Here is a 72,089-nt window from a genome sequence, read left to right as displayed (position 1 = left end):
ATTTGAAGAGAGCCCCAGCATTGTGAGGGCTGTGTCCATACTCTCTATTTGTCAAAAATTACAGTGCAAACCTCTCTCATTAAACTGGATTGCTAAATGCAATGGGAAGATTGGGGTCTTGAGGTGGCAAGGGCAAAGAGGCAGCATGTAATTACCAAAAATGAAGTAGATATGGTTAAAGTAATGGATAAGGAGTCAATGCTGTAATATGAATAGTCTGGCTTGCAGAGACCTATGACACTGCAGAGACCTACTTAATTACTGTATCCTTAGAAAATAAATAGCTTAACAGTGTATTGGTTTTCTAGGGTTGCCATAAAAAACAAATAAACAAACAAAAATAAACTACAATGAACTGAAGGATCTCTTGGTTGCTTACAAGTTTTGGCAATTATGAATAATGTTGCTATAAACATCATGTTCAGGTTTCTGTGTGAACATGTTTTCAACTGCACTGAATAAAATATCAAGGAGGAGGAATGCTGAGTATGTTAAAATATGTAATTTTGTAAGAAAACACCAGTTTTCCAAAGTGGACTTGCCATTTTGCATTCCCACCAGCAACAAATAAAAGTTCCTATTGCTCCAATTCTTGTTAGTGTTCTGGATTTTTGGCCATTCTAATAGGTTCATGCTGGTATCTCTTTGTTATTTTAATTTGTGGTTTTCTGATTTTATTAATTCCTAGTCTATACTGGTTAATTTTGATTGCACATTATATTGAGCTAATGCCTGCAGTTAAACTGCTGTGTAATATGGTATAACTGTTCTTGTATTCATTCAGCAATTAATGTAATATTTAATGACTATTTGTTAAAAATGCTTTTTATTGATACTTCCCCCTGTACTAGGATTGTTGTAGTGAGGTATAGAGTCATGTCCACTGCCCCCCTAGAAGTTTTATTTTCAGGCTGGAGTAGACACCAAACAAAAAACAATGAGAAAAACAGTATGGAAATAACATTTTCCTTAATGCATCATTAGGAGCTTACCTAGTTAGAAATGTCAAAATTAAAACTCTAAACTTACTGTATTTAAGTCATTTATACCCAAATGGAACCACTTGCTTATTATTTTTCTTCTTCTAAGATTATGTCCCTTCCCCTCCTTCTCAGATTTATTTCTAATACATAGAAGAATTTATTTCATTCTTGAATTTGTATTTTCTTCTAATTATCATGCCAAAGAATAATATGAATGATTGTTTTGCTTTTTTTCATGATTACTAACATTTTCAACTGATATACCAATTACCTTTGTCATTCCTTTAGGAAAGTAATCTTCTCTCTTCTCCATATGTTTTTCACTTACCAAACTAATCTGTGGATGAAAAAACACAGACCACACACCCACAAGTAAACAGAAATAAACAAAGTTACTCTTAAGTATATTTATAAAGCTTGGTGCAGTAAAATTATTTAGAAAAACACACATAATGTGACAATAATCTATACTAATAAAAGGGCAATATGCTAATTAGACCGGACGTCTTCTGGACATCCATCCGGATGTACTTCTGGACAAAGCCATAGTGTTGGGGGCTGAGGCAGAGGCAGTTAGGGGTGATCATGCCGGCAGGGGATATCAGTTAGGAGCAACCAGGCCGGCAGGGGAGGGCAGTTAGGGGCAGCCACGCCTGCAGGGGAGGACATTTAGGGGTGATCAGGCAGGCAGGCAGAGGCAGTTAGGGAAGATCAGGCAGGCAGGCAGAGGCAGTTAGGGAAGATCAGGCAGGCAGGGGGGCAGTTAGGAGCACCAGGCAAGCAGGCAGAGTGGTTAGAGGTGATCAGGCAAGCAGACAGGTGAGCAGTTAGGAGCCAGCAGTCCCAGATTGGAGAGGGTGCAGGCCGGGCTGAGGGACACCCCCCATGCATGAATTTCATGCACCGGGCCCTCATAATGATGATAAGAAGAAGAACAAACCATTACATAGCATATTTAAAGGGTCTAAATCCTCTAATAGCTTTATATGCATAGACATTATATTTTCAGTTCTTGATGCATATATACAAATATTTGTATCATATTATATCATGTGGACATTGAGTATAGAAATAAACTTCAAATTTTCACAAATATGCATTAAGGTTAAGACAAAATGTAAAAAGAGGGTGAATATTATGTGCATTTTAAAGTCTGAATTCAGATAAAAATTGTATTTATTCATGGAAGGAATTCTAAGGAAAAAATAGGCAGGTTTAGGGAATAAAGAGGGTCCATGGGAGAAGAATGCATATGTAAAGACAGAGGTATCTCTGGCCTGAGCAATTATAAGGCAGATCAAAAGCAGCCCGGACCTGAACAGCTTGGAGATGCCAAAATGCTTATCTTACTCGTACAAAGGATAGAAAAAGGCCGCAAGATAAGGGGGGAGGAAGACTTACATTCATAGAGGATAAAGAAAAATCACAGGATAATGGAAAGAAGGAAACATATTTTCACAGAGAATAGAGGAATGTTTCAAGATTAAGGGAAGAGGAAGAGGGGGGCACCACGTGGGCTTTGGCATTTGAAAGTGATGCTATGTAACAAAATAACCAATGAGGAAAGCATGGGGGTCCTAAATTAATGAAAAGTCCAGTGAAAAAGGGTTTAAGTAAAGAACTGCAGTATATGTAAACTGAAGACAAAGGGATACGAGGTGTGATATTTTTATTTTTACATTAGAGAGAGGGAGAGCAGGATTTTCCCATTTGGGGGCCCCACTCCAAGGAGCCACCTTTGGGGACACCTCTACCCAGATGAAGTTTGTATATGCTTCCAATAAACTTCTACATTTTTATTAAAGAAATCTGTTAGTATATGAATTTATTCTTCATTTTCGTCAGACAAGAACCCATGAGAAGAAGTCTGTACTCCGAACCCCACGTTTCATTCAGGAATCAGAAACATTTAAAAGGAAACATAGCTGTTCTTTTTGGCATTTTCCTAAGTTTTGATAAGAAGAGGATAAATGAGAATTGTTCAATTAAGACCCTCTGAGTTATATTACATCTCAAAACTTTGGTTTATTTTACATAACTCCTTGGTTTTAAAAATGTAATTCTCAAGTTTTCTTAAAATAAGGTTAATTATTTAGCAAACTCTTAGGAAGTGCTATTTTCTAATTCATTATTTTAATTTTTTTATTATAGTACTAAGTGTGCATTTGCTTATCTACAAACAAAAATAAGGTATTTTATCTAAAATGTTATTCAGTTCATTATGGGCAGCAATATAATTGAACCTCTTCCATTTTATCTGAATGTGTATTTTATAGTCTGGTATCAATTCAGGCATATTTTCATGTGTACTTTTTTTTTTATCCAACATATCTTTAACAGACGCCTTATATTTGCTAGGGGAAATAGTATTATAAGCTGTTCCCAGCTTAAATATGCATTTTATTTTGTAAGATTTCTTACAAATGTGGACTGATAGTAAGCATCTTTTTGAAATTCAAAACACCTCCAAAGTTGATATAAATAATGAACTTTGCAAAGCTAACTCATTAAAAAGATCAGTTAACTTATAAGGACACACTCTAAAATAAAATCAAGCTCAGCACAGAACAGTGTTCAAAGTTGTGGTGCCCTGCTCTTTGATGTGCAGACTCTATGTTCTCACCAAATTAGCATCCTTTGTCTTTGAGCCTTTCTTTTCTCTGACCCATGAGGATGATAAGAGAAGGTAAGCATTTGAGAAAAAGAAACACAAAGGAGAGGGCCTGTGCAGTCAGCATGGCCTGAAGAGTTTAGGTTTAGTGCTAATACAAGTTGGAATGATTTTTAAACTAGTCCTAACGTTTTAGTTTTATGGCTTTTCCTCTCATTTTCCCCCTCATGAGTTGCCTTCTTTTACGGAAGACTTCATCATGTCTATTTGTCTGATAAACGTAAGTTTTCTGTTCCTCTTAGAATAGTTTGTTGGCCTGTATCATAAAACAATAGCAATTGTTCCCACTCTCATGATTAAATTCACCAAAAGGTCATTTGCCTAATGGAAGGCTGCATTATTATAGGATCCGGGATAGTACTGACTGGGCATAGTCTGTGGCCAGTTCAGCTCCTCTGTGTATTCTCATCACCAGGGCATGTCTCCTCTGCTCTACATATACCTACCAGTCCCACCTGTAGTGTATAGATTGTAGATTCTCTGTAACCATCCTATTGTTTGGCTCTTTGTTTATCACAATTAAAGTTAATATGATATTAATTAGAGGCCGGGTGCATGAAATTCGTGCATGGGGTGGTCGCTCAGCCCGACCTGCACCCTCTCCAATCCGGGAACCCTTGGGGGATGTCCACTGGCAGTTGGACATCTCTCTCACAATCTGGGACTTCTGGCTCCTAAACACTCACCTGCCTGCCTGCCCTAACCACTCTGCCTGCCTGCCTGATTCCTCTAACTGTCTTCCCCTGCTGGCCTTGTCGCCCCTATTAACTTTTTTTTTTTAATCTTTTCCCCTTCACACACAACTGTATTTGACTTCCTTATTGGCTTCTCCCTCTCACACAATTTTTCTCTCTCCTTTATGTAACACTTTTTCCTACTGACTCATCATTTATAAACTTTTCTTTCCTCCTTATTTCCTACTTTTGTTACATCATCCTTCTTCCCATCTTTCTCCTACCCTCCCTCCCTCCCCACATTCCTATCTTTACCCCTGCCCTCCCTCCCTCCCCTTTTCCTTCCTTCCCATCTTAATTTTTTTCTTCACTTCCTCCCTCAGACCTGCTTTGCTCCCTCCCCCGTTTCTTCCTTCTTCCCATTCTCCTTTTAAGCTCTACCGGCTCCCCTTTAAAACTTTCTTCCCTCCCTCTTTCTCTCTCATCTTACCTTTCCCACACATTCTTCTCTACTTACTTCCACTGTTTTAATATCTATCTATCTACCTGCCTAATTATTCACTATCATTTATCTTTTTTCTTTTCTGTCTCCTACTTTTAAAACCTGTCTCCAGTACACAACTATACTTGATTTTCATTGTAGCTCCTACAGTTCACTCACACATCCTCTTTCCTTCTTTAACTCTGCTCTCTACTGACTCCTTTATAAAGTTCTTCCTTCCCTCCCTCCTTCCCTCTCTCCCTCCCTTCTTAAAGCTTCCGTTTATAGGGTCATTAACCCCCAGCCCAGGACTCAGCCCCAGCGAGGTGTTCACCACCCCCCTTCCCCGGCCTCCCCACTGTCTTTCTGCTCCCATTCCCTTCCCGGGACACCTAGTCCAATGAGGGTGGCCAAGACCCATGTGGTCCAGGCACTGCTGCTGCCTCAAAGCAGGAACGCCTCTGCCCAGAAGGCCTTGGACCGTCCACCACTCCATCCCAGACCTGTGGGTGCCTCCCCACCAATGGCCAGCACTGGGAGCCACCACCTTCCTCCCATGTCTGGGTGGGGCTCCCACTCCACCCCTCGCTGGGCGCACCTGCTCCCCCTCCCATGGTCCCCACCCTCTCCCATGTGCAGCCCCACATTTCCTTCCCTTTTCCATTCCTGTGTCTTTTTCTTGTTCCCTTTCTGTATTTCTATTTCTCCTTTTGCCTGTCTGCATGCAGGCTTGACTTCCTCTCCCTCTCCTTACTTATTCCCTCCTATCCTACCCTGGGCCTTGCAGCTCCCTGAGCAGAGGCCGGGGATGCAATCTGCTTATCCAGTTGTGACATGACACTGTAATGGATAATTTGCATATTTCTCTATTATTAGTATAGATATCAGGCTCAGATTTCTTCAAATATAACTAAAATATTATCTGGGTCCTAGGAGCATGCTTATAATACAGGTACAGTAAAATAAGATTGGGTACTGTTTTAAGGTATACCTTAGTTTTCAAAAAGGTGGCATGGACCAGCCAAGTTATTGAGTCAGGTGTTTTCCTGAGCAGGATGCAAGGGTGATTTCTTTCCCAGGTCCTTGTCCAGGTGGATTCAAAGAATGAAGCCATGGACAAAAGGTGGTAGATGAAAAGGGTGGAAATTTATTGGAAGCAAATACAGACTCCCACATAAGGAGGGGGTCCCAAAGGGGGTAGCCCACTAAGCTCCTTTTTCCTAAGGTTTATAAAGGCTGCAGTTCTTTGTTTCTTGGTGTTGCCTTCTAATTGGTAGAATATCAGCTTCAAAGCTTAAACCCCAGGTGGTGTCCCCCTCATCCTCTCCCCCTTCAGTGGTAGAATTCTCTATCCCCTGTGAAAGTTTGTTTCCTCTTTCTCCGCATACCCGGTGGCTTTTCTCTATCTTCTGTGAATGGACATCTTCCTCTCCCCTTATCCTGTGGCAGCTTTTGTTCTCTGTGAATGTATGCTTTTTGGCAGCTCCAAGACCTCACTTATGCCTTCCTCCCCTATGGGACACCTAATTTCTAAAACCCCCTAAACCTGCCTATTTTACCCCCTAAAACTCCTTTCAATATGCTGAGGAAATGTGATGTCTAGGACCATGCTAGTTGTTGAATTTTACTATCTAGTATTATGACTTTACCTTTTCATTATTAAAAATTTCATTTTTTATAATGGTGTATTTGTTATAGCAAATTTTACATTGAAAATTGTGTAGACATTGTACCATTCTTCAATATAACTAAATATTTTTTTAATTTTGTTAGGTACCTTACTCTTTTAAATTTTACACTAAGAATTCATCGTGTGTGTGTGTGTATGTGTGTGTGTGTGTGTGTGTGTGTGTGTGTGTTAAATCTTATCAGTTACTTCAGAGCTACTACTTATAGATAATTTTACTACTGGGCATAACTTAAAAGTAAACACCTGAATAATTTTATTTTGTGTGAAAAAGTAGTTTATGTGCAATGTGCAGTTTGTCAAATCCATCTGTATTCCTTATAAGATTTCATCACTAAACTGCAGGTTTTATTCCATGTCTTCTAGGACAATCCATAGACACTATGACCCCTTGTTTGTAGATCACCATCAATGTATACAATCATAAGGTGGTTCAGAGAAGACAACTAATGATTTTACAATTGTCAACGTCTAGGAAGAATTTTCATATAGAAACACATAAAAGATGGGGCCTGACACTGAGGAGCAGACAAGCTCAGATTCACCGAAGGTTCATATTTCTTCTTTAGTTTTGACTGTTCTCTGCATTCATCCCAACTTTTCACAATAGACATTGTGAAACGATCTTACAATGGCAGCACTTTCAGATTGCTCTTGAGGTTTTATTTTCCTATTGCAGCTTTCTGAGATATATCTTTTAAAGTAGTCCAAGGATCTGAAAGTTTTTTACATTTTTCTATGAGCACATTCTTTTGAAAGAAGTACTGAATAAGATGCATGTTATGAATATCTCACTTGGTCCCTTGTCTACCTATTGGATTACTAGCGGCCCAATGCATGTGCAAGCATAGGCCTTCCTTCCCCCGGTTGCTGGCACCAGCTTTCCTCTGGCACCCGGGACCTGGGCTTCCCTCCTCTGGCTGCAGGCAGGCACCCGGGACCCAGGCTGGCTTCCCTTGGCCATCTGCAGGAACCCGGGACCTGGGCTGGCTTCCCTCCGGCCCCAGCTTTGTTAGGAAGGATGTCCAGAATGACATCTGGAAGACGTCCGGTCTAATTAACATATTACCCTTTTATTATTATAGATTCCTTACACACACACATGCACTCACACTCACACACACACACACACACACACACACACATGGATGCATGTGCACATGAAGAAAATGTGTGTGAATTTGGTATGCTAATCTGAATGTATGAAAAGATTTTAATAATATAAAATCTAAAAGATACAATATAAAACATGATAACAAAGTTAGGTTTAAGTTTTTGGCATGGAAAGAATGCAATAACAACAGTCAAAACCACATTAAAAACAGTGAATGTACACTTGCAACATTAGTCACAAATAGTTAACATCAATAAGACATAATGTGATTGTATAGATGTGGAGAAAATACTAGTAAACAAACTTCCAAGAAAAAGAAAGGAAAGACATAAACAGATAATTAACAAAGATGTATGAAAATTGCCTGTAAATAAATATAGGAAATATTTTAAACCTCACACATATAAGTGAAGTAAAAATTAAAAGTACTTTAGCAACCATTTCTTATGTATTAGAGCAACCAAAAATATGACAACATATCAAGTTGGGAACCAGGCACTCTCTCATAGATTGCTTTAAAAATGCAAAATGTTTTAAGCTTATAAATATGACCACATCCAACAGAATTATAGATGTTTTAACCATTCAATTCAATCATCTACTACAATAAGAAAATACATTTGCATAAGGTTAGTCATTGCAACATTAATTGTAAAGGGTGCAAAGAAACAGAGCATAGAGAGCATGCTGAATTTTATGTTGAAATAAAAGGGAAATAAGAAAACATTAATTTGCCTCCATATTTTTGCAAAAGGAAATATGATAAGGAAAACTGAGAAACTTATAAAATTAGTTACCTATGGGATAAGTTGTCAGAGAGTTGAAGGGATTGAGGGTGAGATACAACTCTAAAATACTTTTCTACTATATAATTTTTAATTTGGGGATTATGTTAATGTTTTAATAAAAAATTAATAAAAATAAAATTGATATAATTAAAATCCTAACATAGATAGGTGCTATATTTAAAAATGTCTTTGTTGCAACCTTCAAGTAAAATTTAACTCTGAAAGAAACTTGACTTTCATTTCAAGGTTTGGTATTTTTTGTTGTGTGAATTTTGATTTTTTAAATTGATTAAATCCTGATGTACAGGCTAAATTTATAATATGCAAGGTCTATGATGGCTCAATTAAATAGAAATCTGGAAGTATTTGACTCACCAGCATTGTTATTAAGCAGACTAACTCTTCTGATCATGCTGATTAAAAAAAATAAATTTAGTATATTTCATTGAAATACCCCGGTACACAAACACTGCACAGGATAGTGATAGGTTTCAGTGCTCTATTAAAAGTGTTTGGTAAAGTATCATGTCATCTGTGAATAAGGACAGTTTTACTTGTTCTTTTCCAATTTGGATGCCTTTTATTTCTTCTTCTTGTCTCATTGCTATGGCTAGCACTTCTAATACTGTGTCGAACAGGAGTGGTGAAAGTGGGCATCCCTGTCTTGTTTCTGTTATTAGAGGAAATTAGTTTAGTTTTTGCCCATTGAGTATGATGTTGGCTGTAGGTTTATCATATAGGGCTTTTATTATGTTGAGGTATGATTCCTCTATTTCCACTTTGCTGAGAGTTTTTATCAAGAAAGGGTGTTGGATTTTGTCAAATGCTTTTACTGCATCAATTGATGTAACTATGTGATTTTTTGTCTCTCAGTTTGTTTATGTGATGTATCACATTTATTGATTTGCGGATATTGTACCATACTTGCATCCCCGGTATAAATCCCACTTGGTCATGGTGTATGATCTTTCTAATGCATTGCTGAATCCAATTTGCTAGAATTTTGTTTAGGATTTTAGCATCTATGTTCATCAAGGATATTGGCCTGTAGTTCTCTTTTTTTGTGGTATCTTTATCTGGTTTTGGGATTACAGTAATGCTGGCTTCATAGAAAGAGCTTGGAAGTGTGCCTTCCTCTTGAATTTTTTGGAAGAGTCTGAGGAGGATAAGTTTTAGTTATTCTTTGAATGCTTGGTAGAACTCCCCTGTAAAGCTGTCCAGACCAGGGCTTTTGTTTGCTGGAAGATTTTTGATCACTGTTTCAATTTCTTCAGTAGGTATCGGCCTATTCAAGTTTTTTTTATTCTTCCTTGTTGGGTTTTGGGAGCTTGTAATTTTCTAAGAATATGTCCATTTCATCTAGGTTGTCCATTTTGTTGGAATAGAGTTGTTCATACTATTTTTTCACAATCATTTTTATTTCTGTGAGATCAGTTGTTACTTCACCTCTTTCATTTCTGATTTTGTTTATTTGGGTCCTCTCTCTTTCCTTCTTGGTGAGCCTGGCTAGAGGTTCATCAATCTTGTTAATCCTTTCAGAGAACCAGCTCTTGGTTTTATTGATCTTATCTATCATTTTTTTGGGCTCTATGTCATTTATCTCCACTCTGATCTTTATTATTTCCTTCTGCTTACACTGGGCTTTTCTTGTTGCTCTCTTTCTAGCTCTTTGAGTTGTAGGGTTAGGTAATTTATTACCATTGTTGCTTGTTTTTTGCTATAGGCTCATAGAGCTATGAACTTCCCTCTCAAGATTGCTTTCATTGTGTCCCATAGATTTTGTATTGTTTTGTTTTCATTGTCATTTGTTTCCATGAAGCTTTTTATTTCTTCTTTGATCTCTCTGGTAACCCAGTCATTGTTTAATAGCATGCTATTTAGTATCCAGGTGTTTGATTTTTTATTGTAGTTGATTTCTAGTTTTATGCCATTGTGATCTGAAAAGATGCTTGATATGATTTCTATCTTCTTGAATTTGAAGAGACTTTGCCTGTGACCCAATATATGGTCTATCTTTGAAAATGATCCATGTGTACATGAGAAGAATGTATATTCTGTGACTTTGGGGTTAAATGTTCTGAAGATGTCAATTAATTCCATCTGATATAGTGAGTCATTTAGGATTGATGTTTCTTTGCTGAGTTTTTGTTTAGAGGATTTGTCAAATGGTAATAGTGGGGTATTAAAGTCCCCTACAATGACTGTATTGCTGTCAATATCTCCCTTCTTATCCTCCAGAAGTTTTTTTATGTATTTGGGTGCTCCTGTATGGATGTGTATATGTTTACCAGGGTTATTTCTTCTTGTTGGATATCTCCCTTTAGTATTATGAAGTGTCCTTCCTTATCTCCTTTTATGTCCTTCACTTTGAGATATAATTTGTCAGATATAAGTATGTTACCCCAGCTTTTCTTTCATTTCCATTCACCTGAAAAAACCTTTTTATACCCCTTCACCATACAAAACCCCAAAGACTCCATAAAAAAACTACTAGACCTAATAAATGAATTTGGCCATGTAGCAGGATACAAAATTAACACCCAGAAATGTATGGCCTTTTTGTACACTAATAAAATCACAGAAAGAGAAATGAAAAAAACAATCCCATTTACCATTGCACCAAAAAAATTAAGATACCTAAGAATAAACTTAACCAAGGACATAAAAGACCTGTACTCAGAAAACTACAGGACATTGTAAAAAGAGATAGAGGAAGACATAAACAAAGGGAAGAACATACATGTTCATGGAATGGTAGAATCAACATCATTAAAATATCCATACTACCTAACCCAATCTATGAATTCAATGCAATACCTATTAAAATACCAATGGCATATTTCAAAGATCTAGAACAAATTCTACAAAAATTCATCTGGAATAAAAAAGAGCCCAAATAGCCACAGCTATCCTGAGAAAGAAGAACAAAGTTGTAGGAAACACAATACCAGACATCAAACTATATTACCAAGCACGGTTCTCAAAACTGCCTGGTACTGGCACAAGAACAGACATATAGATCAATGGGACAGAAAAGAGGACCCAGAAATGGACCCAAGCCATTATGCTCAATTAATGTTTGACAAAGGAGGCAAGAGCATACAATGGAGTCAAGACAGTCTCTTTAATAAATGTTGCTGGGAAATTTGGTCAGATGCATGCAAAAAAATGAAACTAGATCACCAACTTATACCATACACAAAAACAAACTCAAAATGGCTAAAGGACTTGAACTTAAGATGGGAAACCATAAAAATCCTACAAGACTCTATAGGCAGCAAAATTGCAGACATATGTCCTAGCAATATCTTTACAGACACAGATCCTAGGGCAAGAGAGACTAAGGAAAAAATAAACAAAAGGGACTAGATCAAATTAAAATCTTCTGCACAGCAAGAGAAACCATCAACAAAACAACAAGAAAGCCCACTGCATGGGGGAACATATTTGCTAATGTTATCTCTGATAAAGTTTTAATCTCCAAATTTACAGGGAAATCATATAACTTAACAAAAGGAAGATAAACAACCCAATCAAAAAATGGGCAAAGGACCTAAATAGACAGACACTTTTTGAAGGACATTCAGAATGCCAAGAGACACATGAAAACATGCAGAAAGTCACTAATTATCTAAGAGATGCAAATCAAAACAACAATGAGGTACCATCTCACACCTGTCAGAATGGCTAATCATCAACAAATCAACAAACAACAAGTGCTGGAGAGGATGCAGAGAAAAAGGAACCCTCCTGCACTGCTGGTGCGAATGCAGACTGATGCAGTCACTATGGAAGGCAGTATGGGGTCTCCTCAAAAATTTAAAAATGGAACTGCCATTTGACCTAGTAATACCACTTCTAAATATATATCCCAAGAAGCTATAAACACCAATCTGAAAGGATATATGCACCCCTATGTTCACAGCAGCACAATTTACCATAGCTAAGATTTGGAAACAGCCTAAATGCCCATCAGCAGATGAGTGGATTAGAAAACTATGGCATATCTACACAATGGAATACTACGCTGCTATAAAAAAGAAGGAATTCTTACCATTTGCAACAGCAGGGATGGACCTGGAGAGCATTATGTTAAGTGAAATAAGCCAGGCAGTGAAATAAAATTACCACATGATCTCACTCATTTATGGATAATAAAGAACATTATAACCTGATGAACAAAAAGATAGATGCAGAGGCAGAGAAGCATTGAACAGACTGTCAAATTACAGCGGGAAGGCTGGGGAGTGTTGTGGGGGGGCGGTAAGAGATCAACCAAAGGACTTGTATGAATGCATATAAGCATAACCAATGGACACAAGACACTGCGGGAGGGGGGACGGTGAGGGCACGTGCCGGGGGGTAGGGGAGGCTGGGGGGAAGATCAGTGGGGGGAAAAGGAGACATATGCACTACTATTTGTAATTCTTTAAACAATAAAAAAAAGGTGTTTGGTAAAGTAAGTTGCTTGTCACTGTTTAAAACTTGAGAGTTTGCCTTCTGATTCTAAAAGTATGCTCAAACTTTTATTATATTTCCCACTTGCCTATCTTTGTAAATGTGTAACTGTTCTCATTTTTTTTCCACTGCAAGGATAGCAGCAGAGGCATAAATCCTGTAATACTTGCAAACCTCATGTCAGCATTAAATATGATAAACAATGTTTCTGTATTTGAAAATGGCCTTGCAGAGACCAAGAAAGAACCAGAGGCAATTAAATACTTTTTTTTTTTGTCGCTGCTAATGTAAGGCTTTATTTTTCCATATCTGAGTTTAATATGGGGATAAAAAGAAAGTGAGATGAACTAGATTCATGAAATCCTTAAGTAGTGGAAAGTGAAAAGTTCAACAAGCAACAGAAAACTCAATGTGGAGGAAAAGAGAATATAGGACAATGAATGGTTATCTTCATATTAGCTCAGATGGATTAGAGTACATCATTAATAATACTGAGAGCTCGGGTTCACTTTTCACATGAGTTTTACTTTTTATGATAGCAAAAGCTCTGTCTGTCCTCTTGGATCTTTCAAAACTGTATGTTGTTGTGTTTTTGTTTTGTTTTGTTTTAAGTCAGGTAGGCAAATTTGTGAGGACCAATTAGCATTGCTTGAATACCTATCAAACTGAGCCATTCTGTTCTAAATGGCTGTATTCAGTAGGGGAACAAAGATCTAAATTATCATCTTTTTTTCAATTCACACAACTTAGAAAGTGGTATGAGTAAAATGCCAAGCTGCCAGAGCTAAGGAGAATGTTTTAGGCCCATGAGTTAGGAAATGCTCAGCAGACGTATATTTTCAGCTCAGCTACAACCTGAAAGTGATTCTTCCTAAGAGAAGAATGTGATTGTATACACCTATTCATTACTTAAAGACTTTAATTTGTGCAAATTGTCTCTGAAAAATCTGCCACTCAGAAAAAAAATTAAATATATTAAATAACAATTAATCCTAGTATATTTTCATAATTACAAGGAAGTTACAAAACAGAACAAAAATGCCTGTATACCCTTTACCCATATTAATTTCTTGCTCACTTGCTTATAAAGGGTGTCCCAATAATGTATACACACTTTAACAAGTGATAGCTCAATTTTGAAAATGAAATGAATTTTACACTTTTTTTCTGAATCATATAACAGAAACTTGCAGATATTATATTCCATAATCTATAAATACTTTAGTATATGTTATGCAAAGGTTTAGTACAATCACAGACCTAGTCCTAAATCTGTTTGAGAAGGGACCACACAGCAATGTAAATACCAGAAGGCATGTTTCATGATCAGCAAAGTAAGAGTCAACTACATTAGCATAACACTTGTCACATGGGGCTGATCACTTTGAAAGGAGACTATTACACATTGTAGCATTTTCCTTTCAAGATATTTTTAATGGGTAGTGAAGTTTAATGGTTCTACAAACTAAAATAATCCTGAGCACTTTACAAGACTATAGATAACTGCCAATTCTGGCTCCATTATAACATTACTAGAGGCCCAGTGCATAAAATTTGTGCATGGGGGGGGTGTCCCACAGCCCAGCCTTCACCCTCTCCAATCCAGGACCCCTTGGGGGATGTCCGACTGCCCCTTGCAATTTGGAACGACTGGGTCCCAGCTGCTCGCCTGCCTGATCACCCCTGACCCTCCTGACTGCCTACCTGATTTCCCCTAACCACCTCTGCCTGCCCAATCACCCCTAACCACCTCTGCCTGCCCAATCACCCCTAACCACCTCTGCCTGCCTGCCTAATCACCCTAACTGCTCCCCTGCTGGCCAGATTGCCCCTACTTACCTCTGCCTCACTCCGCACCAAGGACCCAGGATTGCCTCCTCTGGCTAGTCACAGGCACCCGAGACCCGGGCTTCCCTCCCTCTGGCCAGCCACAGGCACCCAGGACCCGAGCTGGCCACAGCTGCAGGGGACCATGGGTGGGTGGCTTCGCCCAAGCCACTGGCACTCAGGACCGCAGGGCATGCTGCTTGTCCCTCTCACGGGCTGCAGGCGCAGGCACAGCTGCTGGTGTCTGGGACTGTGGGGCGGAAAGCTTGGGGCAGCTTGTCCCTCTCCTGGGCCAGAGCCTGGCTGGTCCCTGTTCCTCAGACACTCAGATATATTTTTCAAGCAGAGTTCACTTAGTTATTCATACCACAACAGACTCTTGGATTCCTGTCATATTTAATGATTTATAACCAATTACCATTACTATTTTGATGCTCAAAATGTCCCATATTGGCCCAGGGAAATTCTTTAAGCTAGCTTTTGTGACTATTGCCATGGGCCAATTATCCTGTTAATTTTTATTTTCTATTCAAAACATATTCCAACCCCATCTTGTACTTACCCTCCCCTCACACTGGAACCTATAATTCCTTCAAGGAATTCTGGTCTTTGGGCATTTGTCAAAAATGACTTTTGGAAACAAAAATCTTGATCTTGATTTGTTCATTGATATTTTAATGTTGCTCTCTCCATGCACTATGATGGATAGAATGAGCAACACACACACACACACACACACACACACACACACACACACACACACACACACATCTATTAATCTGTCTATCTGTCATCTATCTATCTATATCTATCTATCTATTTAATATTCCAAAGGCAATGAGAAAACTGATTTCACTAATTCCATATTTGTAACTAACTCCCTTTTCAGACAAAGAGAAACCAGTCTCCCATTTTCCCCAATATGTTTACTATTTGATCTATTTCACAGAATGTAACCAAGCTCTGGCACTGAGTGTGGACACCCTTCTCTATTGGTTTGGGTTCTGACCACTTTTGCTTGGTTTCTGCCACTCCATCACTTTCCCAACACCTCAATCCACTTGGGCTCTGATTACCCTGAAGTCACCTCTTCCATCATGTAAATTTCCATCAACTCCAGTTTGAAAAAATGCAAGGACGCTTCTCTCCTCAAACTAACTGGATACTGACCGACACACCACTCCTTAACCTCCCATATGAAATCACCAGTTTGCATCACACTGCACCCCTGCACTGATTCACTTCTCACATTCTTCAGACTACCCACCCTGTAACTGCCACCCATCCTTGTTCGGGTGCCCGACTTAGCTGCTAACTGGTGTAACACCCATACTGATGGAATCATTATTAAACCATGTGCTTTAGTTTAAGAAATTACTTTTCCCAAAAAACTTAAAATCTACTGATGACTTAGTTAAACACTCTTCACAATTAAAATACTTCAGATTTCCTTACACCCTTTAAATTTTAAATACTTAAAAGAAAAAGGATAAAACTGCTATTAAAAACCTGGTTGCTACTCAGACTGCATTAGTTACAAATGTTCTAATATATGTGGGTATACTTTTGTTTTGTATATGGGTCTCAGTTACATAGAACTAAATTATTGCAATCCTTTGTTCATGTGATAATCACATTTAAATCCTTGCATCATCCTTTCCATAGCTACATTGGTTATCTTGTTTTCATTAGTCAGTAAGTAGCAGCACATTTGCTGTGAAATTTGACCTACTTGCTTCATGTATGAAATAATGCCCCAGAATTTCACCTGAGAAACCATCTTGATCTTGCTATCACTGCCATATTGTTTTAAAGCATCCTATATACTGAAGATGAAATATGCAAATTGACCATAACTCCTCGAGAAAGATGGTGGTGCCCACAGCCAATAAGGAGGGAAGATGCAAAATGACGTGACAAGGTGAGAGGCAGAAGGCGGCTCTGGCCGGAGTGAAGGCGGAAAGGTGGCTCTGGGCCGGAGCGAAGGCAGTGCTGGCAGCCAGGGGAAGGAAGGCCTATTCTTGCTCAAATCTTCGTGCATCCGGCCTCTAGTCTATATATGTTAGTTAAAGGAACATATGCACACACAGATGCAAATGCACACCAACACACAACCTTTTGTTTTAAAATTAAGCAATAGTTATCACCCTCTAGGCACATCCCTGGGACTTAAATTGTTTGGGTTTTTTTTAGTTACTATTACATTTCTATAATCCTATCTAATAAAGAGGAAATATGCTAATTGACCCTCACTCCATTGCAAAGATGGCAGCGCCCACAGCCAATAAGGAGGGAATATGCTAATTGACTACCCCACCCACAAAGTTGGCGGTGCCCACAGCCACAAGATGGCAGCGCCCAGTCCCCTCAACCCTGCCACGCACCTGTCTCCAGAGTCCTCCAGTCCCTTCAGCCCAACAGCCACCCAGGGCCAGCCGAGGCTTGCACTGCCGGCAGTGGCAGCAGCAGAGGTGTGATGGGGGTGTCACCTTCCCCTGATCACCGGGTCACCCCCTGCCCCTAAGGGCTCCTGGACTGTGAGAGGGGGCAGTCCAGGCTGAGGGACACCCCTCCAGTGCATGAATTTTCATGCACTGTGATTCTAGTTCATATATAATTGTGTTTACCCTAATTCAATTATTTTGCAGCCATATCATATTCTGTTTTGCTCATAATGTATCCATTTTCCTATCAATAAAATTGAGTTTGTTTATTGAATTTGTTATTATAAAATTCCTGCTATGAACATTCTTGGAAATTTACCCTGAAGTACATATGGTCAAGTTTCCTCTTGGTATATACTGGCTATTAATAGAATTTATACATTGTAGTGCATGTACTATTTTCAGCTTTTAGAAATGGAGCCCCCTTACAGTCCTACCAGTAATGTATCATCTGGAGTCATATTCAGATTTTGTTATTTATATTAATTAATGGATATGAAATGTTTTCTATTATTTCATTCATAATGAAGTTTATAATTCTTTGTCCCCCAACTCTGGGTATTATTTTATTGTAAGACAGAGAGTTGGAGTTTTCTTATTAAATCAGCTAAAGCTTCAGGTATGTATAATGAACCATTATTTAGAACCAGAGACAAAAATTCCATGTGAGTCTTTTTTTGCAATCTTTATATTCATAATCCAAGTGGGAAAGTCTCTTTTTATGTACTTGAATTTGGGGCTCTTAATTGTTTCCCCAAAAGATGTATATATTGAGTGTCATGTCTTTATATTATATACTGTTGTTATTTAAAATTTCATCCTTATCTCATTTTACAGTAGATACAAGCCTAATATAAAACTGCTTTTTTGACTATAGTCTGATTTACTTAAATATCTCATGGTCAATTTTGATTTCTCAAATTATCTTTATCATTATTCAACATTACTGATATGATCATTAAGTCCACATACTGTCTTTACTCATCTTATAGCTCATAGGATATTATAAAGGAAATTAGTACAAGGGACTTGGCCCTCGCAGCCCCAGCTTCATCTGGAAGGTCGTCCAGAAGGCTGTCCAGTCCAATTAGCATATTACGCTTTTATTATATTATAGATTTGTAGCATAAACAGCTATTTTATGTCTATCCAATTCAACACCATATAGATTAGGTAATAAATAGATATATAAATCAGTGAAAGAAAATATAAGGTACAGAAATAAATTCATTAATATTGTGACATGGCCATGACAGATTTTTGACTCTTTATACTGATAGTATATTGGCTGTTCAATATATTTCTTACTTTGATACTTTTTATCAGAATACCAGAGGTCCAATGCATGAAATTCGTGCACGGGTAGGGTCCCTAGCGGCTGCCAGCTGCCATCCATAGCCTCCCTTCCCGTGGTTGGCCAGCCGGCCCCGCCCCCTGGTCAAACTCCCAGTTGAACTCCCTGTTGAACTCTCTGTCGAGAGGACAATTTGCATATTAGGCTATTATTATATAAGATGTTTACAAATAATTATATAAAATACTAATACTTTAGCATTAAACATATATAATTTATTAAAATATAATCCCATACAATAATAAGTTAATATGCAAATCAACCAAACGATGGAATGACAAGTCACTATGACGCGCAGTGACCATCAGGGGGAAGACTCTCAATGCAGGAGCTGGTGGTCAGTGCACTCCAAGGAGTGCTAAGGATGTCCAACTGACGGCAGCCATCAGTTGGACATCCCCCAAGGGCTCCTGGACTGCAAGAGGGCACAAGCTGGGCTGAGGGATCCCCCCTGAGTGCAAGAATTTTGTCCACCAGGCTTCTAGTTTTAAAATAAAACTTACTGATATTTAACTTTTAGGCTTACTTTAAATTTCTAATATCAAACAATTATTTGACTTTTTAAATCTTTTGATACATGAGTCTTTTTCCTGATAACAATAAAAATATCTAATAATATTAATAAGTAATGAGGAGTTAGGTGTAATGTAGTTTCTTTTAGGAAACTATTCTTCAAAATATTCAATATTTTTAGATAGCATATAATAGTGTTTGTGCTAAGAGCAACAAAATAAAGACTTTTGTTTTGTGAGATTTAAAATTTGGCTCAGTCTGTGGAATTTGTTGTTATGTCATGAGATGCAACATATCAAAATAAACTGTAGTTCTTTCTTTGCCTCTTCTCTTTCCCTTCCTAAACACTCCAATCCACAAACCAGTAGGTGGGGCCAAACAGGCAGGTGCTTGTGTGTTGGGTGAAAATTAAGCCTGCTCCACAATCTGGAATCAGAGACCAAGTAGAGTGAGGATGGTGTTCAAACAAAAAAGACAGCCCAGCACGGGCTAGTGCCAGAACAAGATTAGCCAATAAATCAGTCTTGAGCAAGGAAGATGGGGAGGTGGCAGCAGCTGCCTAGCCCAGAGTGTTGGGCTAGAGCAGATGAGAAGCCTCCTCTTTGTTGGGAAGATTATGTCTGACTCAGGATATAAAACGCAAGAGGAGTAAGGGATATTCACAGTTGGCTGGTAGCTCAGACTAAGGAGTCAGTGCACAAGTGGAGGTAAGGAGAACATCATATTAAGGGAGTACATTCCATTATTGGGTTGTAGAGCCCAAATGTATGAAAAGAGAATGCCAGAAAGAAGTGGGTGGGAAATGAAAAAAAACAAAAAAAAACTAAAATAAATCCTATGTTGTTGAATATAAGTTGGAGGTATCATTGTAAACTCAGAGATTTCAACATATCAAGATGTAGAAATAAATGTGAATATGTACATATGCATATGTGTGTTTATATACACCTCCCTCTGTCCCCTGCAGTGTTCCTGGGAGTAGTAACACTCTAGTAACAATCAAAATGCCTAGTACCAAAATCTTACTTTCTATACTCTATTTTCCATTAAAATAATACAGGACTCCTTACAAAAATAACTCATTCTAGGACTGAGGCAAGGAAAGTACAAAATGAGACTGAGGTATTTTCTTGGCCAGAAAATAAAAAAAAACCTCCCCCCTCCACACACAAAAAAATGGTGAGTATATGCCAAAGGATACAGAAGTCAATTTAAAGAGATCCTCACTATGAAAATGTGATGTCAAAATAATATTAATGGGTTATACCCCATTATATAAGGAATTAATAAGTCTATACTAATATAAATTATTGAAAAAATAGAAAGTTTGATAAAGTCTCAGAATATCAACATCCCAAGTACTTTCATATACAAAAATAAAAGGGAAAAAAGAGTAACTTTTAAATGAGTAATACTAGTAAGTGTCATTTAATCAAATGCTCAAAATTAAAATCAATAAACAAATAATGAGAAAAATTGGAATGGTGTACCCGTATAGGATTGGATGGGAAGGACAGAGATCCTCATCATTGTTATACCTGCCAAAAGTATTTATCTGATTCTAATTATGATGAAATATCTGAGAATCCAAAAGTGAAGGGCATTATACAAAACAACTGGCTTTCAACATTCCCATGTGTCTAGGTCATGAAGGTCAAGGAAAAACTGGGAACTATTCCAGATTAAATTAAACTAAAATGACATAGATATATGTGTGTAATTCAGGATTGTATTTCTTTCTCTTCATGGATATTACTAGAATAATTGAAGAAATTTGAGTGACTTCAGGATTAAATGGTAGTGATATATCCATATTAATCCTCCATCTTCATGTTTAAATCGTGGTAAGGTTGTTAGTAAGAAGTATACACAAAAATGTTTGTGTGAATGATATGGCATCATGTCAGCAACTTATCTTAAGGTGATTCAGAAATAAAAAGGTTATTTGCAATGCAGTTGTCACAGTTATTAACTGAGATTGTTTAAAAATTTTTAATGTAAAAATATACTTCAGTCACATCCACACACAAATTGCTTACTCTATTTTTAATTACTGTACATAATTGTATTTATTTTGCTATTACAAGATAGGAGAAATTGTCCCTCAGATTCACTTTTCTTTTTGATTTTCGTTTTGAAAAACGATTTTCCCAAAGCATGTGTGTTTAATTTAATTAATATTTTATTATAATTACTTAATGCTTAATTATATAAAAATACTCATAGAGGCAAGTTATAGCTGGATATATTTTCCCATCTTCTAATATTCACAAAAATTAAAGAACCTTTATCAAAGACTGTACAAAAATTATTGATTCAGGATTTAAACATAACAGTAAAATGGTATAAAGACATATAATGGTCAGTTAAATAAAACTAAATAAAGAAAAAAATATTTGTAAGTTAATACCTTTGAAAATTAGATTTTTAACATATTGTATTTGTCATGTAACAAATGGCCTTCTAAATTCAGGAAGTCTACACATTGTCTGATATCTCCATTGAAAAGAAACATATATATGCATCTTTAAAATGTACAATTTTAGAAGACCTTTATGAATGAATTTTGTACATGGATTTTTTTTCCTACTCCCATGTGATAACAGCTGACAAATGTCAAGTTTACTAAATAACATAAAATTTGTAAATAAATAAAAGTCACTATTTACTAAAATAGTAATTCATTTTAATTAGTTAATGAAATTATAAATTTAATGCCTAAAGTATCAGATATTTGTCCTACAGGTTTGCACAGAAAGATGTGCTTTATTGCATTAAGAACTTAGTGACATAGCAGAGGAGAGAGGTATAATTTAATTTATGGGGAATTTTGTGAAAAATAAAATGCATATTAGGTTACCTCCAGATGTATTCATGTCCTCTTACAAAAAATTTACATTTTGAAAAGAAAACAAGATGTACCTCTGTTCATTTTGCTTTTTATATATTTAAGTCTTAAAACTAATTTTGTATTTCTTTTTTTTTTTTTTTTTTGCTATATCCAATTATGAGGCATAGGAAATTTTAAAAATTACCAAAAAAATGTATCATTCTAAAACATAGTCTCTGATAGGAACAATTTTCCAAGCATATTATAATGTATTTTGAGTTGTGGGTATCGATTATAGTATAACAGCAGCCTAAATGAATTTTAGTGTGTGTTCTATTCAATAGTTTATTGGCATACATTTTCATTTTCAACTCAGCATATAGACATAAATAAAACCATAGTTATATAACATGTGTGCCATTTCTGGATTTAGCTCAGATCCTTGAGAATGTTTTAGATTTTGATACTTTTTTTTCTAAATTACTCTTCTTCTCAGTATTTTTAGAAAGTCAAAATAGCTCTCATCCAGTGTTTTTGGGATGAACTTGTTGCACATTTTTATAAAAGAGCTAATGTAATTAAAGAAAGAGTGACAATGTGAATTTTCCTCATATAATAATAAAGAACTTAAGTCAGTTTTAGAAAATTATCCATCACTAGAGGCCCAGTGCATGAAAATTCATGCACTGGTTGGGGGGGTCCCTCAGCCCAGCCTGCCCCCTCTCACAGTCCGGGAGCCCTCAGGGGTGGGAGGTGACCCGGCATTCAGAGAAAGGCTATGCCCTCATCACATCTCTGCTGCTGCTAGTGCCACCAGGGCCAGCCTCTGACAGCTATGGTTACCTGAGCTTTAGGGGTCCTGGGCGGCTGGGCAGCTGCCATCCGAGGCTTGCCTGTGCCTTGGGCCGGCCCTGGGCGGCTGGGAGCTGAGGGGACTGGGGGACTCCAGAAGCAGGCGCATGGAGCAGCTGGACCTGCCTGGGGACGGGCCCGGCCGTGCTGTGCGCCTGCTGCCCTGGTGGGGCTGAGGGGACTGGGAGCCGCCATCTTGTGGCTATGGGCACTGTCATCTTTGAGGGTGTGACAGTCAATTAGCATATTCCCTTCTTATTGGCTGTGGGTGCCACCATCTTTGTGAGGGTGTGACGGTCAATTAGCATATTACCTCTTTATTAGATAGGATGCTTGTGCCATTAATATTCCCCTGAATACTATAGTAAACATATATTGTAATATAATAGTATTATTCAAGATAGCATAATTTAAAATTCTCTATCTATAGTATATACAGGTTATCATAAATAATTATCCTCTTTCACTTCAAGAAAACATTCTCTTTCACTCTAAGTAACTAAAAAGTAAAATATAAATTATGTACCATGAGTATACCAATTTTGGTTTAAAATTCGCACTGTATAAAACACTGACTGTTACCCAGAAGAGAAAATTCAAATACATCACAAAGTTTTCCTTAGTGAAAACTTGCAGGCATTATGTAGAAAATATGCCAGCATTGCCATATTTTATAATATGTTGCATAAAGTTGTGTTTTTCATCTTAATTAGTATATGTAAATATAAGCAATCTACCTTCAAGTCATATCAAGAATGTAACAAAAAATTATGCAAGCCTGGTTTAACACTACAGCAGACATCTGGACCATAAATAATTTTAAGAATAATATTTAAATATAAAATGATGTTATTTATTAATGAAAAATAAACACTGTGTGTAGAGAGAGAAAGGGATAGGGGATTGCAATGTTGATTCAAAGAACTAATTTATAATATGTTACTTTTCAGAAAGTTAATACATAGAATTTAAAAAGAAACAAATAGACAGAAATTTCTAAATATATAAAACACAAAGCATTAAGAAAAATAAGATCAATAGAATTAAATGAAGCAAATTGTTGATTTTAAATATTACAGATAGAAATCTTAAAAAAATCAGAATTTTTTTTCAAATTTCTAAATAAATAACCTATGTGTTAGAATACACACACACATACACATTCACACACAGACAAGATGTTGAAAGAAAAGAAGGCGAAGGGAAGAAGATGGCTTTGGCACCTGCTGTTGAGGCGAAGGCCAGGCTGGGACAGCTAGGCCACAGGAAGACCTGTACCACCACCACACTCACTCAGATTAACTCAGAATACAAAGGATCTTAGGCTAAGCTGTGGGAAGCTTTCAGGGCTCATGACAAAAGACAGATATGGTGAAATCTGCCACTATTGAAGAAGCAACATCTGGTTCCAAAATCTGTGACTCACATTACAAAAAAAAATGCTAAAATAACTTGCCACCAAACTGAGTTAAATGTACACTTGCATTTTCTATACATTAAAATAATAAAATATTCTCCTTCAAATACAAATATACAATTGCACCAAATTCTTGTTACAAATGTCAAGGAAGACTATTGTAATAGGAACAAGAGATAGAACTCAATGCAATTGGGATCTATGGCCAAAGAGCAATATGAGGTAGTCAATGAATACAAAATTGCTAAAGGAAATGATTAGATATTGGGTGGTAGGAAGACTTGTTAAACAAGCTTAATAGGATTATTAATAAATGTAGGGTCAGGATTTAGCTACCAAGTGTAAAGGACAAGGAACTTGATTTATATTAAAGGTAGAGGGAATTCTCAATAAAATGGCTCAGCCAGATTCTTTGCTAAAATTGGGCTCTGCAGGCAAAGAGTAAGCCGAGATTGAGGCCCAGTCAAGAAGAGGGTTCTTGACTAAAATTTAACCAAAGAAAGAGTCCTTGTCATTCAATCTATGTGTGTGTGTGTATGTGTTTGTGGGTTTTAAAATACTCCTGTTAATGACAACATCAGTCTAGACTTATGGTTTTGAAGATCCAAAAAATATTATAGAGTAAAATGAAAAAAAAAGAGGAAAAATGAATGAAGAAAAGAATGAAAGAAGGAAGGAAAAGAGGGAGGGAGGGAGGGAAGAAGAAAGGAAGGAAAAAACACAAGGAATGGTAAAAGAATAATGGTGGGAAAAAGAAGAAAAATATGAGGAGGGGAAAAATTGCAAGGGAAAAAATTAAGTAAAAGAAAACATAGGGACTGGGGGAGCCAAGATGGAGGCGGAGGTGAACGGCTGATCTGTTGCCTCGCATGGCATTTTCGGAAATACAACTAAAAGATGGACTGGTGAGCGCGGCGACCCCTGCCCGCGTCTCCCCAGGCCGGGCGGCTGCTCCTCTCAGTCAGCACCTCAGTCGGGGCCATGAGCTCGTGGGCGCTGCGGCAGCTGCTGTGGCGGCGGCCGCGGACTCGGCGCAGCAGCTCTCGGTGAAGGAAGAGACCATCTTTCTGCAGGACGGGCCCATCCGCGTCACCGACCTGGCCCAGCTCCCCACTGAGATCCTCGGGGGGGCCCCGGAGACCGCCAACACCGACTTAGAGGATTCTTAGGACTTCCTGTCTTACACTCAAGTCCTCTAGCCATTTTGAGAGAGGAGAACCAAGAAGGCAGCAAAGTTAAACAAAGGAACTTCGCCGCACACAGCAATTTCAAAGTTAAAAAAAGGAACTTCGCCGTGCACAGAGCGTTTGCCACCCAGAACCACAGGAGAGCTGGCTGAATGGTGGATTTACAGCTAAGAGAGAAGAGGAAAGAGCGAACTCTGGAGGGGCTGAGGTGCAGAGGAGCGTGGGTCGGGCTGGGGGCGGGGGAAGGGACGTACGCGGCTTTTGTTCCAACCCTAGGGGAGATTAGCTCCCCAGACGCCTGCGGGGAGAGGCTGGACTCTCGGCCTTCGTGTCAGAGAGTGGGAGTGACTTCCTTGCGGAGGTGCGCCCAGCAATCAGTGTTTGCTGCGCTGGAGTGCGGAACGAGGGGGCTTAGAAACGTGGAAAGCAGAAAAAGCAGACTTGCAGCCAGTGCGGTTCGCCACGCCATGGCCTGGTGGCGCCCTGAGGCCCCGCCCTGCCCTGAGACTCGCCCCGCCCTGGGACCCGCCCCGCTCGTTTTGCAGGCCCGCCTTGCACGTTTTGCAGGCCCACCTGGGCTCCAAGCAACGGCTTTTGCATGTGGGTGGCCTGCCCTATGGCAGCTTGACCAGATAAACTGTGGTTCTAGTCGGACTCCTCCAGGGACGCTCAGACAGGAGGAGGAAACTGCAGTTTTTGCTGTAATTCTTGCTGAGTGGCCTCAGGCAGTAGCTGACCTACACACCATTGGAGACCCAGAAACGAGGGCATCTAGTGGTCGGTGTGAGATGACACCAGATTTCAACCACTCGCATAAGGGACACATTCAAGAGGCAGACTCAGTGAGCGCCAAAGCCTTGCTGCACCAAGACCCGGCCCATAAATATGTCTCCTACACAGCAACTCTTCCTTTATAGACACAGAGGATCCGCACGGCCAATTGGCCTGGAGGACAATTCCTCCCAGCGACACCAACAACAATCAAGACTTAACTATACAAAGGAGGACCAAGATGGAGGCATAGGGCGGAAGCCTGATTGTTACCTACCACAACAATTTTGAGTCTACGACGGGAGAGCAGAGCAGACACCCTCCAGAACCACCGGAGGGTTGGCTGAGCAGATGTACTACAACTAGAATAAAAGAGAGGGGTACTCGGGATGATGCTGATGCCAGTGACCCAAAGATCACACTTTAAGAACTACGGCTCAGGCGACACAATGGCGGCCTGGAACGTGCTCGGCGCAGTTCCCCCGGCGGTCTCCGGCTGAGGGGAAGGCCCCACTTGCTGCCGAGCACGGACAGATGAGCCACTGGGAGACATGGGGTGGGAGACTCCGCGCTTGCTGACCTCCAAGTCCTTCAAGAATCTCAACGCCCCGGAAGCGGCCAGGTGCGCACGCTCAGCGACCGGCCACCGCTGCAGACCCAAGGGCCGACGCAGCCACCCTGTACCAGCCCGCCACTGCGCACCGGGCACACCGGAGCTTCGCCGAGCCCGCCGCCCAACGAGTTCTGCGGCGGCTGCCCTGGAGCTCTGAGAAAATGGCCGAAGGAATTGCTGAGATGGAATTGACCAACAGGAAATGGGATCAAGAAGACGAAACCCCGCTGGGTCCCGGATCCGGGTGAGGCCACGCGACCCTGGGTCCGGGAGAAGCTAGATCCCGGGTCCGGGCAAGGCCGTGTGCCCCTGGATCCGGGTGAGGCTGGGTCCCGGGCCCGGGAGAGGCCACGCGCCTCTGGGTCCGGGTGAGGTCATGCGCCCCTGGGTCCGGGTGAAGCTGAATCCTGGGTCTGGGTGAGGCCGTGTGCCCCTGGATCCGGGTGAGGCTGGGTCCCGGGTCCGGGTGAGGCCGTGGGCCCCTGGATCCGGGTGAGGCCACGCGACCCTAAGTCTGGGAGAGGCCACGCGCCCCTGGGTCCGGGCGAGGCCGTGCGCCCCTGGGTCCGGGTAAGGCCATGCGCCCCTGGGTCCGGGTGAAGCTGAATCCTGGGTCTGGGCGAGGCCGTGTGCCCCTGGATCCGGGTGAGGCTGGGTCCCAGGTCTGGGTGAGGCCATGGGCCCCTGGATCCGGGTGAGGCCACGCGCCCCTGGGTCCGGGGGAAGCTAGATCCCGGGTCCGGGTGAGGCCATGTGCCCCTGGATCTGGGTGAGGCCACGCGCCCCTGGGTCTGGGAGAGACCACGCGCCCCTGGATCCGGGTGAGGCCACGCGCCCCTGGGTCCGGGTGAGGCCACGCGACCCTGGGTCCAGGTGAGGCCATGCGCCCCTGGGTCCGGAACTGTTGGTCCAGAAAGAAACTCACTACAGACTGATTCATTTGCCTGTCAGCATAACTATTATTGCTCATCTCACATTCAGTTCATATAAGTATATCTCTAGTGACACATGATCTCGCTCATCTAGGGGAAATGATCAACAACATAGACTGATGAACAAGAACAGAACCAGAAACAAGGAGGCATCGATCGGACTATCGGGCCTCAGAGGGAGGATAGGGGAGGGTGGGAGGAGGGGGGAGAGATCAACCAAAGGACTTGTGTGCATGCATATGAGCGTAACCAATGGTTAAGTTCAACAGAGGGTTGGGGCATCCGTGGGGAGGGGTGTGGGATGGGAATGGGGGGATGAGGACAAATATGTGACACCTTAATCAATAAAGAAATTTTAAAAAAAAGAAAACATAATACTTCACAAAAAAGAAAAATTTCATTTTTGTTCTAGTTTGTTTTAGTTATCAATCTCTGTGTAATAAAACACCCACAGACAAATGGGCTTAAAAGAACAATGCTGTCATTTTCCATGATGCTGTGAGTTGACTGGTCACAACTGATTTAGCTGAGGTTACCCATGTGTTTGCTTCAGTTGGGAACTCAACTGGCACTGAGAAATCTAAGATTGCTTCTGATCCTTCAGATTCTCCATTAAGGTCCTCCAATCACTCAGAAACAAAGTGGAAGCTGCTAATACACTGAAGATGTGAAATTGAAAGTGTCAGAATGTTGAATATCACTATTGACACAATCTATCAACCAAGGTAATTCAAAAGGCCAGTCCAAATTCAAAGGAAAATTAGACCCTAAAACTCAACCAGAAGTCATCTGCTTCCAAAGCTAAACCATTTACTAAAATTAACATCCTTTTATCTTGAATTACATCTGCCCTTTTCAGTCCAAGCAGACATAGCTCATAAAACAATGTTCTACTTATCAAATTATAAAACTCTACTTTTACTTATCAAATTATAAAACTCTCTTTTATAATAGTAATATGTTACTCAAACACCATTGTGAAAAAGATCCCAGTATATTTTATACTGTAAACCAGAGAGCTATCCAAAAAAAAATTATAAAAGTTTAACAATTTATTTAACCTAATTATTAGGGTCCAAAAGTACTATATTCAATTTTATAGAGAAATAATCAGAAGATTTTGAACAACATACTGGATTTGATTCTCATCCTAAGAATATGTTCCACTAGCAACGCTGAATTTAATCTTTGTCCTAAGGTCATTCTTATTTTGAGGAAGGAACATTTGCTGGAAGATAAAACATGGAATAAGAATGTTATTTCCTAACCAAGCAAGTCTTAAGATGAAAATATTTTCACTACATTCTGCTTGGAAATGAGCATTTTCTTCTTCAATTCAATTATATTTTGTGATACCTTGCTATCGGTAGGTATTAAAATCTAGTTAGCACTTTATAATTTCTGACCAGAAGTCATCTTTCCCAAATCCATAAGATGCCAGGTACATTCTATATCCCCTGTCTCTATCATAGCTTCACTAACTAGTTCCACTAGTTCCTAAAAGAGTTTTCCCTTTCTCCAGCCTAAAAAATAATTTCCTTTCTGCTCTTTTAGTTTTGACTTAGTCTTCGGTTGTAGTTCTGGCCTCCAGGAAAGGCACAGAACTAATGGTACATAATAGGTCTAGGCTTGAGTGATCCAGATGATCACTTCTTCTGCACTCCATTGGTCAAGAGAAGCACAAGGCCAACCAAGGGTTAAGAGGGGCAGAACTAGACTACCTTTTGATATGACTTTCTATGCATATGAGTCTCTTTATTTGAAGAATATCAAATGGAAATTGAAATAATTTTATATGAATGTTCTCAAAATATGAAACCATAATAAAAATATAAATAGATTTAAGAAGACTAGCATTTTAATGATATAATATATTTAATAGCACCAAGATATAATAAACTATGAAGCAGATAAAAATTAGGAAAGTTTTTTTCTAGTGTAAGATACAAAAAAAATACACCACAATATGTGCCCTAAGTCACACACTGCAATAAAAATATACTTCAAAATGTACAAATGACATGACTGTGGTTGGATAATTCACAAAGAAAAAAAAATAATAATGTTTAGGTATTCTATTTAAAATGATTGCCTGATATCAAGTTACTTGTCTTTGAGGCATTCAGATATTCGTAATTGTAGAAAATACTAAATGTTATACAAAAACACTATTAGAATTAATAAATAAATTTAATAAAGTTGCAGGATTCAAAAGCATCATGCAAAAATCAGTTGCATTTTTATACACTAACAGCAAACTATCCAAAAAAGAAATTGAGAAAACAATCCTGTTTACAATAGCATCAAAAATAATAGAATACATAGGAATAAAAGTAATCACCGAGGTGAAAAACTTGAACACTGAAAACTATAAATCATAGATTAAAAAAATTAAAAGAGAAAAAAGTAAATGGTAAAATGTCTTAGGACAAAGATGTTCGTGGATTGTAAGACTTAATATTGTTGAAGTACCCATAGAAACTAAAGTGATTTACAGATTCAATGCAATAATTATTAAAATTCCAATAGCATTTTTTTACAGAAATAAAAAAAAAATTCAGGTGGAATCATAATAAACCTCTATTAGCCAAGGCAATCCAGAGAAGAAAGTCAAGCACAGCTGGAAGGTATCACATTTCCTGATTTCAAAGGTATGACCATTAAAACAGTATGATACTGGCATAAAGACAGACATGAATGTAACAGAATATAGAGACAAGATATAATTCCATGCATAGATGTTCAGCTGATTTTCAACAATAAATCACAATAAACCACAATTTATTTATTTTTGATTTTCAACAATAAATCACAATAAATCTCTTTAACAAATGTTAAGAAAACTTGATATCCACATGTAAAAGAACAAAATTGAATCCTTATATTACAGCATACAAAAAAGTCAATTCCAAATATATTAAAGATTTAATTACAGGACCTGAAACTGTAAAACCACAAGAAAAAATAGGGGAAAAAATTTCATGACATTTGCTGTGGCAATGGTTTCTAGGCTATGAAACCAAAAGCAAAGACAACAAGAACAACAACAATTAGACAAGAGGGACTATATCAAATTTTTAAAAATCTGTTCAATAATGGAAACAACAGACAGAATGGAAGAAACTATGTGCAAGCCATATGTCTGATAATTATTAAAATTAATAGAATTCCTACAACACAATAGCAAAAAATAAAATAACCCAATTGAAATATAGACAAAGAACTTAAATAAACATTTCTCCAAAGAAGACATACAAATCGACAACAGGTATATGAAAAAAATATTAAATATTATGATCATCAGGAAAATACAAATCAAAACCACAATGTCATATCACCACACATCTGTTAGGACTGCTATTATCAAAAAGCAAAATATAAGTGTTAGTGAGAATGTGGAGAAATGAGAACCCTTGTACAAAGTTGATGGGAATATAAAATGGTGCGGCCTCTATAGAAAACTATATGGAAGTTCCTAAAAATATTAAAAGTACAATTACTTTATGATATACAGAAATTCCATTTCTAGGTATGTTTCCAAATTAATTGAAATTTGGGTCTTAAATAGATACATGTACTTACTAGTATGTATTTATCACAGCATTATTACAATAGCAAAAATATGAAAACAGCCTATGAATACAAGAAATATCCATGGATGGACAGTTTCCACATATAAATGAGATACTTATCTTTCTCTGATTGGCATATTTTTTTTACCATAATACTCTCCAGGTCCCTCCATTCTATCTCAAAGGGTAAGAGATCCTTCTTTTTCACTGTTGCATAGCATTCCCTGGTGTGTTTTGATAGTGAGAGATAAGATAGGTACTTCCAATGACCCAAGCAGTGCAGAAAAAACAAATTCCCCTCATATATAATTGTTGTTGTGTAGAGTTCCAAATTAGGTGCTTCAGGCTATTTACCAATATATCAGGAAGTAAAGTCTATTATGAGCAATTTTAGCAAAACTTAGTGTGTGGTTTAATTTGTAAAATTATTTGAAACATTTCTCTTTCATATGAAATCTTCTGAGATTTGAATTTATAAAAACTGTTAGGGATAGTTATAAGTCAAAGTAATAGTGTACAGGAGCTTATGTCCATTGTCTTAAAAAATGAAAGTGATATCACTATCAATTAGCAATAGCATTTATCCTGATAAAATTTTGCTGCATGCTGAGACAAATTATTTAAATTTTATTGTCAATTTCTTATTTTATATAAGGACATACTATTGCCTCACAAGATTGTTTCAACAAATTAAAAATAAATGCATTATGCAACCCTGTATATGGAAAAGACTTCCCCAATTTTTATTAATCTTTTTCCCTAATAATCAATTAAAAATTCTAATTTCACTCAATGGGAAATGTAAATTTTATATGTTATTCTTTCTTTGTCATTTACATTTTTCCCAATCACAAAAGTACTAACTGAAATATATAACACATTTACCTTTCAGTATATCAGATAACATTAAATAAATAAATAAATAAATAAATAAACCTATATAATAATTGGGGCATTTGCAGGTTAACAAATGGCTCATTTAAGCAGACATAATAATTTGTGCTTTCACTCCTAAAAAACATCCCTTCATTTTTGAGACCATCTTTGAAAATACATTTGGCTTAGAGTTTTAGAGTTCAAGATGGCCGCCCCATGTGGTCAAAGATGGCACCACAAGATGGCTGGCAGGGGAGGGTAGTTATGGGTGATCAGGCCAGCAGGGAAGGACAGTTGGGGGGACCAGGTCAGCAGGGGAGGGCAGTTGGGGTGACCAGGCCGGCAAGGGAGGGTAGTTAGGGGCGACCAGGCCAGCAGGGGAGGGCAGTTGGGGGGGACCAGGCCGGCAGAGGAGGACAGTTGGGGGGGACTAGGTCAACAGGGGAGGGCAGTTGGGGGGACCAGGCCAACAAGGGAGGGAAGTTAGGGGCTACCAGGCCAGCAGGGGAGGGCAGTCGGGGCAACCAGGTCAGCAGGGGAGGGCAGTTGGGGGCAACTAGGCCTGCAGGGGAGGGCAATTGGGGGGAACCAAGCAAGCAGGGGAGACCAATTAGGCATTGATCAGGCTGGCAGGGGAGTGGTTAGGGAGTGATCAGGCTGGCAGGCTGGTGAGTGGTTGGGAGCCAACAGTCCTGGATTGTGAGAAGGATCCCAAATTGGAGACGGTGCAGGCTGGGCTGAGGTACAGCGCCCCCCCCCCCCCAAGTGTATGAATTTTGTGCACCAGGCCTCTAGTATAATATAGTGTAATGAACTCATTTGGAAATGAAGGTTGTGTAGGCAGTATTAGGAAGAAGTATTTCATGTCTTCTGGGTTTTTAACTACTGTTTTCCTTCATTGATTTATAGCATCAAGTCCCTGTATGATCTGATCATTTTGAATTCTGAAGGGTTTGAAAACAGCAAGCAACCTTGTAAGAGTTATTTAAAAACCTTCAAAAGTTCCTAGTTTTATTTTCATAAATGTCAAAACTCCACAAGCTACATGTAGTCTTCACAAAGGGAATAGTACTATAACTTTGTTTTGTTCTGATGGGAAACATTTCTCACCTCTGTCAGATTTGAGTGAATAACTTTATCAGAAAACCATGTCTGTTGGTTGGTTGTAGGCATGTTTATCACTTGATATATGAATCAGATTGTCTCTAGAAAAGCTGAAGATCAGCAGTGAAAATTCACTTTTAGGTTCCTGAAAGGCAATAGCCTTGGTGTCAGAATAAAAACCCATAGTAGGTACAGAAAACATGGAGATGGCTATGCTAAATTTAAATATTGCCATGGATTTGAATAAAAATTTAACAAGTTCCAAATAAAAAATACTGGACCTTTGTTTCCACAAAAAAATTCCTAAGTTAAAACCACACCTAAGCATGATTTTTTTGAATTAAATACAATTTATCTTCTGATATATCTTGACTTTCTGTGGTAAATAGAACATTACACAGACAAAAGAAAACAATGGGTGGAACAAGGGCAAGAGACACACTGATATACTTTAATGATTTATGGGCAATCAAAAGGCTAGAATAAAATAAAAAGCTTCTGTACAGAAACAACAAAACAACAAGAAAGCCCACTGCATGGGAGAACATGATTGCCAATGTTATCACTGATAAGAGTTTACTCTCCAACATTTACAGGGAACTCATACACCTTAACAAAAGGAAGATAAACAACCCAAACAAAATATAGGCAACAGACCTAAATAGATACTTTTCAAAAGAGGACATAAGGAAGGCCAAGAGACATAGGAAAACATGCACAAAGTCACTAATCATCCAAGAGATGCAAATCAAAATGTCATCTCACTCCTGTCAGAATGGCTATCATCAACAAATCAACTAATGACAAGTGCTAGAGAGGATGCGGGGAAAAAGGAACCCTCATGCACTGCTGGTGGGAATGCAGACTGGTGCAGCCACTGTGGAGAACACTATGGAGTTTCCTCAAAAAATAAAAAATGGAAGTTCCACTTGACCCAGTGATTCCACTTCTAGAAATACTAGAGGCCCAGTGCATGAATTTGTGCCTGGTGGATTCTAGACAGCCAGGTCCTAATCGGGGCAGATTGGGGCTGGGCCTGTTGGGAGGAGAAGACAATGGAAGGTTGGCCAGCTGGCCCACCCCAACCAGGGCCCAATCAGGGCTGGGCTGGCAATGGGGGAGGGGCTACAGGAGATTGCCGGAAGGCCCACCCGTGATTGGTGTGTGGGGATGATCAGTGGTGGGTCCAGCCAGGAGAAGGGGCCGTGGACAGTTGGCTGGCCGGCCTTGGACCTAATTGGAGTAAGGGGGCCCATCAGGGGCAGGGTGGGCCAGGGAGAGCGGTCATGAGCCAATGGGGTGTGGGGCTGATTAGGGGCAGGAAAGGCCAGGGAAAGGGGGCACAACCAGTTGGCCGGCCAGGCCCGCCCCTAATTGGGATGAGGGTTTCAATCTAGTATGGAGCTGGGCAGGGGTAGGGGCTGCAGGAGGTTGGCAAGCCCTGCCCTCAAAAGGGTAAGGGGGATGATCAGGGGTGGGGCTGGCTGAGGTGAGGGGCTTCGGGCTGATCAAGGTGAGGGAGGCCCATCAAGGGCAGGGTTGGCCCAAGGGAGGGGCAGTGGGAGGTTGTCTAGCTGGCCCCACACCCAATCTGGCCAGTTTGCTGGCCACAGTAGTGTCATAGCAACCAGTCGTTCAGGTTGTTACAGCGTTCCGGATGCTTGCTTTTTATATATATAGATATCCCAAGCAACTAGAAACACCAATCAGAAAGGATATATGCACCCCTATGTTCATAGCAGCACAATTTACCATAGCTAAGATTTGGACACAGCCTAAGTGCCCATCAGCAGATGAGTGGATTAAAAAACTGGTACATCTACACAATGGAATACTATGCTGCTGTAAAAAAAAAGGAATTCTTACCATTTGCAAAAGCATGGATGGAACTGGACAGCATTATGTTAAGCGAAATAAGCCAGTCAGAGAAAGATAAATATCACATGATCTCACTCATTTGTGAAATATAATGAACAACATAAACTGATGAACAAAAACAGATCCAGAGACAGAGAAGCATCAATCAGACCGTCAAACTTCAGAGGGAAGGGAGGGGATGGTGGGGGTAAGGGGAAGAGCTCAACCAAAGGACTTGTATACATGCATATAAGCCTAACCAAGGGGCACAGACACAGGGGGGTGAGGGCATGATTAGTGGAGTGGGGGGACAATGGGGGGCTAAGGTCACATATGTAATATCTTAATTAAGGATGTGTTCTTTTATATTCCACAAAATAATTTGAAACACAAATTTTTACAAAGAGGTTTTGATATAGAAATCAAATAAATTAATAAATTAGGTTTGAACTATGGCTTGAAACCCAACGAAATCAAAAAAGACTAAGAAAGTATTAAAAAATGAATGTTTTTTACATGAACTTCTTGATTATCAGAAAAATAGTCAGAAATTAGAGGCACTTCTTCTGGTAAGTTAGTATTTTCTTTTAGGATATCAAACTCTACTTCATTAATTTCTTTTCAATTCATGTGAGAGGAACCCTGAGCTCTTTATTTGTCAGCATGTAGAGACCCCTGCACCGGCTTTAACAGCAACTGAGCTTCCCTCCTCCACGTGGACCAGGATTGGTGGAGCCCATCCCCTCTCAAATTCCCTGCAATTTCATCATTGCATGATGGGTAGTTCAAAAACGCATCTTTGAAAATTTGTGCAAGAATGTCATTGAGGTGACCTCTTCGGGTGAGCGCTGCTAGGGGAGGTTGTGCACCTGTAAGACTTTGACAGGTCCTGCACACTGTTCTCCCAGAGGAGGGGACTCCCCACTGCTCCCTAGAAAATCTGCTGGCGCCCCTGCTGCCTCACTTTGTCCCCAGGACTGGTCCCCACTAGACAAGATGCCTGTCAGTCTAATGGTGACAGTGCTCTCTCCCCAGGGTTCACAGTGTGTATCTCCCCTTTGGGGAGGTGGGGCATCTCTGAGATGGACTGGTGTGTGCACTGCCTCTAGGAGGATAGTGGTGATGCTTACTCAGCCTCGTGAATGTACTTCATGATCAGGAATGGCACCATTTAAAACAGAAAAATAACTTTATTATTTAAAAGGGATTATACAATGGAAATATGAAGAACAAAAACAGAAAAAAGAAAATAATAAAAGCCAAACTCACCCAAACCCCCAAAGTAATAAAAAGATCAAAAAAGAAAGTACGCCATGGAGAACATAAAAACAAAATAAGAACAATAAAGAAAACGGAAATATCAAGGAGTGGGGGGCAAACGAGTTTCCCCCTTGGGACAGGGTGAGGGCACTCAACAAGCGGCCCTTGAGTTGGCGCCTCCACAGGCAGCTCCTCCTCTGAGGCAGGAACCAGCAAGGGTCCCGGGGAGGGTTCTTCTTCCAGCGCTGGTGGGGCCTCAGTTGTGTCTGGGGCCGGCCCTGGCTCCACAGCTGCAGCTGGAGAGGCTGCTGGAGGTGGCACGGGCTCTGGAGGTGCACATGCCTCCAGCTCTGCCTCCAGCTCTGCCTCCTGCTCCTCAGGGTGGACTTTGGATGTTACAGGAGGAGCCGTGTCTGCCCCCTGGGCTGGTGCTGGAGTGGTGAGAGGAGAGAAGGTCACCCACGTGCCAGAATTCCCTTGTGCCCCCCAAACACAGAACACAGTTAGAGCCCAGGACCCACCACAGGACGCCCTCCCGCCCAAAGTCCAGCAGGCGGGTGGTCTGAGCCAGTCTTTGCTCCTGGCCAGGCTCTGGGGGGGTCCCTGTGTGTCTGGCAACAATCCCTCCCCATAAGCTCACAGGGACCTCCCCACCCATTCCACCCCCACCACCCCCCCTTCTCACCCTTGGGCTCTGCCTCCTTGGGCTCCAGGTCTTCTGGCCTGGTCCGATTTCCGCAGGCACAGCACTGCAGCACCGAGTTGCAAAGTGCCATCGGCCTGTTGGGACTGAGCAGCTTCAAGGTTGGAGGCTGGTGGGGCTTGTGTGGCTCAGGTGGAGGAGTCCATCTCCCTGCACCCATGGGCCCTGGTTCCCCAGACCCCCACGTGGCCACACGCACTTCAGGCCTGCGCTGGCCCTCAGTGGTGTGGCTCACTGGCCCCTCCCTGAGACACATGGGGCGGGGGTATTCATAGATCAGCTGCGGCTCCTCCACGATCATATTCACCCAATCGTTGGCCCGGGTTGAGCTCTGCAATGACAGTGATCTCAGCTGACTGGGAGGACTCAAGCCTGGCCCTGGTCACTGCTGCTTCTGCCCACTGGACCTTCTGATCCCGGATCGGGTCCAGCCCTATGTCTACACACACATCCACCCAGGGGAAGTGAGACTCACCTCCAGGGCTCAGGATAGACCTCGGGCGGAGGGTGCCACCCACACTCCACGTCCACCCAGCCAGCCTTGACCTGGGGTGTGAACATCACTGATTCTGACCCCCAAACCCAGCCTGTACCTGTTCTGGACAGACTCACCCCAAGTGAATACCCCTCCACTCCCACCCCTCAAACCCATGGGGAGGGGACATGGGGCTGCTCAGGTGGGATCAGGGCAGTGGCCTGGCCCGAACAAACCTCCTGTGTTACCTCTGAGTGCCGCCGCCGGGAAAAGGGCCACAGGCGTCCTTTGTGCTGAGTCCGGGCCCGGATCCAGCGGCGGCCACGACTAAACACACTCTCATCGCTGCCTCTCTTGAGGCATCGGCCTCGGGACACGGGGAGACAACACGAAAACATGGGGTCTTCTCCAAGGTCTCTATCCGAGTGAGTGGGAAGGGCAGTTATAGAATGTGGCTGCCTGGTTACCGGGGCTCCAGGTTCTGTTGGGCTCCATCGTCAGGAGGTGAGGTCACTGGCTTTGTCCCCTTGCCCAAGCACCTCCTCAGACATGCCCAAGCACCCCCTTTTCACCGTGGGAGCCAGAATTAACACAGGGAGGAGGAGCAGCTAGTCAATGAAGACCTCTGCCCCATGTCAAGCAGGGAGGGGCTGGTGAGCCACACCACTGAAGGCCAGAGCAGGCCTGAAGTGAGTGTGGCCACCTAAGGTTCTGGGAACCAGGGCCCATGTGTGTTTGTTTCTTTGTTTTAGAGAGAGAGTGGTGGAGAGGGAAAAGGGGGTAGAGAGAGAAGCAGCATTGATATGAAAGAAACACATCAATTGTTTGCCTCTCTTATGAATTTTGACCAGGGCCTGGGATGCAGCCTTCAAGGGATGTATGTGCCCTTGATCAAGAGTCAAACCCATAACCTTTTGGTTCTCAGGGGGAAGCTTTAACCACTGAACAATACCAGCCAGGGCAACTAAGGCATATTTAATTGGGGAATTATTTTACCTGTAAAAGAATATAACTTTAGCTCTATCTGGTTTGGCTCAGTGGATAGAGCATCAGCCAGCAGACTCAAGGGTCCCAGGTTGGATTCCGGTCAAGGGCATGTACCTTGGTTATGGGCACATCTCCAAGGGGGGGGGGGGGGGGCGGGGGGTGCTGGAGGCAGCTGATAGATGTTTCTCTCTCATTGATGTTTCTAACTCTCTATCCCTCTCCCTTCCTCTCTGTAAAAAATCAATAAAATATATTTTTAAAAAAGAATATCAGTTTATGAATTAATTTCCAGAATATAACTTAAAAATAAATGAATAAAAATGAATTATTATAATTTATCTTTAAACTTTTAGACCTCAAGTTTTATAATCACTATTGGAAAGAATGAGATATGATTGACTTCCTAATAAATCCACCCTTATACTAATATTTTAGTAATATCATTAACATTCTGATATTGTCAACATTCTTCCATTCATTTAATTAGTATCTGGGTTTTTAAATTTATCTGTTTGATTAAAGATATTGAAACAGAAATTTTAGAGGTAAAATAGGACAGGTTTAGGAAATTTTAGAAATTAAGGGGACCATGGAAGAAACACAGGGCTGCTGATGTACATTTCCATAGAATGAGGGAGCTGGGAACAGCAAAAGCTCTATATTTACAAAATAAAGAGAAGGAAGCCCTTCATCCAGAAGGAGAAGAAAGCCCAAAGGGAATAGGAAAACAATAGGGAAGGGGGGGTGAGAATGTCACCAGTCCATGTGAGGTTTGACCTTTGAGCCCAGGAGTTACTATAGTGTAAGGTGACCAGACATCCTGCTTTTGGCGGGACAGTCCCGATTTTTAACAATTTGTCCCGCGTCCCGCGGCGTTTTAAAAAAGTCCCGATTTTTGGAAAGAATGCACGACAAGCTAGGGAACAGCGGGAGAATGGGAAGGGAATATACGGTTTTTGGCGGCCATGTGGCTATTTAGCCAGGATATGAGTTTTATATTATTTTTGTTAATTTTATAATGTTAAACTTTAATAATAACAAATAATTGTTGAGAACTGATTATCGAGAACTGCTTATCAAAGTTCGCATTGTTGATGAGTTGTTAGAATTCGACCACCATTGTTTGGACTTAATGAACAATGGCATTTTTTGGGATTGGCAACGATGAAAACATTTTGTAACTGTCTCTCAGACGATACACGTCGTACTGCGTGCTAGTAAGCTAGTTAAACAAGTAATGTCATTACAAATCAGCTATTCAGATAATTTAGGTAAGTAATTTATTTATTTATTTCATAAATACATAAATTTTCTTGAATTTAGCAGACAGTACTCGTATTATTTATATTTTATAGTGGCGGCAAAAAGTCTAGCGCCGGCCTTGAAAGTGACACTTACGACTTACGTTACGGCAAATTCATGACATTTTAAACAACGACAGCAATCTACTAAAAAAAAATTCACTCAAATGAGAAATATGCCAAAGAATAAAATAATACTATACATAATTTTTTTTATTATATTTGTAAATTGTACTTATGTTGAAATTTAAAAAAATATATTACAATACTATTTTTGCGTTTTTGTTGCTCCATATAGACCAAATTTTTAATCAAGAACCACCACCCCCCTGTCACCTTACTATAGTGACCAGGTCTAGGCAATAGTGACCAATCAGAGGGGATATCAAGGCGCCAGGATTTGCAGCCTTTATAAGCCATGGGGAAAAGGAACCCAGTAGGACCCTTTCCCTCTCCCTACTTGGGAATCCGTTCGTGTGACTCTTCCCTCTCCCCACGTGGGAGTCTGTACTTGTTCTTCAATAAATCTCCAACTTTGCTATAACATCTTCTATCCTTGGATTCATTCTTTGATTCCAGCGGACAAAGAATCTGGGTTTCAGTCCAAAAATTCCATTTCAATATACTCATTTTTTAACTAAAAAATTAAAAGATATTGATATCTGCCTTTGTCTCTTAAAAATCTGGATGTGCAGAAAAACAAAGGCAATCTCCATCAAGTGTCTTTTACTTTGTTATTTTTGCAAAAATATAATTCCGTTTAAAACAAGATGCTTATTGTTGACTAAACTAAAGTATCTGAAAGAATGTTAACATTCCCTGATTTGTACACTAATGAGACAGAAAGACATCTTGAGAGAGAATCTCCTGGAAAGACTATTAAAAACATATTGTTGTATCCAACTTAAAGTTTCTGATACAATTGGTGTGGGGTAAGTCTTTTCTAGCCAACTCCTAGTTGAAGGTGATTACATCCTTTAAAATAAACCAGTAATAGAAAGTAAAACACTTTCCTATGGTTTTGTGTTTTTTTTTTTTGTCTTTCTATTTAATTATTGAACCAAAGGTGGGGTTGTGTGAACCCCCAAATTTGTAGCCATGTCAGACAGAAGTGCAGGTAGCCTGGGCACCCCATTGCAGCTGGTGTCTGAAGTTAGGGCAGCTAGTGGGACTGATGTTAACCCTGGGTTCCTAGAGTCAGAATTAAATTGAATTAATGGGCACCAACTTGGTGTCAGAGCATTGGAAAATTGATGTTGGAAAAGATACAAAAATATGTTTAGTGTCAGGGAGGAAAATCATGCAGGGATTAAATTATTATCCCTGATCAAGGAAGGCAAGGTGAGGAAAGTGGAACGCACTTGAAAAAGAAATACAATTTATCTAAAATGCTGTGAATAGTCATATATAGTCTTACAGTCATATATGTTTATATATAAAAATTAGAATTGCTGCACCTAAATATTGCATTAAATATTGTAAATTAATAAACCTCTGCAGATTTCAAAATATACATTATGCAAACTTTTAAGATGATATATTACTGCAATAATAAAATGTCACATGCACTATAAAGAAATTATGAATAATTCATGGGAAGGGAAACAGTAGAGAAATTAAACTGGGAGTCAGGATATACCACAAAATTCCATCTAACTGAATGCATTTCTCTCTAATACTTAATGAACCCCACAATTGTATCAAATTATCTAATGCTGAGTTATTGTCTTGCTGTGTTTGAAGATAATTTATTAATAATTTATCAATGCCCCCTATTTTTTTCATGGGATTTATTTATAATAATAGCTCTCATTTCACTTAGCTAGCATTTTGATGAAGTGAGTTCTGGCAACACACTCTCTTTAAAATTAGAAACAATGTGAATAAGCAATGTTGACAGTCCTGACTAGAATAGTGATACACGTTCTGGATCAGATCTGCAACCTTAGATGAGAAAAAGTTACTTTATACTTTAACTCCTGTCTTTAGCTAGTCAGACAGACAAAGTGAAATGTTTGTTTTTGTTGTCTATAAGCCAAATATTAAAATTATCTGAAAATGAATAACTATTTTACATCAATCGTTATATCTGTCTATAGCCATACAGTTCCCCCTCCTCTCTGAAAATACTGTGCTAAATATTGAGCCTCATCACTTGAAAAAAAAAAGAGAAAGAAAATGCATTAGTCTTCTATTGTTCCTGTAACAATTTACTTCAAATTTAGTGGCTTAAACAATGCAAATTTATCATCTTACATTTCTGGTAGTCAGATGGCCTTGCAGGGTTCTCTCTGGCTAAAATCAAGAAGGGATTGCCCGGGCTGGGCTCCTTTCAGGAGGCTCTTGAGTAGCTTCTAGAGACCACACACATTCCTTACTCTTGGCCTTACTCCATTTTCAAGGTCAACAATATTGCTTCTTCTGACCCTCTTCCTTCATCACATCTCTCTTTATGACCTCAGTCAGGAAAGTTGCAAATTTACTGTCTCATTATTTCATTAGCTTACTTGGATAAAGAAGAAGAATATCCTCATTTCAATAGCCTTAATCATATATGCAAGGCACTTTTTACCTTATGTTTGTAAGGTAACAGGCACAGGATTATGGACATTAGAACATGAATATCTTTTTGAGTGTGGGATTATTGTGCCTAAGAAAAAGAGAAAAGGAGGGAAGGAGGGAGGGAGGGAGGGAGGAAGGGAGGGAGGAAAGGTGGGAGGAGTAAGAAAGAGAAAATAATTAGGACTAGTAGTATATATTATGGACTTAAAGTCAAACTTTTTTTAAATTACTTTATTGATTAAGGCATCACATATTTGTCCTTATCCCCCCCATTCCCACCCCAAACCCCTCCCCACGCATGCCCCCACCCCCCTGTTGTCCATGATCACTGGTTAGGCTCATATGCAAGCACACAAGTCCTTTGGTTGATCTATCTCCCTTATCCCTACCCTCCCCTTAAAGAAAAGTTCCCACAGCACACACCTCCAAAAATTCAATTCATGTGAAACTTCCTTACTAATAAAAATTATTGATAGTATTATAAGTTTAAACAGAAGACTTTTAACTAATCTCTTTCTGTTGACAGAGATATATACTAGTAATTACTAACCAGTTATAGTTTATTTATTTATTTATTTTAAATTTATCTTTATTGTTGAAAGTATTACAGATGTCGCCTTTTTTCCCCATTGACCTTCTCCACCCCACACATGCACCCCACCCGGGCCTTCATTGCACTATTGTATGTGTCCATGACTTATGCATATATGGATATAAATTCTCTGCTTAATTTCTTCCTACCCCTCTCCCCTTCCCTCTGAGACTCATCAGTCTTTCTATGCTCTAATGTCTCTGGATGTATTTTTATTTTGCTCATTAATGGGGAATAATGGAAAAACACTGATTTAAAGATTTAAAGAAACATTCATATTTATTTTCAGTATGTATATATTAACAATGTAAAGCTAATGAGAAAATCTAATTCAAATTAAGGTAATTCCTTCTTAGTAATTATTAGGAAGATCAAAAATAACAACTCTTTAAGTGCAGTCCTTGGGTACAACTTTATGTATTTTCAAAAGAAATAAATGTATTCAAATTATTAGTTAAGCTCCATTTGTATTTTATGTTTCCATAAAGACAAATGTACCTAAATGTCACTGCTTAAAATGATAGAATGCACATTAAATTTATTAATATGCTACCACTTAATTAGCTTTTCTTAAGAGCCTATTTAATGGCCAATGGCATATATAAGACACTCAAAAGAGGACATTAGGACATTACATGTTACATTCAAGAAATAATTTTGAGTTCATCATTTTAGTAATATATTATTTAGACACACACATATGATAATGATACAAAATTTTTGGACTGGAACCCAGATTCTTTGTCCGCCAGAATCAAAGAATGAATCCATTGACAGAAAGTAGTATAACAAAGATGGAGATTTATTGAAGAATAAGGACAGACTCCCACATAGAGAGGGGTAAGAGTCCCACAGAATGAACTCCCAAGTAGGGAGGGGGAAAAGTCCCACTGAGTTCCTTACCCTATGGCTTATAAAGGCCTAAACAGGCAGCCGGACATCCCTCTCACAATCCAGGACTGCTGGCTCCAAAGCACTTGCCTGCCTGCCTGCCTGATTGCCCCTAACCACTTCTGTCTGTCAGCATGATCACCCCCTAACCACTTCCCTGCCAGCCTGATTGATGCCTAACTGCTCCCCTGCTGGCCTGATTGCCCCTAACTTCTCTCCCCTGCCAGCCTGGTCACCCCTTCCTGCCCTCCCCTGCTGGTCTGGTCACCCCTAGCTGTCCTCCCCTGCAGGCTTGGTCACCCCTAACTGCCCTCCCCTGCTGGCCTGGTTGCCCCTAACTGTCCTTCCCTGCAGGCCTGATCACCTACAACTGCCCTCCCCTGCCGGCCATCTTGTGTGTTGGAGTGATGGTCAATTTGCATATTACCTCTTTATTATAAAGGATAATAGTAGATGAAGTACAATAATATGTTAACATATGTAATGGGGTGTAGAAGGAGGCAGTTTTGGTGATCTTAGAAAGTCAGGTAAGATAAAGCCTAAAAAGTCAGCCAAGGACAATAAACAAAAAACACCCTCAAGATCTCTTCTAGGTGTACTGGTTAATAATGGCGGAATTTTTAATAAAAGAAAACATGATAATTTCAAGAGAATCATCAAAAGTGCTTTATTCAAAGTATACTGATATAAGCAGCACCCTTAGATTCCTTAGTATAGCATTGCTCACACAGCTGTTTGCTAAAAATTCCTACTACTCATCCCCAGTTGCAGCCTATACAAATATGAAAAAAGAGTTTTAAGGAAAATTGTGGAATTGAGAATGCTGCATCCATGTCCTCCATTTTCTATAGAGAAACTCCTATTCACCCAAAAACCAAATAGAAGTATTCTTGTTTTGTGTCCCCAGGAGTGTGGGGCATAGAAGCATTTTCTTTACTCTTATCTTGAGTCTTAAGGTATGACTCTTAAAACTATCTTCCATAGAAGAGGACCTCTAACATATTACACAAACAAGATTTTTCTTTTCAGATGTTAACAGTATTTTCACAAGACATCCTCTGTGTCAGCTGAATAAATAGAGTAACTTTTTCAGAAAGAATTGCAGGTGTGGCTTTTGACCACTTAAGTAAAGTATAATTTAATACAAGAAGCTATGGCATTTTTAAAGGGATTATAATGCCTCCAACTAAAAGATAGTCAGCACAATATAAAATCAAGACTTTGGACTGTCATGTACTATAAGCAGAAGCTGACCCAAATATACTTCGTCTGTAAACCTAGATTTTTCCTTATGGAAAACAAAGGATGGCTCATAAGGTAGAAACAGAATCCACAGGGTGAAGCCAAGATCTAAAGAGCATCGCTTTCTGGGAGGAGGAGTTAAGCCCTAATCAAAGAGTTGACAACACGTATCCAGCTGGATTTCAGCATTTCAACCCACCAATGACTGTTACATCCCCCTTCCCCAATGCCTTGTAAGTGTCTCTTACAATATTCTTTAGCTGACTCACCATTGTATGTTGGGTATTTGAAAGATAAGTACCTTGTATCTTTAGCTCTCCAGTTTTTAGAGTGAGAGAAATTGTACCTGTGGAACTACACTGAAAAAACCTCCTTTACACTTGGACTTGATTTATATGTGATTTCCTGAAATAGAAGGTAATAAACTTAGAGGAGACTTTGTAAGTCATAGGAAGAGGGTGAAATATGTAAATATTTGTGACCTGATAGCAGCCTATGTCAGATTATATATAACCACAATTCTTTAACATTCCTCCCATTTAGATGTGTTGTCTAATTTCCTTCCCCTTCTAGATGTACTGGTCTGTGATTTATTTTACCTTTTTGGTATGGAAGAAGTGTTATTGTAAGAGTTTCTAACCTAGTCTTTAAAAAAAAAATTTTCAACTTCTGCATTAGTCCTTTTCAGAGTCCTCCGTTTCCATGTAGAATCCCAACTACCCACCTGGAGAGGCCCCACTGAGAAACTCTGAGGCTACATGGAGAGGTGGAAGAGTCCATCCATTTCTAGCCTTCCAAGCATTTTGGCACAGTCCCACGCACATGAGTGAAGCCATCGTGAGCACTCTAAGCCAGCTCAGCTTTCAGCTGAATATGCCCAATTTATACCAGTCAACAATAAATGAAACAGGAATTATCCAGCTGAGCCTTTCCTGGAATCCAGCCCTGCTCTATTGACTGACACAAAATGATGAGATAAAATAAAAAAATGTTTGTTACTTTAAGTCACTAAATTTGGGGAAAGATTACTATGCAACTATATAGAATTGAATATCTGCTAAATATCTTAGGTAAATATAGTACCAATTATCTTACAGAAACTCAATAAATGTTCTTGAATGAATAGTATTTGATCTTTATAACATTATCTTCAGTCATACTTGAAGAACTTAAAGTTCTGAGGCAGAGGTCAGCAAACTAAACCCTCTGAGCTAATGTGGCCTGCAAAGATTAAAACATTTACTATGTTGTCCTTTACAGAAAAAAAATTGCTGATATTCAAATTATTCCATCTCTGATGAGTAGAATCTCTTCAGATTAGTTTCTGATCTTTTGACATAAACCAAATAATCTTTGATAGCTTCTTTGCTTTATAGTATAACAAAGTAATTTGTGTTCACTTTGTGTATAATCTTCTCCAAACCTGTAATCAGCCATCTCTCCAAGGAGTGATTCTGATTCCTTTTAGTAGGAAGTGATATTTAGAAACCATAATCTAGATACTATAGTCTCCTTGCTATTGAATTGGACATTGTTTCTAGGTCACTCTTCTATTTTATTTTTTTTAAATTATTGTTATTATTTTTTAAATCTTTATTATTAAAAGTATTACATAGGTCCTCCCTTTTCCCTCATCAACCTGTAAAGTATAGTTGACATTCAGTTTTATATTAGTTTCAAGTATACAATATAGTGATTTGACATTTATATACCTTATGATATGAAATCCCAATAAATCTAGCATTAGAATGGAAACTAATAAAGAAAGAGAAAATAAATTCTAAGAACTTAACTGCCTTTACAATCTGAACCATAATTCAGACTAAACAAATAGCTGTTATAGGAAAGTCCGCTCAATAGTACTGTTATTAATAAATAAAGATGAAATGACTGAATGAACATATTATCAATTAGTAAAAACTCTAAAGTAATAATGGATCTAGTAAATGATCATCAATGGCTATTGACATCACAAAAAGAGAGAGAACAGAATACTAAGTACAGCTGATGGAAGCACATGATATTACCTATGAAATATTCTCATCCAAAACATCAAATTTAAGTCCAAGCAAGCCTTCCAGATCTAATAACCACTTGACAGAAAATATGGAGAGTAGAGGCATGTGCTAAAGAAGTTTATCGCAGGTGAATATAATCAGCATAATCCAGAATGTGGACAACTTTATACATCAAAGTTTCATCAAATAAATTATAAGGAAAACCAAGGGAGAGAAAGCTTACAGATTAAGAGAACTAAGAGATATATCAACTAAATGGAATGTGTTAACCTGGTTTGGATACTTACACAAATCATCTGGGAAAAATAACACAATCAGTGAAATTTGAACACTTAGTGGATGTTTGATGATATGGAATTAATTTTGGCTTTTAAAGATATGCTTTTAAAATATGTTCTGTATGTTTTAAAAACATAGAAAATATTTGAATGTTTTCAAATATAACTAATGAATTGTATTTGGGATTCACAGGAAAATAATTCAGTGGGATGGGAAAGAGAACAAGATGGGGGTGTAGTGAAAAAAAGTGGCCATAGTTGACAATTGTTATAGCTAGAAAATGGGTACTTGAGTTTCCATGATACTATTTTCTCTACTTCTGTGTATGTTACAAATGTTCTGTCATAAAATGGAAAAAAAACAAAACAGAAAATACAAAAGTTTGCTGATATCCTGGTCTGAAAGATTAACTGGATCAGGGCTACTTACTTACATATTAAAAAACAGAATCTCTTGGAGTTCCAGGAATGATGGTAGCATAGGTAAATGTGGTAGCCGTGTCCTCCCACAGCTCAGAAGAAATGTTGTTCATCGATGGGAACAGCTTTATAACCAGTGGAGTTTAGGAGGGAAGGGTATGAAGTGATATCCTTGCTCAACAACAGGAGATCTTACCCCTGGGCCTTGTGTACACATTGAACCGTAGCATTGACTTGAACCCTGGAATTAGGAGGAAATAAAACCCTGACTTGATATGCTGATTCTAAATATGCATGTACTCTATTCCATGCCCATGGGGTTATCTGGAAGGAACAGGGCTTGCTGATGCCTAGAAGTAAGGTGATAAAAATGGACCTCTGTGCTAAAATTATTACAGGCCATTGCACTACCTAAGGAGCTTGCAGTAGTACACCAGAATGGAAACTCACAGGTGGTAAAAGGAAGTAGCCTTGAAGATGCCACAGCAGAAAGAGCAGCTCTACACAAAACAGTAATACAGCTGGCCCTCATTCCCAGCTTGACTTTAAATCTGTACACCCCTAGCCTGGCTGGTTTTCTCAGTGGTTAGAGCATTGGCCCAAAGACTGAAAGGTCAAGGATTTGATTCCTGCTCAAGGCATATACCTTGGTTGAAGGTTTGATCCAGAGCCCTGGTTGGGTGTCTGCAGGAAGCAATCAGTCTTTCTCATGTAGATGTTTCTCTTTCTTTCTCTCTCCACACCTCTCTTTTTGCTCCCTCCTCCCTCCCTTCCACACTATCTGAAAATCAATGGGAAAAAATATCCTGAAGTGAGGATTAAAAAAAAAATCAGTACTCTCCTGTGTATAACAAAAATGATCTAAAAATTAGCCAGGAATGGGGCTTTAAGTACATTCTACATTTAAGAGGTGGTAGATAAATTCATATTCAAAGATATTTGTTCCTCAAAGGCTAACTTGGAATATAGCAAAAGAAACCCACGATTCTATACATGATGGGAAGGAAGCACTATATGAATAGCTACTTCAGATAATAGTGACTCTTGGCACGAGAAGAGTAATTAATAGTGTCATGGCTATCTTCACCAATGTACAGAGAAAAATGCATATTCTAATCCTCTCATTCCACCTTTAGTCAGGCAATCCAGGCTTGGGAATGTTGCCCAAAGAAAACTGGAAGGTAGACTTTACAGTAAGGACCCCTGCTCCTGGAGGATTCAAGTATATATCAGTGCCAGTAGATTTCTTTACTGGATGGGCTGAACCCATTCCCAATGTGACCTGAAAGGCACAGTTAAGCTGTAAAGGCACTGCTAAAGGAAATAACACCTAACTTTGTGCTCCCCAGAATCTTGCAAAATGACAATGGGCAGGTTTTCACAGTGGCCATAATAAAGGAAGTATGTGGGCACTCCAAATTAGGTGGGTCTTACATTCATGGAAACTACAGCCCTTAGGAAAAATGAAATGATGTAATCAAAGCCAGGTTTCATAGGTTTCAAACTATGTCAGGAAACCCATGACCCCTGGCTTAAATTACTATCAATTATCCTGACCTGGATCTAAAGGAAATATATTTAACTAGTGGCCCAGTGCATGGATTCATGCACATTGAAAGGAAATTAATTAGAAGAAATATTTTAATATCGCTATTCATCCTTTCTCTATAATAGAAGTGCTAATCAAATTCACGATTGACAAAGTCAGATGGAAACACAAGTGTGCGATTGGTGCTAGTGAGAGCTTTATATGTATCAACTTAGCCTTTTATATACGTAGAATAAACTTGCTTAATTAGACCTGCTTTCTGATGTAGCTAAACTTTCTCCAGCCCCGTGAAGCACCCCAACTTCTCTTTCAGGTAGCTGTCAGCAACAGAGCAGTAAATATCAACACAAAGCAGATTATTATTGTAGAGCATGCAGGGAGAACAAAGGGTAAAATATTTAACTGCAGCAGTGTTTGATTATATTCTATGTAGTGAGAAAACCTGAAGTCATTTTCAAGGTCCACCATTTCTTACTTCTTTTCAGCATGGTCAAGTTTCTAAGCTTTCTAAATCTCCGTTTTCTGGCTAATGAAAAGAAAATAGAATTCCACCGAGTCTACTTTCTACCTACTCCAGGACTTCTGTGAGGATCAAATGAGATGAGGATGGGAAAACACTTCACAGACATTTGGTTAAAGTGTGAAATGTTTGCACCTGGCTATAAAACAAGTCATGTTCCTCGGCTGAAAAAACTGCAAGAAGGCTAGTCCTTGCTAGGCAGAGGAAGCCGGGCGTTGCTACATGATGTCATTACCTAGTGCCCACAGCCACTGTTTCAGGTTGGGCTGGGCTGTAGGCCTCATTTTGTGCCATGGGGTCTCGGCAGCATCAGCTGCAATTTGGTGGGCTGTTGCTCCGGGGTGGTGGCAGGGCCTGTGTCCGACTTGGGGGAAACCGAATGAGGCTTTGTGGTTGCCAGGTCCATGGTGCCAGTGCACATCACGGCAGCTCTTGCATTGCGCATATGCCCCTGGTGGTCAGTATGTGTCATAGTGACCGGTCAGATGGTTGGACACTTAGCATATTAGCCTTTTATATATATAAATGTGTTTTTTTTAAAATGTATTTTATTGATTTTTTTACAGAGAGGAAGGGAGAAGGATAGAGAGTTAGAAACATCAATGAGAGAGGAACATCAATCAGCTGCCTTCTGCACACCTCCTACTGGGGATGTGCCCACAACCAAAGTACATGCCCTTGACCAGAATCGAACCTGGGACCTTTCAGTCTGTAGGCTGACACTCTATTCACTGAGCCAAACCAGTTAGGGCTATATATAGATGTGTGTTTTTTAATTTTTATTTTATTGTTAAAGTATTACAAATAGTAGTACATATGTCTCCTTTTTTTCCCCATTGACCTTCCCCCAGCCTCCCCTAACCCCTGGCACATGCTCTCATCCCGCCCCCCCAGTGTCTTGTGTCCATTGGTTGTGCTTATATGCATGCATACAAGTCCTTCGTTGATCTCTTACCCCCCTCCCCAACACGCCACAGCTTTCCCGCAGTAAGTTGACAGTCTGTTCGATGCTTCACTGCCTCTGTATCTATCTTTTTATTCATCAGGTTATAATGTTCTTTATTTTCCATAAATGAGTGAGATCACGTGGTATTTTTCTTTCATTTCCTGCCTTATTTCACATAGCATAATGCTCTCCAGTTCCATCCATGCTGTTGCAAATGGTAAGAATTCCTTCTTTTTTTTTTTCTTTCTTTGCCTCCTTTATCTTTTAACTGTGTGGTTGGTCTTAAGTCTCTGTTTCTTTCCCCCCCCCCATTTTTTATTAAAGTATTATATGTGTACATATCTTACCATTGCCCCCCCCCACCCCACTACCATACATGCCTTCACCCCCCAGAGTTTTGTGTACATTGGTTATGCTTATATGCATGCATACAAGTCCCTTTGGTTGATCTCTTACCTCCCCCACCTCTCCCTAACCTTCCCGCTGTAATTTGACAGTCTGTTTGATGCTTTACTGCCTCTGTATCTATCCTTTTGTTCATCAGTTTATAATGTTCTTTATTATCCACAAATGAGTGAGATCATGTGGAATTTTTCTTTCATTGACTGGCTTATTTCACTTAGCATAATGTTCTCCAGTTCCATCCAGGTTGCTGCAAATGGTAAGAATTCCTTCTTTTTTATAGTAGAGTAGTATTCCATATATAGATGTTTTTATTGTTTTGTTATTTTTAGAGAGGAAGGGAGAAGGATAGAGAGAAACATCAGTGATGAGAGAGAATCATTGATTGGCTGCCTACTGCATGCCCCCTACTGGGGATCAAGCCTACAACCCAGGTATGTACCCTGACTGGGAATCAAACTGGTGACTTCTTGGTTTCTGAGTTAATGCTCAACTGCTGAGCCACACCAGCTGGATTAAAGGAATTCTTTTTGAACTTATGAATGGTAGAACCTTTAAAGGTTCCTTTCAAATTTTAGTATGCCTGAACCCATTTGTAGAATAGGTTGTTAAACATATTATACAATTAGAAAAGATGAATCAAAACTTAAATAAATGTGTTAATCTGATTTTATCCACACCAACATATACTAAACTACACCCATATAATACAGAGAACTGGGTATTTTTAAAAACCTGGAAATCAGGATCCCCACAAGATCAACTAAAACCAATTTGGACAGGACTTTATTTGGCATAATTAACAAATCATTCTTTCCTTAACCTACAAGATATAGCTTCCTGGATACATCACTCTCACATGAAGCCAGCTATACCACCTAGTGAGAGCAGGGAACCACATTCACTGTACTCCTGTGAACTCAAGCTACACTTCAAAAGGCAAGATCAGTGATGCCTTATAATAAGTCTGCCCTTACTCCTAACAGGGTTTTTATTTTTCTATATTCTGTTTCTTTATGCACTCTTGTTCTCAGGAATCCCAGAACCTAGGGGACCGCAGGATTTTCATAAGTCAGGCAGCCAGAGAATTTCACTCCTCGAACTCAAAGACATATTCCATCCATGTTCAGCCTAAAGCTAATACAGAAGTATGACACATTCCCATTCCCTAAAAAATGAAGAGTAAAAAAACTCAGGGGGAAATTGTTGGAAAGGACAAGGGCTTCAAGGTTTGGGTGGTTCTTACTAATGTTATTCTTGCTAAATACTAAAATGTAGCACAGTACCTTGTAGATGCAGCTGCAACTGGATGACGTTGACAGAAACCAAAGCTGGGTAAGTTTAGCTAACTACAAAGAAGAAATCAACATGTAATTAACCAAATAGTGTTGATAAACTATGGCTAACCCTTCCTTCAGGGAGACAAAATTTTGAGTGTGAATCCCTTGTCTCCTTGTTGCAAGTAAATGAGGCTACCTTGTGGCAATCATGTCTCACTCTTGGATAGAGCACCTTGAAGGATGAACACCTTGAGGTTGATAACAATGAGTCAATTCCTCAAAACAAATCTCTCTCTCCCATATATATATTGGCAGGGGAGCAGTTAGGCATCAATCAGGTCAGCAGGGGAGCAGTTAGGGGGCGAGATCAGGCTGGCAGGCAGAAGTGGTTAGGGGCAATCAGGCAGGCAGGCAAGCGGTTAGGAGCCAGAAGTCCCGGATTGTCGGACATCCCCCGAAGAGTCCGAGATTGGAGAGGGTGCAGGCTGGGCTGAGGGACACCCCACCCCCCATGCACAAATTTTGTGCACTGGGCCACTAGTGTGTGGTGTGTGTGTGTGTGTGTGTGTGTGTGTGTGTGTGTGATTAATATTTACAATAAAATTTCAAATTATATATATATGTATATATATATATAATATATATACATACATATATATATTATATATATACATATATATAAAATTTGAAATTTTATTGTAAATATTAATCAATCATACAAAATAACTTTTAATAACATCTAGACTAGTATTTGACCAAATTACTGCATACCATAGCTTATTCAAGTTGAAACATAAAATTAACCATGACAAGAATCAATATTCATTTTACTTATTCACCTCTTTAAAATGTGCCTGAATACAACCCTATGGAGAGCAAAATTCCCTGTCTTTTATACCTCATACCTGTATTATTACTAAATTTACATCCTCATCATCTGCACTCTACAAAGATACCATCTCTTTAATAGTAACTGTTTAATATTATCATTTTTATATCTCCAATATATAACATAGGTCTTGATACCCACTTAATCCACAAATACTCATTGAGAGAATGACACAATTTATAAGACATGATATGTTGGTACTTAAAGTGCATTAGTTTCTGATATATGGAATTCATAAAAGTATAGAATTAGACAAGATTTAAGGAGGAAAAAACTTTAGGTGATAAATATTAACATAATGTCCAATTTCAGTATTTATAATGTTTAATACTAAAATTTTTATGATTTAATAGTCACCCTACCCTGTATGTGTATAATATGTCACTAAAAAAGATCTACTACTTACAGTACTGCTTATGGCAAGCATCTTCTAGTTGTAATTTAAATGACAGTGGCAGATTCTACCACACCACTATAAACAAATGGTAATTACAAAATGAATGAAGCAGATTATTAGTACACCACCATGTAAACTGAGCATATCTATTATTTTATGAAATTAATTATTTAATGATGCAAATGAATTGCCTTCATGATAGAAAATAGATATTTGATTCAACATTTTGGAACAAAGAGGGTTGTGCAGTGGAAATCCTTGATTAGTAAGGATGGACTTGTTTCAGTGGTACCAGACAAAAATATTTACCTTATCAAGGTAACATCTGCTAAGAAAAAACTAGGTAAACCTTACATAGCTCAAAAACAGAGTAACTACATCTTGACCACCATGAAAAATGCTGAAATGAACATAGAGCTGCATATATTTTTGCAAATAATTCCTTTCAAAATTTTCAGGTAGATACACAGAAGAGGGTTTCTGGGTCATATGGGAAGGTTATTCTTAATTTTTTGAGGAAAGGTGGGTAAGGGTAGTAAAGGATTAAGGGGATCAAACATATGATGATGGAAGATTTGACTTTGAGTGGTAAGCACACAATGTAATATACAGATTATGTTTCATAGAAATGTATACTTAATACCTATATAATTTTATTAACCAATGTCACCCCAATAAATTTTAAAAATTGATAAACCTAAAATTTTTTGAAAACAAAAAGATTAACCACAAGTTTGTTATTTTTTATTACAAACCAGACTGAAAAATGGCATGATTTTAATTGTGCGTGTGTCCATGAATGTGTGATTCTTATTATTTATTACAAAACAAAATTATAATTTTGTCTTAACTACTAGGAAAAAAACAAATAGATTTACTCTTCATTATTCACAAATATTAAAGATCAAATGAATAAATTAACATATTTTAACTTTGTTTTATTACTCTCTTTATTACTAAAGTTGAAATGATATAAAATGTTTGCCATAATATGTTTATTAGACATAATTTTAAAAGCAAATCCTACATATATCTTGTGATTTTTCTCAGTTGAACATATTCAGACAAAATGCACTTTCTAAAATAAAAATTTACAGAAGGAGAACATTCACAAATATATTCGTTTTGGATGTAGAAAAGCATATGGATGAGTACTACATATTTACTGTACAAAAGTTGTACAGTTCCTTATATCACATTCACTGTTCATCTTATAATAGCTCTGTTCTTTTCCTGTGATGTTATTAGTGAGTAAGAATAAACAATGGGTCGGGTATAATTTAGTGGAACATATGTCTGTTTATTGATACCAGTGAGACAGTTTCAAATGACTAGGATCAGCCCCTGTTCCTATTTCTATGCACAATTGTATATTACCACATTTAGCTACATATTGAAAGCTGGAACATTTAATTTTTCTGTTTAGGTACAATTTCTCAATCCATGAGGCCTTTTTAAAACCTCATACTAATTATATTGTGTTTTATTGTGGTAAGCATTCCCCTGAAATCTAGAAACAAATTTAATACAAGGGAAGAATTGATATTTTCTCAAATAAATGCCTTCTAAATTAAATTCAAACAAACTGATATCTCAACATCTGTTTGCAGAATATCAATGATGCAAAATGATTGATCAGGTAATATTACTGAATTTTTACTACTTTAATTTTTGAAAAAAATATTGTATGTTTTAATTTCTTCTGATAGATTTAGAGATCTTATTTATAAAATTGTTTAATTCCCAACACGTATAGGCATAGAACTACTGAGCCCAATATTCCTTTTCTTTTCTGTAACATTGGCAGAACCTTAGCTCTCTGGCAGTACATGCAGCATTTACACTCAAACAAGCAAACCCCACCTTCTGATACCTGATAACTGTGCCTTTTAAACCGTATAATCATCAGTTTCAAAGCTCTGCAGAGCATGGGGGATTTCATCAGAGTACTAAACGTTTTTTCTCAAATAGAGATATCCATTTTAAGTGAAGGTATTGATTCAGAATAGTAAAGCCACATCTTCATCTGTAGTTAAGGGAAACATTTAGTTACCTACGTAATTCTTATGAATTTCTGAAGGCAGATTTATTTTATTATTTCCATCATGTATATGTTTATTTGACAGTGAAGCTAAAACTTCTTATTAAAAATAGTTTAGCTGAAATATCAAGGTTAAAATGCAGTTCTCACAAGAACAAGAAAACCAAGACTAATTGTCTGATTTTCATTTAGACAGTTAGTCAGAGAACACTGGGGAATCTTGCCTATTGGCCAAGATAGTGAGTTTCTTACACTGAGCCCACCAAAGCTAGAAATATGAAAGGACAGGATCCAAGTTCAGGGAAAATTAGAAAGATGAATAGTGCACTAGAGCACAGCAAAAGCTAACAAGATAATTGGATAGGAAAGAAAGCTCTCCCTCCCTATCCTTATAAGAAGGGCAAGCTTTAAAAGAAGAGAGATTGGTCTTTGAGACAGAAGTCTGCCTTTCTCCTAGGTTTTGTGGCTCCTGAATAAAATCTGCTTCCTTTTGCACCAGAACCTACCTCACGAGTTTGGCTTTCTTGTGGCAGGCAGCCAAACCACCGTTTTTTGTTTGGTTATATAACAAAGGAAGCGACCATAATTTGGGATGTGATAATGAATAATAGTTGCAGGCAAGAAGTATATACATCCTTAAAAAGTGCCATCAGACAGCACAAAGAGAAATTAAGAACATTAAAAAAAATTAAAAATTAAAGAATCAAGCTTGTTTATCAGGAACCAGACATACCTAGCAGAATTAGAGCAGTCTCATTCAGGCACATTGGCTGGAGAAGAATAAAGCCCACAAATCAAATCATCCCTTCAGAGGAGATGAACTGAAGGTCTTAAATACCTATGTGGTTCTGCCATCACCTGCCTATTTCCCTTCTGTCAATAACGTTCAGAATAATCCTTGGATACTCAGACTAATTGCTTTCCCTAAGATTCACTTCCGATGAACACTCTGAATATATAATGAACATATTTGGAAATGCCCTATTTTAATTTCTTCCATTTGATATTATAACTTTTTGAGCATTCGGCTAAAGAGAGAAAATGAAATTATTTGACTAAAGCAGAGTGTCCAGCCATTTCATTATGACGAAGCTAGAAATTATATATTTTATCTGGTACCTTCCTTTCAAAATTGTTATATATGTAAAGAGAAGGATTAATACATTTTAAATAGTCTATATAATAAAGAGATAATATGCAAATTGACTGTCATACCCTCGCACAAGATGGCTGCCCCATGTGGTCACAAGATGGCCATCCCCATGTGGTCACAAGATGGCTGCCACAAGATGGCCGGCAGGGGAGGGCAGTTGTGGGTGATCAAGCCATCAGGGGAGGACAGTTAGGGGCGACCAGGCTGGCAGGGGAGGCAGTTGGGGGTGACTGGGCCAGCAGGGGAGGGCATTTGGGGGCAATCGGGCAGGCAGAGAAGAAGTTAGGCATCGATCAGACTGGCAAGGGAGTGGTTAGGGAGCGATCAGGCTGGAAGGCAGAAGCAGTTAGGGTTAGGGGCAATCAGGCAGGCAGGCAGGGGAGTGGTTGGGAGCCAGTGGTCCCGGATTGTGAGAAGGATGTCCGACTGCCAGTTTAGGCCCGAGAGGATGCCGGCCAGGCTGAGGTACACCCCCCCCCCCCCCAGTGCACAAATTTTGTGCACCAGGCCTCTAGTATATTAAATATTTAAGAATGCTAGAAATTTTCCTAAAATGAAACACTTTATTTAATATATTTTAAAAGTATCTCATATGTTAAAAATTTGAAAACAAAATAAATGGGCATTAAGTAAAAAAAAAAATGCATTATTAAAGTAGTGCTATGACAAAACCTTGGTGATTATTCATCAATAATAATAACCTTATCTCCCTTGGAATACTATTAAAGTATATTTTCCATCCACTTGCATCTATTTTGGACCATGTACTTGGGATGACATTATATCAGGAGAATATGAGTAAAAAACGATGTGTGCCCCCTCCAGCTTGACGTGGTTAACAGTGTATGTGCCTTCTGCAATGACTTTGTCTTTCTTGCTGTCAGCCTGATGATGCATATGATACAGCTCCAAAATCCCACATATTTGAGTATTGGGCCTGATGCAATTTTTTTGTCCCTGAAATACAGCTTGGAGCAAAGATCCTTACCTTCTGTTCCATTTGCTCCACCTAAACTGTGATGTAAGGGAAAAATAAACTTCATTCTGTATATCATCTTGAGATGTTGGTTGTTACAACATTTACCCCAACATAATAAATATGATAAGTTTGGATGTTGCCAAAGAAACAAACAAAACCCAAAGTATATGCCATTCAGATAGTAGTTGCTTAGCATTTGGAGAAGGAAGTCACTTCAGAGGCTGGAAAGAAGCAGCTCTATGTTACTGAAGGTTCCACGGAAAACTGCCTTCCAACACACTTATCTTTTTGCGCTATTGGCCATTTTTTCCAGTCAGCGAGAAAGTCTCAGAAAGCCTGCTGGGTGATGAGACACTTTTAGCCATTTCTCCAGTTGACATGGAGTGAATCAGAAGATATATGTATGAAGTTTTCCTCCTACACCAACCAGCCTGTTAATTCCCAGACAGCTGATTGAGACCATTTGAGACTGTCCAACCCCAGGTGAACCTACACAGATCACAAAATCTTTCCCGTCAACCCACAGCAGTGTGAGAATTAATACATGATACTTGTTTTAAGCCAGTGCATTTTAAGATGATTTGCCATGCAGCAAGAGCAAACAGGCACAAAATGTGATATGGAGAGAGAGGAGCTGTCTTAACAATAATTTAAAACTACTTGGCATTTGTTGGAACCCTGTTGAGGATGGAAATGTGTCATGGAAACAGCTAAGAATGGGAAAATAATGCTCTAAATTTTAATAGTTCTGGAAAAGAGTGAAAAGAAAAAACAACCAAAAAAAACAAACAAAAAAAAAACACACAAAAAAAAACAAAACATGTGTGTGTTTGCTTTTTACCAGGTTGGAGAAACTACAATTATTGAAGTAGTGACATTACAATTAAAAAATGGTTATCTGAAATAACATGGGAAATAGAAAATATATTTAATATACTTGAACATCCAACTAATTCAATCAGGCAAGATGTTACCAATGTCAATTGGTTGGACCCCGTAGTCTGTGCTCAGGGAAGGGAAGAGACAGATGGCCTAATAAAGAAACTGTTTAGTTTGCAAGCCAGGATTTATTGGAAATAGAGAAGATACAGGTCTTGCTAAATAATATATTCATCTTCAGTCTCCTCTTTTAATAAAGATCCACAAAGTAAAATGAAATTTGGAATCAAATCAAAGTTTTAGGTCTAAAGGTCCTTGTTAAGGCTTCTGAAAGATTTAAAGTAGGACCTAGTACTCATTCTCAGTTTAACAAAAAGGACTTCTAAGAATTTTAAGGTTGTGGTATCTCAGTTGCCTGATATGAAGACTAAAGTAGAGAGATACAATATGGATGAGCCTTTTGGAAGATTGGGTGGACCCAGAGCAGGTGTATAAGAAACCCAGGTGTATAAACTTTTAATAATATTGTTCTGGTAAAGGCACTATCAGCTTGGAACAAAATGAAGACAATAAAATATTACAAACAAAAAAGGGGAAAAAAAGGACTTTGGGCTTCCAATTTTCTACTATTGAGAAGTAGGTTGAGAAATCAAATATGAACAACTTCTAATGATAAGATTTGTTTCTCCATAGAAGACCTGGAAACAATTGTTTGCCTGAAATTCAGAACTATCATGGGCCTGTGATTCTCAAGTTCTTATAATTCTTCCAAATCTTGTGAATGGCATTGTTATTGCAATTATCCTATTCTTATTTCAAAGTTGTACACTATATACTTTTTTGAGATGAATTACTTGACTATGTAGTTCACTGTTAGTCTGTCAAGAGAAAGCCACAATTTGCTAAGATTGACAAGCTCATTAAGCCATTTTTGTTTACTTCCTATGTGTACAATTCTGTGAAATTTCCAAGCTTTTTATTTATTGCAAGATTTCTCAAAAAAGAAATTCAAATTTTATTTTAATGGTCTGAATAAAGTGAATTTGGGTCCATATCTGGAAATAATGGTTTAGTCCTTTTGGTTTAAATTAACAAGGGACACTTCAATATTTGTAACCTTTTCCAAATGAATGGTGTTGTCTTATCTTGTAATAAGTCCTTTATTCCGGAAACTATTTAAGAAGGAACATTATAATATCCTCAGAGGTGTATGTGACAATGAGAGAAGTAGATGACATGCAGGATGAAAAATAGAGCTCGTTATGACTCCAAAGCATGATATGTTGAGAGTGTCTGCCTGGAAGGCTGTTGAGGAGCACTGAGAAGCCAAATATATGATGTTCACAGGAAGAGTGCTATGACCCATAACCGATAATTTTCTTGGGAAAGGATAAAGTGTGAATGACAGGCCATTTAAATAACTTTTAGATCTAATTCATATTCTATAATTATAGTAAGCAATCTATTTTATAGGGACTAAAAGTATTCAAAATGCAGATTCGTCCACCATAGGATAAATTATTACAAATTATTTTTAATTCTATTTCTCACTAAAAATATTACCATTTAAATATATCTGAACATATACTTGAAGAGCTAGTAGGAGTTACTTCAAAACTAATTTAACTTTTTACTGACTCTTTAAGTTGATCCAAATAATCTATTGTAAAACTGTGGTTATTGTATCAAGCTGATGCATTTTCCTTTGGAACAATGATAATTTTAGTTCCAAAACCACAACCTATTTAGGAATACAAATGCACCTGAACTGAATGCTTACTTTAGAAGTGCTTCATTGTAGACATACAAATTTGCTTGACTTTCTCTTTTAAATAGCAAATTTCATTTGGAACATGAAGCTTTACAGAGAAAGTAAAAACTTGCAAATAGTAATATTCTTTAGGCAAGAAATACTCTAGGAACTTCCTTATTGGAAAAGGCTGCTGAAAAAGTTTTATCAACTTTCAAGAAAACTTGGTACTTAACCTCCTGGCAATTTCCTCCAGGCTATTCTGTTCATCTCAGTAAAACAATGATAACTTAATTTTACAAATATAATTTAAATAGTCTTTGGACCAAGATCCTTTCAAATAATAAGCAATAATCCACACTTACTAAATGTACCTAAAGGACTGACATGCAATGGGATTCTATTTTCTGACTCTTATATCTTATAGTAAAGGATTTCTTGCTTAAAAAAATTAAAAACAAATAACTGGTTTTATCTTATATGTTGAATGTAGTTATAGGAATAAGAACTATTAAAAGGAAGACATTAATATTTTTGTGGACTCTTCTAGATAATTAATATATTATAAATAAATTTATTCATTTCATAATATTAAATCAGATTATAAAACACTACATAGTATGAACCAGAATTACAAAACAGATATTATAGACTAGAGGCCCGCTGCATGAATTGGTGGATGGGTAGGGTCCCTAGGCCTGGCCGACAATCAAGGCCGATCAGGGCTGGACCAATCGGGGCCTGCTGGCCATGGGGAGGGCCAGGGGGAGGAACTGTGGGCTGATCAGGGCCTGCTGGCTAGGGGGAGGGATGGGGTGTGGGAGGTTGGCCACCGGCCCCAAGGAGGGAACTGGCCCTTAGCTCCCCTGGGAAAGGAACCGCGTCAGCCACCACCCACCCCCAGTTCCCATTCCAGCCTGGGCCCGAAGGCCCCAACGGGGTCGGGAGAGAAAGCGATGGTCACCAGGCTGGGTGTGGAAGGAATGGACGCTGGACGTGATGCTGCCGGCCACGGGAGGTAGGCTATGGGAGCACACTGACCACCAAGGAGCAGCTCCTGCATTTAGCATCTGCCCTCTGGAGGTCAGTGCATGTCATAGCGACTGGTCAGTCGGTTGTTCTGGTTGTTCCGGTCATTTGGTCGGAATGGTTGCTTAGACTTTATATATATAGATTGTATTCAGACTAATTAAGACATTATTTTGAGAAAGGCATTGCACTATGAATACAAATTATCAATATCGTTATTTTAATTACGTAAATAAAATGAAGTACAGGGCAATTGAGTAAACTTTTCATCATCACAGTTTAGGTGGGGAAAAAGACTAGGATTAAAGTTCAGTCAGGTAATTCCTGAACCTATGCCACTATATGCTGTTCACAGTTGTCTATTTGTACATGGAAACCTATATGTCACTATATTATTTTGGAAGACTTCCTTAGTTTCTGGAATTAAAAGGTTTTCAGGATCTTACTGTACATTTCTTATCCCAGTCCTAAAACATCTCCAAAAAATCCCTATTCCTTTTATTGGAAAATAGTATTAGAAATGAAGATAAAGGCTCTAGATGTGCTCATAGTTACTAGGATGTTTCTATTTCTAGAATCTCTCATCTGAAAGAGCAAGCAAGAATTCCTAAGTATATATGAATATCTGTAAATATTTCTATATGCAACAATCTAAACTTATATTAAGGTAACCATGAGTGCTTCCCAATAACTCCAACTCTATCTTATTAATAAATGGATAATTCTAATTCCTTGCCTTGCTTATTAGTTTTTTTTTAATATACTTTTATTGATTTCAGATAGGAAAGGAGAGAGAGATAGAAACATCAATGATGAAAGGGAATCATTGATTGACTGCCTCCTGCATGCCTCCTACTGGAAATCGAGCCCACAACCTAAGCATGTGCTCTTGTCAGGAATGGAACCTGGGACCCTACAGTCTTCAGGCCAATGCTCTATCCACTGAGCCAAACCAGCTAGGGCACCTTGCTTATTTGTAAACTCCTATTCCATCAGTAGGAAACTTGGTCTCCACCATCTGGAATATATTTACTTAATTGTTCAATTCCAGTATTGATGTATAGCAATACCAGACTTGTTAACATATTAGAAACTCTACAAACTGTAAAACAGTGCATATACAGTTTATTTTGCCTTTAGTCTTATAAAATCCATTCATTTCCAAAGTAACTTAGGTCAGAAAATTTTCCCCCATTCACTTCAGTGAGATAGTATCATAAATTTATAATGAGGCTAGATTTGTTTTGTCAAATTTTGTTAATATCCTGAGATTCCAAGAGCACCTGAATAATTTAATTTTATACATTATGAACTAATCTTTTGCCTTAAACCTCTATAGATTTTGATAAATGGAGATTCATATTTATCAAACATTTTGATATTATAAAGAATAGTTTTGCCAGTCTAAAATATCCTTTATATTTTACCTATTTACACCTGCTTTCCTCCCAAACCTCTTGACAATTACTAAACTTTGTAGCATTTCTATAGTTTTTCCTTTTTGAGGATGTCATATAATTGAACAAATCATATACAGGTTTATTTAGTCTGTCTACCTTCAGTTAGCAATATATTTTAAACATTCATACAGATATTTTTATTTCTTGATAGCTCATTTTTTCTTATTAAATAATATTGTATATATGTACCACAGTTTGTTTATCCAGTCACTTATTGAAGGACACTTTGGTTGTTTCCAGTTGTTGGAGATAATGAATTTAGCTGTGATAAAACAAAACAAAACTAAACTCATGCAGGTTTTGTGTGAACATGCATTTTCCATTCATTTTGGATTGTAAGGTAAGACTGTGTTGAATTTTGTACAACATTCCCAAAGTGTCTTCCAAATGTGGTCAATCACTTGGCATTCCCACTAGTATTGAGTGAGAGTTACTTTTGTTCAACATCCTAGCCAGTATTTGGTATTATCATTTTATTTTGTATTATAGTCAGTCTAATCAGTGTGTTTTACTCATTGTTGTTTTATTTTACAACTAGAGACCTGGTGCACAAATTCATGCATGGGTGGGGTCCTTCGACCTGGCTGGCAATGGGGGCTGATCAGGGCCGTCTTGCCTAGTCCTGATCGGGCCCGATCGGGGCCGGTCAGCTGAGGGGAGGACCGTGGGAGGTTGGCTGTGGGAGCGCACTGACCACCAGGGGAAGATCCTGCATTGAGCATCTGCCCCCTGGTGTTACTGCGATGGGCCAGTCGTCCGGTTGTCTGGTCATAATAGTCGCTTAGGCTTTTTTATATATAGATTACCTAATAACAAAGAATGTTGAGCATCTTTTTATATGCTTATTTTTTACCAGTATATCTTGCTTTGTAATGTGCCTATTCAGATATTTTGTCCATTTTTAAATAGGATTTTTGTTTTTGCTTTTGTGGGGATGTTTTTTTTTGTAGCTTTCTTCAGAATTTTATCTTTGTCTCTTGTTTTAATATAATATTCCTATGTGTAGTTTTTAGCATTTATATTCCATGATGTCTGATTTCCTAAATCTCTTGTAACTGTGTCATTAATTTTGTAAGTTTTTCCATTGTCACTCAAATATTCTTCATCCTCACTTTCTTCTTCTGGTATTCCAATTATGTCTATGTCACACACTTTGAGATATAATCTGTTATTGGATATTCTGTTCTTTTGTTATTATATTTTTTCACTTTCAATTCAGTTCAGGATTTTTTTCCATCAGTCTACATTCAAGTTCAGTATTCTCCACTCCCTGTCCCTAGTGCCAATCCTCTCTAATAAAATGGTATTAACCATCACTCTGCTACATAAACCACGCCCACCAGCCAAGCCACGCCCGCCAGCCAATCAGGGCGAGTATGCAAATTAATCCCATTCAAGATGGCTACAGCCACAGAGAGCAAGGTTTCCTAGGTAATAGAGGAAGCCAAGCTTTCCGATAGCCGTTGCAGACCTAAGCCTCCACTCGGGCTAAAAAGTTTCAATTATAGAAGGTAAACAAATTCAAACAAATGGTAGCAGAATGGAGCTTGAGAGAGCAGGCTAGGGTTGCCTGCAGCAACAGGGGAAGCAAAGCTTTCCGCACACCCTGGCCAGGCTCACCCGCTTAAGGCTACAAAGTTTCAATTGTAGAAGGTGAATTAACTGCCACAGAAATGGCTGCCGCCCCAGAGGGAGCAGCAGGCTTGGCTCTGCTCCAGGCTACAAAGTTTCAATTGTAGAAGAAAAATAAATTCCAGATACCAGGGCCTCCCCTAGGTTGCCAGGGGGCGTGGCCGGCCTGCAAACCACCACAGGCCCCTCGCTCAGGCTACCCCACGCCCCAAGGGAACCCCACCCTGATCCGGGACACCCTTCAGGGCAAACCAGCTGGCCCCCACCCCTGTACCAGGCCTCTATCCTATCTAATAAAAGAGTAATATGCAGATTGACCATCACTCCAACACACAATATGTCTGCCCCCATGTGGTCAAAGATCCTGCCCCCATGTGGACACAAGATGGCCACCACAAGATGGCCAGCAGGAGAGGGCAGTTGGGAGGTACCCAGCCTGCAAGGGAGGGCAGTTGAGAGGCACCAGGTCTGTAAGGGAGGGCAGTTGGAGGTGATCAACCCTGCAGGAGAGGGCAGTTAGGGGTGACCAGGCTGGCAGAGGAGGGAAGTTCGGGGCAAACAGGCTGGCAGGGGAGCAGTTAAGCATCAACCAGGCTGGCAGTGGAGTGGTTAGGGGGTGATCAGACTGGCAGGCAGAAGCAGTTAGGGGCAATCAGGAAGGCAGGCAGGCAAGCAGTTGGGAGTCAGCAGTCCTGGATTGTGAGAGGGATGTCCGACTGACCGTTTAGGCCCGATCCCCGGGCCTAAATGGGCAGTCGGACATCCCTCCAGGAGTCCCAAATTGGAGAGGGTACAGGTTGTGCTGAGGGACAACCCCCCACCGTGCACGAATTTTGTGCACCGAGCTTCTAGTATACTAATAAAACCATCAATAAAAGTCCCCATGAATGTTACAATGTATCTTATGTTCATCATAACCTTATGATTCTTTCCTAAAATAAAATACATTTGTATTATATTTATATGAATTTTGAGGTGTTAGATACAGTTATGGTTTACAGAAGATCTTCCTGAAATATCTGGTAAAGCATAAAAAAGCAATCTAGTCTGAGATTGAAAATTTGTTCATAATTAAACGAGACTGTAGTTGGGAAAAATATATCATCCACTGTGATTTCTGTTCCTATCTCCATCTTTATAAATATATGTGAAGATTGTATATAAAACAGTAGGAACTTGGCATTTCATAGTAATCTGAAGACAAAAGCTGTATTACATTCACACTATGTTAGTTTTTCAATCTTTTTAACAGAGCTCCCTTTTCAGTCATAACTGAAGTATAAGTGCATTTGAGAAAAGATATCCTTCTCCTTTTCAGTGCCACTGCCATTTGCCAGTGACTTGACATTCATTTTCAGAGACCACAGAATCAGTGTAAAGCACATTAAAGGTGACATTTCGCACTGTCAGATATTTTCATGGGTCTAGGGGTCAAAAATAAATTTATTTACTAGGTTTCTTTCTCTTTTTCTTATGTCTGCAATATAGGTATTCCCAGTCTATGTCTATAGTATATTTACACACAGGCTGTGCAATTTCATTTACATTCATATTGAGTTCAGAAAGAAAATGCCAGGTATGCAACAGATTGTATTTAGAGCTCTCTATTTTACTGTCAGCATAAAGATTTACAAACATATCTCCTCACAAATATGCTATTGCATAATTCCATGCAGGGCAATAAGTTAGGGATTAGAAATTCTTAGAGCAGTCTTTGTGAAATATTATTTTCCCCTCTGGTATTCTATCATTTTACTACATGCGAGATATTAAAAAATGAAGAAATAAGTTTTTTTCGAAGGAATATGGAGTGTAATAATTATATGCTTCAGCTTCATGTATAAGTTCTCTGCAATCTGGTCTGAATCCATATTTTAACAGACAGATATATCTATCTAGCATTTATCTAATACAAATCATCACGATATTAAATATTTTGGGTCGGTCAGTAATGGTAGAAAATTAATAGCATCCTTGATTTATCATAAGCATTATGTAATCCAACTGAAAACAGATATATGAAGCATTCTATTCATTATCTACACCAGTGGTTGGCAAACTCATTAGTCAACAGAGACAAATATCAACAGTAAAACAATTGAAATTTCTTTTGAGAGCCAAATTTTTTAAACTTAAACTTCTTCTAATGCCACTTCTTCAAAATAGACTCGCCCAGGCCGTGGTATTTTGTGGAAGAGCCACACTCAAGGGGCCAAACAGCCGCATGTGGCTTGCAAGCCGCAGTTTGCTGACCACGGATCTACACAATTAAAAGAGAAAGATGCAAATTGACCCTACCTTCATGACACCCACCAGCCAATCAGAAGTGAGTATGCAAATTAACCCAAAAAGATGGCAGGTTAATTTGCATACACAAGCGCTTAGTGGCCGGGGGCGGGATGCTCGCATCGTCACCATGGCAACAATGCAGGCGTTCCACACCCTCCCAGCCGCTCAGAGCCTCTGGGCAGCATGGGAAGGTGGAAAGAAGGCTCCAGGTGGAGCAAAGGCAGAAAGGTGGCTCCAGGCTGGAGCACAGGTGGTGCCGGCAGCCAGGGGAAGGAAGGCCCATTCTTGCACCAATCTTCGTGCATCAGGCCTCTAGTAAGAATATATAATTTAAGTAATTAATATTGAATTGGTACTCTGTGAAATAAGGGAAGGGAAGCAGTTAATTTTGGCAGAGGAATACCAAGCAAAGATTCAGTAGTTGACTCTTAATGTGGGATTTGAAAAATAGATAGAAGTTAGGGATATAGAGAAGGAACACAGCAGAGCAAGGCCAAAATCAAAGTATTGGCATTAAATTCTGTTATTATGTGTTCTCATTATAAAATTGCTCTGGGTTGTCAACTGTGGCTATCTGTAAGAGGCATGAGAATTTGTACTGCATGAGTGAATAGATAAATAAGAAAAACTTATGGTAGTCTGCATAAAATCTCCTCTGGGCTCATCCCATCACACATCTCCATAGTCACTAGAATGGAACTAAAATATTAAACACATGCACCGTACAGAGCTACAATATTAAATTCACATGACATATCACACACACACACACACACACACACACACACACGCACACACACATGCATGCGCGCACACATGCACATAGAGATGCCTTTTTCCTAAATGTATTTTGCCAATCACTGAATTAAGTTGCATATATACATTATCTTGTGGAATCCTCTTTAGAATTCTAGGTGGCCAGTATTTATATTTGCATTTTATTTTCAAGTTAGTTCAAGCTCAAAAATCTTACATAACTTGCTCAAAGTGTATAATAATAGACAGCATCAAGATTTATTCCTATATGAGTCCAGGACCAATATTCTGCTTTGTACTGAATTAGGACAAGAGAGTTTCTGAAATTTAAACACAAAACGGCCCTCAAAAACTTGATTAAATATATAGATCATCTCCCAACCAGCTTCATATATGATTAGTCCCTCTGGCTCTACTCTCTATTGATTATTTGGACTTACAAAATAATTCTTATACTCTCTGTGAAACAGTTCATTCATAAGTAGATTGGAGAGAAAATAGCCACTTTATTATTATTATGGGGATTATACAAGATGTTATGTTTAATGAGCTTAAAATATTTCTTCATAGATACTGGGGACTTAACAAATGTAGAAACATTCTGCCCTAGCTGTTTTGGCTCAGTGAAGTGTAGGCCCATGGACTAAAAGATCCCAGGTTTGATTCTGCCCAAGGGCACATGCCCAGGTTGTGGGCTCGATCCCGGGGCGTGCAGGGGGCAGCCAATCAATGATTCTCTTTTTACAGAATTTACCAGGCGACCGAAAAATATACAGGAGTACTTGGAGATACAGGAAAAATCCATTTATTTTCAGATGTTTCACATGTACTAGTAGAGTACCTCAGGGGAGACTATTTCTCTCCAAATCCTGAGTAAACCAATATGGAGGAAGCTCTGCTTTTATACTCTTTGATTTCTTTGTCCCCCAGATATGGATGGAACTTCCGGACCTATTGAGGGCTTTGTAAAAAACCCCATGTGTTGGGATGGGGGACGTGAGACCACACCTAAAGGCCTGGCCTGACGCCAGCACTATAACCCCCTCCGGGGTGTGTGTATTGTTCCTGGTTTATGGCCTCTGTAAAATGGGAATACTTAGGTAAACAGGTCTTGCAAGACCAGATTGTGGAGAAAGGGGCAGTGTCTTAATTATAGGCTATCAAGAATGTATATTAGGTTACTGGCACAGATTCACATTGCTAGCCCCCCAAAAATGTCTTATTTTCCTCATCATTCTCTCATCATTGATGTTTCTATCTCTCTCCTTTCCTCTCTGAAATATATATATATATATATATATATATATATATATATATATATATATATAATGTATGTGTGTATATATATATATATATATGTATATATATATATATATATATAATGTATGTATACATATATTTAAAAAAGAAAAAATTCTTATTACAATTGTTTATTCTTGGTATCAATTTGTATCTCAGAATTTTGATATACAGGGGTGGGCAAAAATAGGTTTAACCTTGTGAGTATGCAAAACACAGGGTTTATTCTTGTATTATTATTTACTAATTAGTGTTTTATTTATTTGTATTATAACTGTAAAGCTCTTGGTCATTTAACTTTTTAAAAATATAATTAGACTATGTAATAAAACAGCAATATAATACAAAAAAACAATAATAACATGATGTGGAAAGTGTATGAAGCAACCCCTTACCTAATCTTGGTTCTGAAAACCTGTTAATAATATACAGACACCACAAATAGAGTCCCACTAACATTAGGTGCCATTGAAATTTTGAAGGAAGGACCACATTCTTCTCTTAGAAGAGAAACTTTGGTACTTAAAGCATTCTCACCTACAGATTCACAAATCCGAACCAGCCTTTTAATCTCCAGTCTATCCTTTTTTTTTTTTTTTAATATATTTTATTGACCATTTACAGAGAAGAAGGGAGAGGGATAGAGAGTGAGAAACATCGATGAGAGAGAAACATCGATCAGCTGCCTCCTGCACACCCCCTACTGGGGATGTGCCCGCAACCAAGGTACATGCCCTTGACCGGAATCGAACCTGGGACCCTTCAGTCTGAAGGCCGATGCTCTATCCACTGAGCCAAACCGGCTAGGGCTCCAGTCTCTCCTTAATCTATATATATAAAAGGCTAATATGCCAAGTGTCCCCTCGTGAGTTCGACCAGAGACTGGGAGTTCGATCGCTTTCTATGATGTGTGCTGACCATCAGGGGGCTGCATGGAACATGGTTGGTGACCAGCGGTGGCAGTGGGCCACTGAGGGAGTGAAGGAAGGAGGAGGCGGGGAAGCAGGGAGGTGGGGAGGCAGGGAACCTGATCTGCCCTGTTCGCCAGCCAGGCGTAGGGACACTACCCAGGATGAATTTCGTGCACTGGGCCTCTAGTTCATCTATAAAAGAAATAATTTTTCTTAGGTATCATTGTGATGATGAAATGTGTGGTTTTCCTCTGGGCAGGATGCAAACGTGGTTTCTTTCCCAGTTTCTTGTCCAGGTGGTTTCGAAGAATGAAGCCACAGGAAAAAGGTGGTATAGGAAAAGGTGGAAACTTATTGGAAACAAGTACAGACTCCCACGTGGAGAGGAGTCCCAAGGGGTAGCCCATAAGCTCCTTTTTCCTGAGGTTTATAAAGGCTGCAGTTCTTTGTGTCCTGATTTACCCTCTGATTGGTCACTACAGCAGCTTCAAACCTCAAACCCCATGTGGGGTGCCCCTTTTTTCTCCCCCTCTTGTGGTAGAATCCTCTATTCCCTGTGAAAATCTGTTGTCCTCTTTCTCCCTTTTGTTCATGTACTTCCTGTGGCTTTCTCCTGTCTTCTGTGAATGGGTGTCGTCCTTTTCCCTGAGGCTGTGGCACCTTTAGTTCTTTGTGAATGTATGCCTTTTGCCAGCAGGCAACCGGGTCTCCCTCCCCCATGGACCCTCTTTATTTCTAAAACTCCGTAAACCTGCCTATTTTACCCATAAAAAGCCCTTTCAATGATACCACATGTATCACAGAAAACAGTGACTCACAACATTTATTGAATTAGGACAAGAGATTTCCTGGAATTTAAACCCAAACCATTTAAAAAATGTGAGACTTGGAGACTCAGAAAGTTTGTGACTTTCATTTATTCCATCATTCAACATCATGTCCACTCAATATATAAACATGATTTAATAGTATTACCACTATTCACGAGCTCATATTTCATTTGGGGGCACTAATATGTAGTGTAGGTAAACCCATAATGAAAAGAGTATATATGATCACTGTTTAATAGAATCAACTTTTTCATCAGCTGGCGAGTATTTCTCCACTACCTTATAACTTACTGCTTTTGAGACTACAATATTTTACATCTATGACTCTTAAATGTTATTATCTACTAGAGGCCCAGTGCATGAAATTTGTGCATGGGGGGTGGGGTGGTGGGTGTCCCTCAGGCCAGCCTGCACGCTCTCCAATCTGGGACCCCGTTTAAATGGGCAGTCGGACATCCCTCTCACAATCCAGGAATGCTGGCTACCAACTGCTCGCCTGCCTGCCTTCCTGAATGGCCCTAACTGCTTCTGCCTGCCAGCCTGATCACCCCCTAACCACTCCCCTGCCAGCCTTATTGATGCCTAACTGCTCCCCTGCCAGCGTGTTAGCCCCTAACTGCCCTCCCCTTTAGGCCTGGTCACCCCTAACTGCCCTCCCCTGCAGGCCTGGGTCCCACCCAACTGCCCTTCCCTGCAGGCCGAGTCACCCCCAACTTCCCTCCTCTGCTGGTCTGGTCACCCCTAACTGCCCTCCCCTGCAGGCTTGATTGCCCCCAACTGCCCTCCCTTGAAGGCCTGGTCCCTCCCAACTGCCCTACCCTGCTGGCCATCTTTTGCTGGCCATCTTGTGTCCACATGGGGACAGGATCTTTGACCACATGGGGACAGCCATCTTGTGTGTTGGAGTGATGGTCAATCTGCATATTATTCTTTTATTAGATAGGATAGAGGCCTGGTGCATGGGTGGGGGCCAGCTGGTTTGCCCTGAAGGGTATCCCGGATCAGGGTGGGGGTTCCCTTGGGGCGTGGGGTGGCCTGGGTGAAGGGCCTGTGGTGGTTTGCAGGCCGGCCACACCCCCTGGCGACCCAAGCAGAGGCCCTGGTATCTGGGATTTATGTATCTTCTACAATTGAAACTTTGTAGCCTGGAGCAGAGCCAAGCCTCCTGCTCGCTCCATGGCCAGCAGCCATTTTTGTTGGGATTTATTTACCTTCTATAATTGAAACTTTGTAGCGTGGAGCGTAGGCCTAGGCCAGCCAAGGCTGCAGAAGCTTTGCTTCCTCCAATGCCGGGGGCAACCCTTGCCTCCCGCTCTTTCCAGCTCAGTGGCTGCCGCCATTTCTGTTTGGATTTGTTTACCTTC

The sequence above is a fragment of the Cnephaeus nilssonii genome (genome assembly GCF_951640355.1).
Source record: "Cnephaeus nilssonii genome assembly, chromosome: 8".
Lineage (NCBI taxonomy): Eukaryota > Metazoa > Chordata > Mammalia > Chiroptera > Vespertilionidae > Cnephaeus > Cnephaeus nilssonii.
This window is presented reverse-complemented; position numbering follows the sequence as displayed.